General features: G+C 40.2%; 2 long non-coding RNA genes and 1 pseudogene across 6 annotated transcripts, besides 3 other annotated features; all 3 read left to right on the forward strand.

The window, feature by feature from the left end:
* Window positions 20,652–21,163: an enhancer, noted in NCBI's record as "H3K4me1 hESC enhancer chr2:105274560-105275071 (GRCh37/hg19 assembly coordinates)". NCBI's record gives its function as "activates a minimal SCP1, AML or CMV promoter by ChIP-STARR-seq in primed H9 embryonic stem cells {active_cell/tissue: H9 hESC(primed)}" and the evidence as "EXISTENCE:reporter gene assay evidence [ECO:0000049][PMID:30033119]".
* On the forward strand, window positions 21,887–47,432 carry LOC105373526 (uncharacterized). 5 transcript variants are annotated; one of them, NR_188088.1, is made up of 9 exons: window positions 21,887–22,070; window positions 24,052–24,202; window positions 25,295–25,446; window positions 28,280–28,478; window positions 29,222–29,546; window positions 37,628–37,674; window positions 42,921–43,030; window positions 45,579–45,609; window positions 47,270–47,432. It is a non-coding gene; the product is annotated as an uncharacterized LOC105373526 (long non-coding RNA). The 5 variants fall into 5 exon arrangements; NR_188089.1 differs by lacking the exon at window positions 45,579–45,609 and having other exon boundaries at window positions 21,887–21,996; window positions 28,280–28,372; NR_188087.1 differs by lacking the exons at window positions 42,921–43,030; window positions 45,579–45,609 and having other exon boundaries at window positions 28,280–28,543.
* RPL23AP27 (ribosomal protein L23a pseudogene 27) lies at window positions 40,754–41,270 on the forward strand (annotated as a pseudogene).
* Window positions 46,436–47,749: an enhancer, noted in NCBI's record as "VISTA enhancer hs1177". NCBI's record gives its function as "enhancer in: heart[3/10]" and the evidence as "EXISTENCE:transgenic organism evidence [ECO:0001131][PMID:17130149]".
* Window positions 63,672–65,948: an enhancer, noted in NCBI's record as "VISTA enhancer hs969". NCBI's record gives its function as "enhancer in: forebrain[9/9]" and the evidence as "EXISTENCE:transgenic organism evidence [ECO:0001131][PMID:17130149]".
* LOC101927383 (uncharacterized) lies at window positions 66,094–68,360 on the forward strand. The gene is made up of 2 exons (NR_188512.1): window positions 66,094–66,357; window positions 67,401–68,360. It is a non-coding gene; the product is annotated as an uncharacterized LOC101927383 (long non-coding RNA).
* Window positions 68,361–72,089: the final 3,729 nt, after the last annotated feature.

Raw genomic sequence — 72,089 nt, forward strand, 5'->3', positions numbered from 1 at the left:
GTCCTGGCTGCAGGGCAGTCTCCACACACCTGTGCTGAGAAAGGGGAAGACCTGCTCCACAACTGTTGTTGTTCATCTTCCTTTTAGTCAGGGACTCATTGTGACCTCAAGTCCCCACCACCAAAGTCTCTCTCAAGAAGCATTTCCTAAAATGTCATTGCTGAGCATCTGGTCCAGCAGAGGAAACCAACTCGAGACTCCAGAGAGATTTCAAGAGACCTTGAGTCTCTTTCCTTACCAAATGCAGGCTGTAGTGGAAAAGGAGTATTTACCCTATTTGCTCCATCACATGTTAAATATTGAAGAAAAAAACTTGTAAAACATAATACAGTCACACATGTAGAACAATCAAGGTGCCCATTCCCTCTAAAACAACCAAGGTGTCCATTCCCTCTACTGCCTAAAATTTACAAGATTTAAAAAAAAACAAATCTCTTTTGAAGAGTTAAAAACAGCACATAATCTGCCTGCAGACATAAAATATTTTTCTATAAACTTATTAGCTCTTCTAGAGACAGGCTGGCCTTCATGATGAATAAAGAAAACTAGTTATCAAAATAGTTTCAGCATGTTTCAAAAGAGGAAAAAGACAGACGACACTTCAAAATCTGTTTGAGAAAACAAAAGTTGTATGGCATCCAACAACTCCAGGGCTGATGCGATGAGCTCCAAGCTTCTCACCAAACATGTGGGCCCCTGCAGAAATATGCCAAAACAACACAGTTTGGGCTCATTGTATCCTAATTAATACTATAATGAGTTTCCTTAGATAGCCAAATTCTTAATCAGTCCTATCAAAACTATGTCTGCCCAGAAAAAGATTCATGTTAATTCTGCTTAATGCCTAACAGTGGTTAAGCACCATTAATACTCCATAATTTCATTGTATGTTATTGTAATCATATCAGCGTATATCTCAGTGGCTACGCAAAGCTCAATAGGCTGCCTTGAATTATCAGTCACGTGACTCTGCTTCACTAAGAGACTATCTTCCATCACAGCCAGACCTCCTTTGCCCTCCCCGCAGTCAGTAGCCTAAGCAGGTATTAATAAAGGTCTCCTTTTTTAAATTGCACAGCTCTAAATGGTCTTTAAGGGACCCAGCAGTAATCTCAAGATCCCTATATTTTAGCAGGAAGGCAGGACAGAGGAATTAATAAGAGCCCTTTCTGTGTAAACTGCTCCCTGCTCTAAGGCTATACCGTGATGTCAGGGCGCTAAGAGAATTTTAAATGCACAGGATGGATTGTTTGTGTTGCAAAAGCGAAACAGGGGGCAAAGGCTAAGAGACTTGAGAAAATTGAAAGACTGCCAGGATGCTGGGATGCAAATAGCAACAAAACAGGGATAAATGCTCCTGCTCACATATGCAGGAGTCCTGCAGAAGGGGAAAAAAAAAGGTTATTAATTTTCACCAGGCTGTATCTTACAGCTGGTGGCTCAGCATCAGTTTTTGGTGTAATGAAAATGGTCTGAGCAGAAGATAAATGGTTCATAAAGTGGACCATTTAGATGCAATCGAGGCTCAATCTGCCCAGTGACTAATCACGTCCCCCCAGTAAAGCTGAATTCCACTAACAGACTTTTTTTTTTTTTCCGGCTGTACCAGTGAATTGTAGCCGGGTCTAAGTTCAAGGCAGGCAGAGAATTATCTTGATTTATTAGTGCACTCCCTAGCTGTGCCACTCGCTCGGCTGTGCCTTTGTGGGCTTCTGCCCTGTTGCTGTCGGAGTGTAATTTTTACTGTTCCCCCGTGACTAGTACACAGCATCATTTTCAGCTGCTAGAAAAATGGGCTGCTTTTCCACCTGTAATTTTTCTTCTTTTGCTGCTGAAGGTATATAATATATCTCTAAAGTGCGTAATAAGTTTCTGAAAAACGTGTTTTTAAAAGAAATTGATTCCAGTAGTTTGTAAGCCTGAGCAAGGCCACATAAGGAAATGCACCAGATTGCAAAGGTATGCATGCTTGGCGAGGCAGCCATTTTTTCCCTTCCATTTAGTGAATTCCGACTTCTAGTCCAGAGTGTAATTTCAGACATTTTTCTATACAGTAGTGCTTCTCATAATGAACTCTGATCAAATAAAAATGTTGTTTATATTGAGACTTTACAAGTCCTGATTATGTATAAAATAGAGTAGAATCCCTCATAATGACATTTAATTGTGAGAAAGAAAAGATTCCAATAGAAGAGCATTCAGCTGCATTTGTTCCATGTTCCTTTGCATAATGCCGTTTATAGATCGTTCAATTATGACATTATTATGAGCTGCATAAGAGTAACTCACTGGTTCCCCATATTTTTAGACCTATGGAAAATAAACTTGGGTGCGATTTTCGCTATTTTGACTGCGACTTAGTCACAAAAGGCCCTTCATTTTTAGAAGAACTGACTGCACCCATTTGGCTAACGAACTCTGATGCTTCACCTTTGATCTTGCAAGCATCTTCAGAGAAGAACTCACACTGTTGAGGACACTCGGAAAAGTCAAGTCTCCTCCTCTTTGATACTCCAAAGATTCTAACTAAACATTATTAATAACCCAACCAATGGCAGGGGGAGGGTTCTGAGCGGGCTTATTCTGAGACTTCCAAGGTTATTTTTCTGTTTTCTGAAGGACCTGACAGATACGATAGGTAAATTATCAGGCAATAAGCAGGGGGGAATGCTGCCTAAAACCTCAGTGATCATACATCTTCAATAAAAGGAGCCCAAGTTCTCAGATACTGCCTCTGTGGTTTCATTCTTTCAATAACATCAGTTTTCTGAAGGTGGCAGAAAGTGTAATTCATTACTTTCCAAGCAGCCTCTCAGAACTGCAGGTCTATTTAGCAGTCTAGGCGCTCACCTGCCTTCTTCCCTTTTCCATGGAGCTTTGACCAGTTCAGCCAGGAACTGGCTTTTGCAGCACAACAAATGGGCTTAGATGATGCTGACCACACCCACAGCTCTGGCAGCAAAAAAACGTAGCGAAGCATTACAGTCCTCATTTGCAGCCACATGTATTAACAGGACACGTTTTGTAACAACACAAGCAGAACAACCAATGATTTCTGTCATTCATGTAACAAACACCCATTGCATGCTTAGTATATGTCAAATACTATGATGGGTTTGCAGAACACACAGATGAATGAGGCAAAGCTCCTTCCCTTAAGAACTTGCAATCCTGAATGGCTAATGACTAAATGAATGAATGGATGCATGCCTCTGGCCTGCACAATGCTCAATGTATTAGAAAAATACAGTGAAAGGTCAAGAAGCCTCTGTTTCTAGTCAGAATCACCTAGGATGGGTGTGGCTTTGGGGAAGTCACTTAATTTCTCTATACCTTGCTCCCATAACTCTAAAATGAGGATAAGGATCTTTGCTCCATTCATCACTCAAGATTGCTCCGGGAACTAATGACATGGCATTTGTGCAATTGCTTTGATGCACCATGGGAAGATAGGGAATTATTATTATTGCCTGGAAGGTAAGAGGTTGTCATAGAGTTGTGGACATGCCCTGTCCAAGGACACCTGAAATACAGCCCACTCTGGGCTCATCAAACCCTGTGATTGGGCATGGGCCTGGGACGTCACTGGAGAAAGGAGCATGTTTTCCTAATTTGCGCAAAGGCACCAAATGGGCTAGTAACAGTGTGTGCAAATGTGCAAAGTATGTCAAAGCAATTCTTGGAGCCATTCCATCACTGAGCATTTCCGTAAGCTGTAAGTGCTCGGGCCTCCACTTGCTCCTATTACTATCTACACTGGGCTCTGACATCAAGCTATAATATCTTGGAAAACTACACCTTGGGTAAACGACATGATTCTTTTTTATTTAGCCCATGCAAATGTAGCCTGAATTTTTAATTCACAAGAATATAAATGTCCTTGGAATGAGAAGGTTTTCGTAAGTGCAAGCATGGTTTGTACAGTGGGTGGATAAAATTTCTTAGAAATATTCCTTGATTGAATCACACTGCTGAGAGTTAAATCAGTTTGTTGTGCCCTCAACACAGGATGCAATAAACTTGGAGCCAGAATGATCTTTGCTGCTTCTAAGCCTCCCCCAGCAATCCAAACTCACAACCCTGCCGCATCATTAACTCTGCCCCAGGCCGCCTCATAGTTGTTATAGTGCGGATAAATGCTGAAATTACATATTTTGTTTTGTTTACATTTTTGTTTTTTCTTTTCCCATTTAGGGAAATCCAGCAAATCTTGAACCTGCTGCCTCACCTGTCAAATAAAGATACTGAGACCCAGCAGGACCACCAGAAGATGGGAAAGGTAAAGAATCAGATACAGGCTAAGATGAGCACTTGACAGTACCAGGCAAAGGGCCCCAAGAACGCCTGAATCCTGCCCAAAACATAGGAAGTCTTACACACAGATCCCTGTGGGGCAGATAAACCTCAATGACAATGGCAAATAAAATGAAAGTAACTGCCCCCACCATGAGTCTGGAACAGTGGCAAGGCCCCAAAACCATCTGTTGGTTTAGACTTCCTCCAAGTAAAGCAGTGGATAAAAGAGATAAGAGTGTCTGGGCACAACCAAGAGAAGAGAAGGCAGAGTTTCCTGCTTGACATCACACCAGCCACAAGAGATGGAGACAGGGCCAGGGGTTGCGTGTGATGGAGTGGCTATGGGGCTGTTGGAGGGAGAGGTAGACCAGCAGTCTGATTACCCCTTCTGCAGCCAGCAGGAAAGGATGAATAGAGTACCAGAGGGAAGCAAACCTAGGAGCCTAATTTGAACTTACAGTAGCTTTACCCATTCGAAAAATAGCATTCTGCAGTAAAACCAACAAATAACAACTCCTCAGAGGTGGTAAGTTGGGGGCTGGGAGACTAGATGCAGAAGTGGGTCTGGAGCACCTGACACCTACTAGGTACTCAGGATCCAACAGTGACTATGACCGTAATGATCTTTGTGTGTGTGTGTGTGTGTGTGTGTGTGTGTGTGTCTGTGTGTGTGTGTTTCTTTTTTAAGACTAAGTATTGCTCTGTCACCCAGGCTGGAGTGCAGTGGCACAATCTCAGCTCACTCCAACCTCTGCCCCCCAGGTTCAAGCGATTCTCCCACCTCAGCCTCCCAAGTAGCTGGGACTACAGGCGCGCACCACCACGCCTGGCTAATTTTTTGTATTTTTAGTAGAGATGGGGTTTCACCATGTTAGCCAGGCTGATCTTGAACTCCTAACCTCAAGTGATCCACCTGCCTCAGCCTCCCAAAGTGCTGGGATTACAGGCGTGAGCCACCACACCCAGCCCACGATGATCTTATAATAGAAGGTTTTCCAAAGAAAATGGGCTACAAAGAATTCATCCCTTCTGAGTGACTAAATGAGGGTGACCCTCAGGACTGCAACACAGGGATATGTAGGTGGTGGTCCTCGGTGAAGCTGCCCCACCTCACTCCACGGTTGTCTCACATTGGGGAGTTTTTGATTTTTTGAATAAATTTTGTATGCCCTGAAAGGATTGGCAATAATGAAAGATAGAGTTACATGACCTCATAACTTCTATTATTTTTTAAAGTATGTGCAAAACAGAGAGTGGCCCAGGGGCTCTTGGCTGCCATTTGTGTTGAAAGACAAGTCCTTATTGTTTCCACCATCTAAGTCTTAGGATGCTGAATGGCTTACTAGTTCTATGTTTGCAAGTAAAATTAACACTTCTCTCTAGAAGTTATTGGCTTGTCTCTAATAACACGTGGATTAATGTAGTATCTATTTGTCTCTATGCTAAGATAATCATGACAACCAGGTAAAATATTTATCAATAGAAACTTGAATCCAAATACACTAAAAAATTCACTGAGTAAATTTTACAAGCCAGTCGAAACTAGGTGTAAGACCTCCGCCAATGGTGACAGCATCCTACATGATAAATATTGGAGACTAGGTTGCTACGTTGGATCTGAAGACAAAAATAGAGAGAAAGAATTCACATGGACAGAGACAGCACTGCCAGGGCCCGACACATTCATAGGTTCTGTACGTTTCTGTGAACCTCTTTATATATACTGATGTGACAATATATTTGTCCTGTCAGTAGGGGTGTGTGTGTGCGAGAGGGACAGAGAGAGAAGGAAGAGAAGAGTATGTGTTATTCATGCAAAGACACGAGTATGCTAATTGGCTAATTATTTATTGATTAGACAACGAAAGATGATGTTTAAAGCGCAATTGGCCACATATTATTGACTTTTTTCCTCTACTTAGGAAAACTGTTCTCTAAGTGGAAAATTACATTAACAGTAATAATAAAAATAATAAGCATCATTCCAAAAGCTGACATCTTAATTTTATCTTTACATAATGTCATGTTCTATTACAGTCAAATTTCTTAAAAATGGGTCCATACATAGTTTCAAATTTTTATCCAGCTTGGCAAATGGTACAGTTTAGCCAAAGCCTAAAGGGCTCCATTCTCTCCTTACCCAGAATCAAGATGGACCATAAGAACTGATGGATTGACCAGGCAGGAACTTACAACACCCTCTAGTTTTCACGTTCTGTTTTCCTTTGTGCTTTCTACCAGAGCCTGGCTGAGACTTCTAAAGGTGAAGGGCAGCATATGGAAGCTCCAGGGGATTTAAATCAGAGGTGCTGCCTTAGCAGTTGACAATATTCAAAACTACTTCTCAGACTATGCTTTACCCCAGGACAAAGTTGGTGGGCAAGGGAAGAGCCTGGGCAGAATCCTACTTGCCAGCCACACTTAAACTTTCTTCTGCCTTTTCGAATCACGTGCTTGGCAAGAGGGTCCTTTGGTTAGGTTCAGAAACCAAGGTGGGTGCTCAGTCCCCATTTGTCCTTGTTCGGAATGTAGCTTTTCCTGCTAGGCAGCAAAAGAAGGCAGGCATTGATCCGACACCTCACCTTTCTACTGAGATTTCCAAAGCACTGGCATGACCCATACCCTGCATGTGATTGTCAACCACAGATATAAGAGCAGCTGAGGATGGAAAAAAATCATTATATCCATGATCTGTGTTTACATCTCCAAAATCAAACACCCGCATAGTGCAGCCATTGAAAACAGCCTGGAAAAAGAAAGGACATGGGGTCACATGATATTTTAACAGCATCAAGATCCAGGCCTTGGGTATAGCTTCTGAGGGTGAGAGGGTGCATTCTTTACTCACTAAGTACCCAGCTAGGGACCTAAAGTCTACAGGCTTCGGCAGGAATTTCAGTCTAGCCAAGCCATTCAAATGATGTGTAGAAAGAGCATCAGTGAAAGAAGTAAACATTCTGGCATCTCTGAGTTTTAGTCAATATTTTTATGGACCTGATTGCTATAACCTCATAATGAAGTGTCACCATGGGGCTCAAGATACCTAAGCAGCTGCAAATACCAATTCCTAAAAAGTTTACAACCACAAAGAAAAGAAGCCTTCCTTGTGTTAGCACTTGATTCTTCACAGGGAGAATTTATCAAACATTGACCTGATGTTTGAGCAACCGATGGTACCTGCTGCTCTCAAAAGAATATTTTAATACTTAAGTGTTAGACCTGAAACCATAAAAACCCTAGAAGAAAACCTAGGCAATAACATTCAGGACATAGGCATGGGCAAGGACTTCATGTCTAAAACACCAAAAGCAATGGCAACAAAAGCCAAAATTGACAAATGGGATCTAATTAAACTAAAGAGCTTCTGCACAGCAAAAGAAAAAATCATCAGAGTGAACAGGCAACCTACAGAATGGGAGCAAATTTTTTCAGTCTACTCATCTGACAAAGGGCTAATATCCAGAATCTACAATGAACTCAAATAAATTTACAAGAAAAAATCAAACAACTTCATCAAAAAGTGGGCAAAGGATATGAACAGACACTTCTCAAAAGAAGACATTTATGCAGCCAAAAGGCACATGAAAAAATGCTCATCATCACTGGCCATCAGAGAAATGCAAATCAAAACCACAATGAGATACCATCTCACACCAGTTAGAATGGTGATCATTAAAAAGTCAGGAAACAACAGGTGCTGGAGAGGATGTGGAGAAGTAGGAACACTTTTACACTGTTGGTGGGACTGTAAACTAGTTCAACCATTGTGGAAGTCAGTGTGGCGATTCCTCAGGGATCTAGAACTAGAAATACCATTTGACCCAGCCATCCCATTACTGGGTATATACCCAAAGGATTATAAAACATGCTGCTATAAAGACACATGCACAAGTATGTTTATTGAGGCACTATTCACAATAACAAAGACTTGGAACCAACCCAAATGTCCATCAATGATAGACTGGATTAAGAAAATGTGGCACATATACACCATGGAATACTATGCAGCCACAAAAAATGATGAGTTCATGTCCTTTGTAGGGACATGGATGAAGCTGGAAGCCATCATTCTCAGCAAACTGTCTCAAGGACAAAAAACCAAACACCACATGTTCTCAGTCATAGGTGAGAATTGAACAATGAGAACACATGGACACAGGAAGGGGAACATCACACACTGTGGCCTGTTGTGGGGTTGGGGGATGGGGGAAGGATAGCATTAGGAGATATACCTAAGGTTAAATGATGAGTTAATGGGTGCAGCACACCAACATGGCACATGTATACGTATGTAACAAACCTGCACGTTGTGCACATGAACCCTAAAGCTTAAAGTATAATAAAAAATTTTAAAAAAAAGAATATTTTACATAAGCAGGGTCAAAGAGTCAAAATAGGATCTGCCTATGTAGCCTCAAGTTTCTTTTTATGGACAAGGAGTAAAGGCTCAACTGCTTTAAAGTATTGAAGCAGAAGTCTTCAATTTCCAGCTCAGTGATGGTTGCTTGGGAAAAGCAATGCACGTTTTAGGTTTAAAATCACTGTTCAAACAACTGATCCTTCCCTTCAGCCCACAGATCTTTGTTGAGCATATACCATGTGCCTGCTACTGTTCTGGGTGCTAAAGATAATGTCAGTAAACAAAACAGACAAAAATCTCTGCCTTCATGGAGCAAAAAATGTCTGTGTATTGATTTGATAAAAACATCCCCACCCTCAAATATCCCCACAAAGAGTGTTACCAAGACAACCGAATTTTGTTTTTGCGGAGTATTAATTTCTAAGCTTCACTTACAATCAAAGACACTTTAATACATACACTTTGATGAGGCAATAAAAATGGGAGCAGTGGCATAGAACACTAAAGTCAACTGTTTCTGCAGGGTTGAAATTGTTGATGCAGTGAACTAGTAAAAATCCCAGTGTTATGTTTGTAGTTGTATTCAGCCAATCCTACCCTGGACCAATTCTAGGAATGAAGTGTACAGGTCAGAGTTCAAAACCCTTCAGTCAGTCCTCACATGGGTCACAGTCCTGAAGGAGAAGTCTGTCCCCTTGGGAATTCGACCTGAGCCCACCAACTCACCCCACAGTCCACACCCATGCAAGGGTGAAAAGTGTCTCTTGGGGGCTTTGCAGGTTCTGGTTGGATGTCAGCCAGTCATTCAGAGTAAAAGTTGTCCAGCTCTGACAACCCACAGCCATCCAACTCCCTGCAAGGTAAATGGCTTGCCTGTGCTTGCCCCGTTCCTTTCTTCCTCCTTCATTTTTCATTTGTCTTTATCAGCGGACGTCTGGAAAACCTAATTGCTGTTATTTCCATCTTGAACAGGCTAATAGGTATCAGAGAGTCAGAGAAGGAAAGGCTTTTTTTTCTTCTGAATTTATAATAATAATAATAATAATAACAACAACAATACGATAAAAGCCCATATTGGTAAGGGAAATATAACTCAGTCTTTCACCTTAACAAAATTTGCTTTCATTTAAACAGAATATGCAGCCCAGCTCCTTGACTACTTTGGTGCATTGCATTCACCAGCGCACCAGCGTAAATAAACCTACCGCGTTAGAGCTGGGAAGGCTGCTATTTTAAAGATGAAAAAATTTCAGCTTCTGGATGGCTGCTTTCATTTAACACAGCTTCAAATGAATTTATGAACTGTTCTATAATGTTTTCTGCATACACCAAATGGCAGACTTTAGGCAGAAACCCAATATATGTTTAGTTAGTATATAATAAACATAATATTTACATGGGCTATGCACTGTGTGAAGAATCAAGAGCAGTTGCTCTATAAACTGTTATTGAATTCTCTAACATACAGCCCTCAACCAAGGGGTCCATCAAGATTCTAGAAGAATTCTTGAGAAGAGGCCCTGACCTCCTCCCAGTGCACACACGCACATGTGTGTTTGTTGGCACATATACGTGGGTGTACAAACCTATGCCTCTTTCATTTAAAAATATCTCTTTAATCAAAATCTTGACAACAATCTCATTTTCCTCAGCCGCTAGGATGACAATGTAGTTTTAGATATTGTTTTTAACTTTAAAGGTGTCTCGGTGGTTTTGAAAAATGTTCCAGGAGCTAAAAAAAATTGTTTTAAAAAAATTAAATCCCAGTAGATAGAGAAGCCAGTTCATTTCTTAGGCAATAAACAGAAAGCCGGGGTGGGGGGTGCTGAACAAGCATGCTCATACGGAATTTTTCTCTTGAAAAGCCCACTAGTTAGGCATTATAACAGTTCAGTTGATATTTCTACAGTGCAAACACGATAGTGGAAATTAAGTTGCCCCAGAAAATTCAGTTTAGTGGAAATTTGTTATGAATAAAATGCTGCTATTGGCCCTAGAACATTGAATTTATCCACCAAATAATATCTCAGAAATACCACTTCAGAAGAAATCAGCTCTAAATAATTGATAAATTTGGTTTGTTTGGAAACCTTTTGACCTCTGTAATAGAAAGTAAAAACACATTTCAGTTATTAAAGTCACATATATTCCCTCTGGTGGGGGAGCTTTTAATTTTAAGCTGGACTCTGTAGGGGCCATTTGATAAAGCTTAGAGAAATTTTTCAACTGCTGCTGCTGGATTTGGGTCAGCCTCCTTTGGGAAAATGGCAAAAGATAAATCTGTAGTTTTTCATAACGTACTGGAAAACTTCAGAGGTTTTAAACATTAAGACCTATTGGAAGCAAAAGGATTTTTTTGGTAGCCCCTTTTCTTGACTACCTTCCCCCATCCAAAGTCTCTCTCTCTCTTTCTTCATTTTGTTTTGAAAGAAGTTTAAATGTTCACGCTGTTAAAATAAAGGAACAGTGAATCAGCATATCCTATTAATGTAAGACATTTCATTTTAGATAAGAGCTGTGTCTTTTATCTGCTGTATTTAGTGCAATTCTTCTGAAGTTTCATAGAGAAAAGAGCAAGATACTATTTAAAGTGTTTGCTTTTTTGAATTTGTTTTCAAATACACTTATTAAATAATTTTATTGGCCAAATCTATTTTATAATAAAAGCATTGCATAGTGAATGTTCCCCAGCACGCCTTTCTAAGTTAAAAAAAATGTACAAGCAATACAAAGGATTTACATTTTGTAACATTATTATCAAAATCATTAAGACATACTTAAAAACACAGCTCTCTACGATATTTTTATGATGAAACTCTGGGAAAAATTCATCTCTATTGTTATATTTACCTAAGATAATGTGTTCAAATAATATAGCTCAGGTAAGAGGATTTTTATGAGCACGTTATAAATACTGTGTCTTAAGAGCATACATTGAAATGATGTCTCTACTATCCGTGTGTGTGTGTGTGTGTGTGTGTGTGTGTGTGTGTATCTAGCATAGCCTCACTTGCATTTGGGCATTACTTTATTGCACTGTAGGCTTGTGAAGGTAAAGGGTTATATATGATCTTTATCGTGTTTCCTAGGAAGCCAATTCACCCTTTGTGCCCAATAGATGATTAAAAGTATTCATTGTTAGAAAACGTTACCCTGACTCAAACATCAGACATGACTAGTGATGCTTATAAAGCCCCTCCCAAGTAAACCATTTCCTAATTATGGGAAAGTAAATTTCCCATAATTCTTGATCCTACTTTTCAACGTTCTCCTACTAGGAACCCCACACTCCAGATTTCTTTGTTTCCATGAGTTCCACCCCCATGACACCCCATCCACTCCCTCTGCCTCCTCTCAGTCACATCACAGGCCTGTGTGCTCCCTTCTGAGTAGCCTTCTTTCCTTCCACATGTACTGGGCACTATGGCCAATCACAGGGGCTGGATTCTCAGGGCTTTTGGATAAAGACATAGATGTGGAGTTCCCAAAAGATGGGGAAAGAGTTCTTATCTTGAAGTGGTGAAACACAAGTGGCAGTTGATAATGACCTAGCCCTTCAGCTTGATTTGGAAGCCACCTGACTCAAGAGTATTGGGAGGTTGGTATAGAATTGATGCAAAAAAAAAGTATGTATAAAATATCATGTGTATAAATAAGAGAAGTAACTTCTCTGTTTCTCAACTGAGTGTGAAAGTGGAGGGTTTGAGAGGGAGGAAGAGAAATCGCTGAAAAAAAAAAAAGTGAGTGCATATCTCAGTGTCTGAAGAAAGGAGAGTTCACCAAGCACCAGGTAATGCAATTGTCCTTAATAATAAATATCCTCATTTCCCTAGATTTCAAAAAGCTGCTCAGAGAAGCTCTGAAATGAAACAAGACCATGCTAATCTAGTGTGTTAGTAACTTCAAGGCAATGGAAAGTCCTGCCTATGGGCTCTTTTCTCCATGCACGGGCACATATGACATCATGCTTGCATGACTACATCTTACTCTCTTGCAAAAGGAAAGAATCAGGGCTAGTCTTCACCATTTGGGATTTGTGCTTCCTCAACATTTATTTAGATTTTTATCTTTAGGAAGCAATTGGTTGAAAACAAATGATGTGTTCCCTGATTCACACAGAAAAGAGGATTCTGAAGGACTAGGACCTATACAGATGAGGATGGCTGTTACTTAAAAAAAAAAAAAAGAAAGAAAGAAAGGAAAAAAGGAAATAAGGAAGAGAAGGGAAGGGGAGGGGAAGGAAGAGGAGGGACAGGAGGGGAGGCGAGGGAAGGGCAGGGGAGGAGGGAATGAGGATAGAGGGGGAGAGAGACAGAGAGAGACAGAGAGAGAGAGAAATAAGAAAGAAAGAGAGAAGGAAGGAAGGAAGGAAAGAAAGAGAAAGAAGGAAAGAAAGAGAAAGAAGAAAGAGAGAAAGAAAGAAAGAAAAAAGAAAGAGAATGAAGGAAAGAAAGAGAAAGAAGAAAGAGAGAGAAAGAGAAAGAAAGAGAAAGAAGGAAAGAAAGAGAAAGAAGGAAAGAAAGAGAAAGAAGGAAAGAAAGAGAAGAAAGAGAGAGAAAGAAAGAGAAAGAAGGAAAGAAAGAGAAGAAAGAGAGGGAAAGAAAGAGAAAGAAGAAAGAAAGAGAGAGAGAAAGAGAAAGAAAGAAAGAAAAAGAAAGAAAGATGTGAGACTGTAGAAAAATCAGAACCCTTTTCATTGCTGATGTGAATGTAAAATGGTACAGCTAATGTGGAAAACAGTATGGCAGCCTCAAAAAATTCACCATAGAACTACCATATGATCCAACCATCCCACTTCTGGTACATACTCCAGAAATTGAAAGCAGGACCTCAAAAAGATATTTACACACCCATGTTCATAGCAACATTATTTGCAATAACCAAAAGGTGGAAGCAACCCACATGTCGACAGCTGAATGGATAAACAAAACGTGGGCTATACATACAATCAAATGTTATCCGTAAAAAGGAAGATTCTGACACAGGCTACAACATGGATAAATCTTTGAGACATTATTCTAAGTGAAATAAGACAGTCACAAAAAGAGAAATACCATATGATTCCACTTATATGAAGTTCCTAGAGTAGTCAGATTCGTAGAGACAGAAAATAGAACAGGGGTTGCGAAGGGAGGGAGGGAAGGAGGAAGGAATGGGGAGTTAGTATTTAACAGGTAGAGTTTGGTTTGGAAAGATGAAATAGTTCTAGAGATAGATGATGGCGATGGTTGCCCAACAATTTGAATGTACAATGTGAATGCCACTGAACTGTGAACTTAAAAATAGCTAAAAATATAAATTTTGTGTTATGTGTACATAACCACAATTTTAAAAATAAGGACCAGTACCACTACTCACTGGAATCTCCTGATAAAAAATCCATAAATCCAATATGAGCAGATCTTTCCATTCATGTCAATAAAAGTGCACCCAAAATGATAAGCCTTATTTAATACTATTGCTGCCTTATCTTCTGTTTTATATTCTCTTTTCTGTTATGTTCATCCTATTGCTTTGCCTAGACCTAGCAGTGAGAGAGGGCTTCTAGTCTTGTTCTTGACTCTGAAACGGATGTGTCTAGAAGTTCACAGGGACCGGTTTCTAATAAGCTCCCCCTTATGTCTGGGACATTTTCTTCTATTCTTAATTTCCTATGAATTCTTATTAAGCATGAATAGTTTCTTCTATTACATTCATGGATCAAATTTGTTTGTTTTTCTTTGAGGATATCAGTATTCTTTGGCTTCATATAACTTTGTTTTTCGATTACAAAGATTTTTAGGATATTCGTATGATCTCACACTTAAAATAAGCTCGAGGTTTAATAATTTGAAAGTGTTTTCAATTAATCTCAGCAGGTGGGATGTCCTCATTTACTGTGTCGTAGAATTTTAAATGAGCCATGAGCATTTTGTCACAAATATATTTTTCTTTCCTTTTTATTTTGTTCTTGTGTCTCTTTCTGGTAGGTCCCGCCTATTATAACTTTAGTTTTCCTATCATTAATTCACAAATAATTTAGAGTTCTTTCACCCAAGATCAGATCAGGCCTTCTGGAAAGGAGAGAACTGTCACTTATGACTCTATGCATTTGCTTTTAAAAGAGTTTCAAGGTGTTATTATTATAACTAGTTTGTTGCTATTTTTCAGTTTTACTCAATATCAATTATTTCAATATTAAGTGGTGTCGGTTCAAATGAAAATTAAAATATTCTTTATATGAAATACTCTTCACAATTGAGCTGGTGATGCTGTCAATAGTTAAATTTTCATTGTCATTAGAATGTTTGTCACATAAATAACTTCTTTTTTTTTTCTCCATTTCCTACTGTTAATTTTGGCAAAGACTGAAGTAAAGGTACTGTTTGAAACAACATAGCTCTCCTAAGCAAGCCAGGCTTTGAGAAGCACCATGGTGCCTAGTTACATGCCTGAAATTTGTTGCCTGGTCATTTGACCCTGAGTCCTGCTTTTATTACATCAATCACTCACTCAACTCCTTTTTTCCTCAAAAGATTTTTTTCAGTGTTCATAAACTCCTAGTTGTGAAACACGAGTGAGGGTGGAGAACTTTCATTATAGGGCATTTTGTTTAGCAGGATGAGACGTTGCATTTTTCACATTTCTCTGTCCACACATCTTTATGGTTTATTTTAAAAATGCTAAAATGGGATGAGTCTTTTACTCCCAAAAATATAATAATAGAACCTACTTCAGTCTAAAAAGATTTCATTTTGCTTATTTTAGATTACATACATTATATTTGTATGCTATTTCTATGCTACTTTAATCTGCATATACTACTTTCATAATTAAAAATAAAAAGTTATGTGACTAAATATAGCCTGTTCCTCTTCAAACCCAGATTAAATGCATGTAGATACAGGCTACATGCATGGTTTACAGGATTTACTGATTAATATAAGATCTTCTATTTTTTTTTTTTTCTTTTGAGACAGAGTTTCACTCTTGTTGCCCAGGCTGGAGTGCAATGTCGTGATCTCAGCTCACTGCAACCTCTGCCTCCCAGGTTCAAGTGACTCTCCTGCCTCAGCCTCCCAAGTAGCTGGGATTACAGGCATGTGCGACCATGCCCAGCTAATTTGGTATTTTTAGTAGAGGCGGGGTTTCTCCATGTTGGTCAGGTTGGTTTTGAACTCCCAGTCTCAGGTGATCCACCCGCCTTGGCCTCCCAAAGTGCTGGGATTACAGGCTTGAGCCACCATGCCCAGCCAACATAAGATCTTCATGACTTCACACAGTTATCTCCAGTTCTACTCTTTTAACCAAAATCTAGTCAATGTCTAACTTTCTATCGGATGTTTTACTTGAAATGTTTACAATTTCTTCCTCATACTTGCCCCAAATTGTGTACTTCTTCCCCAAACAAATCAGAAAATCCCTCCCTGCCAGTGGCACAACCATGATGCTAGTCTCCCCATCTGGGGCCATCTCATCTCCAGTACTCACGTTAGTCTATGATTAACCTTGTTTTGACTGCCCACTGAGAGTCAGGCTCTTTTTGTCTCTGAAATTTCTGAAACATTCCTTTTTCTCATTTCTGCTGTTATTCTATTTCAGGTTCTCATTATCTGTCACCTGATAACTGCAACCATTGACTTTTTTGCACTCTCCTGCCCCTGCTCCTTCTGGCCACATATATACACCCCAATAGACAGCAAGCCCACAGCTGTCTAAGCAGTATCTTGAAAAGGTCTCCTTTATTAAACCATGCTGCTGCCCAGAAATACTCGTTGGTTTACATTCTACTGCCTCAAATCTCAGCTCGTTTACTTAATCACTAGACATTTATTAAACATCTGATATACCCATTAAGAGTCTTCACAAGCTGGCTGCCTATTCTTCCACCCTGTTCCCATCACTACACAGTGCATAATATGGGTCCATCCCATGACCATGGCAGAATCATTCCTTCATTCACACCATCTCCTATGCTCTTTCTTCATCTCTAATCCTCTCCATTCTGATTTCCTTCAGACAAAATTATTTCTATCTTCGACATCAACAACTCTCCTGAAAAACATATAGTCAGTTCATCCAATTTCATATTTACTCTTTACTCTTGAGCACAATTTCTTGCCTACCAATTTATGAGCTCTTTCCAGTGAAAGTCCATATCTTCCATTCTTCTGTTACCCCTTTGGGGGTGATTAGAGTGCTTTACATGCTGAAGAAACATGTTGGTTGATTAATTACATAGCTCCCTTCCATCTGCCTACTGTATGCACTATGAAACAACCTAGAGGGCTTTATTCATAACTATATGTACTTTAGCTACTTCAAGAAAAGGGGAGACAAACAAATAAGGTTAATGGTTATTGTATAGGGACCGACTGTCTTAAGGAGAGAGAATGCAGCCAGCTAGCTCCCACGGAAAGTCATTTGGCCATATTTCTAGGAAGTTTGGCACCCTCCCAAAATAAGGTGCACTCTGGTAGACTATCATCCAGTGTGAAAACACATTTTTGAAGCTTGGAAGTAGGGTACTTCTGATTATTTGCGAATTCAAGATCAGAAGTATCTATAAATGTTTGCATTGATAGGGTGGGTGGGATTGTTGGAAATGTTCCTGTAATTAGGATCTTGGCCTCGCATCCCTTGATGATTTGCATGCGCAGACCCTGTCAATATGTTTCCAGAGAGTATAGTAAAAAAAAAAAAAAAAAAAATCTAAAAAAATACAGGAATAAAAATCAGAATTGCATTTCCTGCCTGGATTAAATGAGGAGAAACTTGAAGGGTGGGAGTTGCCCTCGCCTTTGGCCATGAGACAATTGTATCAGAGTGTTCTGTTTTGTTCTGGCTGGATAGTGTCTACTTATCAAAAGCAGGAAATTGCATTTTAACTTGGATCTGTAGGATGCTGGGGAGGGGCTGATCTGGTTAGGAGGGTGGAGCTGGGAGGAGGACAGGGGCAGAGAACAGTCAGTACTAGACCATCACAGGGCCCGCGGCCATAAGGAGATTGGCCAGAATGGAAACTGCATTTAGGGGGAAAAAAGACACGAGTTGAAGATAAGAGCAAGTTTGTCTTTTCCAGATGTGAAAAAAATTGAGGAGTTATTTCTCTGATCTGGTGGGAACATTGCTCCCACTATAGAGTTGTAGCATCCTTCCCAGCTACATAATATAAGTGCTGATTCAGTTAAAGCCCTGAAGAGGAAATAAGCGCAAAGTTTTCTGATGCCAGATTACAGGCATCATTGATATTGAGATAGGAATATCTACATGCCATGAAAGAGCCTGGGTAGGAGGAAAATGAAAGGAAAGCATATTTTGTGAGCAGTCTTTTGTTTGTGTTCAGTTTATAATGAATGTGGTGAGAGATTTGAGGACTAATTTTAGCTAATGAAAAGACAATGAGAGCTATTAGGTAATTTTAATATACAGAAATATGAAAGCAAAATCACATTTATTCACTCTTCTGTAAACAAAAGCAAATAAATACTAATTGGACATTTAGTAATTAAAATTCGATCTAACAGCATGCATAAAACTAGTTGATTCTTACCTTTTAAGTAGGTGTTCAGAAAGCACGGGATTCATCCATTTTCCAAGTAAAAGATGTGTGTGTTTTTGTGTAAGTGTGTGTGTTTCCCAAGGAAATGAAAATGGCAACAACAGGGTTTAAATATAAAAGGCTTGGCGTGTGTGCACACACACACACATGCACACGCACACACACAGAAATGTGGAATCTGTTAGAAAGACAACCAACATGAAAAAATGTGACTAAAATTATAACTGAAAGTCTACACTGGAAGTTTTTCTTCTTAGACTTTTTATTCTTTTATATTCTTGTAACTCAGGCCACATTATAATTATCATTCTGACATTATATGTTAGTGTAAATAATAAATTAAATATGCAAAAACACTACGATATTTTTCTAAATCTTGGTTGCTTTATTTCTGCTTGTTATTATAAGCCTTTCAATAAGAAAACCACCAGAGTTTTTTTTAATGTTACTGTAAATGATATTCCATCTTCTATAATAACATTAAAGAATCAAATCAGAAAATAAACCAATTCAACTAAAGGTTTATCTTCATTTGAAAAGTTTTATATTTGAGAATGGTGTACACAGACTTGGAACCAGATATTTACTAGATAGACTTTGCAGCGAATATTTAATATAAAAAATACAGACAGAGGACATTTTGAAGGCAGAATCAAAAAAGAAAGGGCAGAGAGAGAGAGAGAGAGAGAGGCCTTCCTAGGATTTAAAGTAGCTTTAGTGTCATTTTAAAAATGTTAATATTTGTAAATTTACTTAATTACAATGTTAAAGATACAGGAATCCATTTTGTATTGTAATACATATAGCAAGTAAAACCAATATTAACTTTGTGGTTATTTTAAGTGTTTTTCGTTGGAAATGCCTAGGCTTGCTTTATTTTTTTAATCTACTTAGATCCCAAACTGCTCTGGTTAAAACATAGTTAATGTACCAACTGCAATTAGCCAACTGTCATAAGGCTCAACTCCCAACCGTCGACAAGCTTCATTTAACTAATTTGAGAAGTAGAAGTTTGAATTTTTTTTTCCAGGAAGGTAGCTTGTTTCCTTATTTCCTGTCAAGAGAGCCAAGTCCTGTGACCTATGGTTAAAAGGGCTCTTTGTAATTAAGACAGGGAGTCTCCAAGTGAACAGTTCTCACAGTAGGAGGGAAAAATTAAAAAAAAAAAAGAAAAGAAAAGAAAAAGAAAAAAAAGAAGAAGAAGCATGACACTGCTTAACGAAGTAATCGGAGCGCAGCCAATGCCGGTGGGCGCCCGCCGGGCCATCTCCGCCGTCACTGGCTCGGTGTCCACTTTATGGAGCGCGGAGTCTATTAAGACCTTGGCGAGTGGTGGTGGTGCTCCCTCCGCAGTGCCTGCGCACAGACAACCAGAAACCGATCAACCGTGTTATATCAATAACATTCTCACACCAGGTTGTGTAAATTGATCTTTTACAATTTCTCTCGGTGACAGTCTCTGTAACCAACAAGATAAATCATTCCTCCTGTGTCTTTTTTATTGATTGCTGAGACCTGTATAAAAATTACACTGTTCAAGCTGTGAAGTGAACATCCTCATAAAAGAAGACTTTTTATTTACAATCAAAATATGTCTGGGCCCAGATCAAGTGCAGATAGCTCAGAACTACGTGAACAGTGAAATTTAAAGAGTCAGAGAAAACTAAAAGTTACAAAGAAACACTCCCCACCACCATAAACCAGCCATCACAAACTGTAAGACTACACACAATGTACCTCAAATTAAGATTACTATTTTCTTTTAAATAAAAAGCTTTACACATTTGATTTTAAGGTTAACAGTCAATAGAAAGCCATCTGCTAAAAACAAGAAAGGAAAACTGCCACAACCAAAATCACCTTTGCAATGGATTTTACAAACGAATACAAACTGTATCCTAGTTCTTGTTAAAATATTAAACACAAGAACCTAAAGTCCTTTTTAGCCTATCAAGAAAGCTTTGGACAAAATAATAGGACAACATGCACCCCAAAGATGAGACTTGGTCTTTTTTTTAAGAAGCTTAATTCACATTATTTTTCCATCATGAAAATATCTTTAGTTCTGTTTTAAGAATAATTTAAAATTCTGGAGTACTTAGAATTTTTCAAATGTAGTTTAAATATAGACAATTGATATCTTTCAACATATTTTATACAAATCATATATTGGAATGTAAACTTTCTTTTCAATTCTAGCTTTATATTCTATTAAAGGATTAAACACATTTTCAATTCAAAAACACTGTTTTGAGAAGAGTTTTCAAGTTAAAAGTCTGTGTATAGTATCCCTGAAACTTCTTGAAGTTTCCCTTTGGGTGCGCAATTTTGAATCACCTGCTAATAAATGTGGTCGCTTACGGCCTTAGCCCCAGAATTCACTTTTTTGAGAAAGTGCAAAGAAACGTTGAATCTTTTTGCATCATCTCATAAGAGGAGTTAATGATGTTTATAAAATAGAGAGAATTACCCTAAGTTATTGCCGCCTAAAATCACTTTCTATGCATGCCCTGTAGGCGGGTATTGTGTTTCAACTCAAATAGCATTTCACAGACCTAAGAATCTGAGCGTAGCTTTTTGTATACATCTAAGCGTCAGGACAGAGATAGTCCTTTTTGTGCCTTCCCCTTGAGCCTTTGCCCGGTTTCTCTGAAGCTGTGCTCTTTATTTGCAGTTTTAGAGAAGGCCCTTTCAACGCAACAGGCCGGTGGAGGAGGGGGAGAGAGGACTGTCTGGGCAGTGTCCTCACTTTGTTGGCCAGGAGGAAAAGTGAGAGCGTGGAAGTGTGGTGTTGAGGCTGCCTCACCTCTCTGGGAGGCATTTTCACTGGGAAAGAACAGCAGCAACAGGCACAGTGGGGCAAAGAACACGAAAGGGAAAAAGATCAGCTGGCTCCTTCTAGGAGCCAGGCTGGAGAAGAGATTGCTACACTGCGGATGGCTCCTGCTTATGAAGGCAGCCTGTGCCAGGGCTGATCGCCCTAGGCCTGCTTGACAGCCCCGCCCGCTTCCTTCCTGCCTTCTCCACGTGGCCGCAGCCCTGGCTCCTGGGAGTGCACAGTTCAGCCCCGCTTGCATCAGGGCGCTTCTTGCCCCTATGCACAGAGCGCTCCTGTGCCCAAGTTCGCCGGCTGTCTGGCTCTTTGTAACTCTTGATTTAGGAGTGTGTGTGTGTGTTTGTGTGTGTGTGTGTGTGTGTGTGTGTGTTGGTTTGTTTTGTTTTTTGTTGTTGTTGTTTTGAGACAGGGTCTCACTCTGGGGCCCAGGCCTGGGTGCAGTGGCTCGATCACAGCTCACTGGAGCCTTGAACTCCTGGGCTCAAGCGTTGTTTTAGTTCTTTGCAAGGCGCTGTGGAGTCTTCCCCCAGCGTATTTCCTATGGGTCTTGACAGCCGCCACCAAAACCCCAGAAGAAACTACCCCAGGCGGTGCAGGGTCTGGAGTTTGGGTTTGGCTGTTTGAGTGGTGGCTTTCTCCCACTTCCTCGCGTGGGAATGCGATGTCCCTTGCGCCCCACTCGGTGGCACATCCTCTCCATTTCTCCTCGCCTGCGACTGTGACAAGCCTGCGGCCGCACATTGTCAGCGATTGTGGGAAAGGGCCGCGAGCCTTTCCGCCGCTCCCGGCCGCCCTAATGAGGGAACAATCGGGCTACGCGGCGCTGGCGGCGGGGTCAGGCGCGGCGTCCCGCACAATGGGCGCGGCGCCCGAGCCCCTGACAGCGCCATAAATTGGCCGTGCAAAGCCGAGCGCTAGGTGGTCCCCCCTGGAGAAAAGAGCCGCCGCCGAGGGCGCGAAAAGGCGAGTCCGGAAGCCCGCCAGGGAGCCAGTGGCGCGTTTTCCAGATCACCCTGTTGGAACTTAGCGTAGCAGAGGTCAGACGACAGGGACAATAGCAGGGTCCCTGGGTGAATTCCAGGAGGGAAGCTGAGCCCGGCTCCCAGGTCGAGCTGAATGAATGGGGTGGGAGCTGAAGTCGGGGAACCCAGGGGCGCCCCAGAGTCAGAAGGTCGCGGGGTCTCAGAGCTGGAGCCCCAGGAAGCCCAGGTCGAGGCCTCCACCCCTGCCCCGGAGAGAAAGGAAAGGCCCCCGGCCTGAGGGAGAGATTTCTGCTGCTCCCAGTCAGCTTTTCCCCCACTTTGTTTCTTTCTTCTTTATCTTTTTTTTTCTTTTTTAATATATTTTAGTACAGATCTTGTCAGACGGGGACAAGATGAGAAAATCACTAGATGTGGGTGTTGTTTCTCATGGAAGACATACATATAATGCAAAGTACCTTTTGAAGTGTTTTTATTTTAAACCAGAACAGTTTTCTAAGAGGAAAAATGATTTTTTTTTCAATTTCAGAGAAATAAATGACATAAGGTTGCTCTTTCTGGTTTTTATTTAGCGTCAATATGCTCTTTTTTTTTTTTAATTTCTCCAGGGAACAGACAGAGAAATAGAGGGAGAGGGAGGGCTGGAGAGAGAGGGATTCTTATATGAGGATTTCAGTGAGCTTTTAACTGGAAAAAATGTATGTTAAAAAGAGTTAGACAAAATAATATTGATAAACGTAGCCAGATATCTGGTTTTCATAGGGTGATTCAGGAGTTTCTGTTTATTGCAGGCTTGGAGCTGCCAAACTCCTTAGCCAGTCATGTTCTCCCCAAACTCATGAATTTCAATCAAATGAGCCCAAAGAGTTGATTGCTAGACATGGTAACTATTTACCTCTGAAATTGTGTTTGCACATGCTGAGGTTGAAGGAAGTTCTCTTTTTCTTAATTATTTTGGAAGTCAGAATATGACCATGTAGAGGACAAAGAGTTGAACACAGGACAGGTGATGAGAGTGTGGGTGATTTACTACTACCCTAAGCAAGAACACATTCTGCTGGGTGCTGAGCCTTTGAGGGCACCCCAAGCCCCATATCCTCTTTAAGATTTCCAAATCACATCACACAGGGACTCGCACAAGGCCCAAGCTATGCTATTAAAAGTGAGAAGAGCCGGGCGCGGTGGCTCACGCCTGTAATCCCGGCACTTTGGGAGGCCGAGGCGGGTGCAACATGAGGTCAGGAGTTCGAGACCATCCTGGTCAGCATGGTGAAACCCTGTCTCTACTAAAAATACAAAAATTAGCCAGGCATGGTGGCGCACGCCTATAGTACCAGCTACTCAGGAGGCTGAGGCAGGAGAATCACTTGAACCGAGGAGGCAGAGGTTGCAGTGAGCCGAGATTGCGCCACTGCACTCTAGCCTAGGCGATAGACGGAGACTCCATCTCAAAAAAAAAAAAAAAAAAAGAGAGAGAGAGAGAGAGAGAGAGAAGAAAGACAGTGTTTATAAAGCCTGCCTTCCTGGTCTACCCCACTGGGGCTGGATAGTTCGATTTCCACAGCTCCAAGGTACAAGGTGCAAGAGTTAAGGTGGTTGATTGGTCCCCAGCCTCAGCGACAAGAAGTGAGCAGAGGGGATGCTCTGTGATGTTGCTTGTTCAACCTGATTCCCTCCACCCTCCCAGAGGCAGGGGAACCCCCGTCCCCCGCCAACCCACAGTGATAACATCTCTCAGGCTTCCTCCTTTGTTGGGTACAGAGGAGGTAGCCACACACAAAAAAAGGGGTGGTGGGTAGGTAGGGAAGGGGGAACTATAAATAATCCAAAGAGGTGGCTAGAAAGGCAGAGAGGACATGATGCGAGAGAGAAAGTTTATGCTTTCATATAAAAGGCATGAGCCACTTGACTTAGGGTAATCTGAAGGATCTTTCGTTTGTTTGATTGATTTTCCTTTTTGATTATTCTCTGAAATCTGAAGTCTAGGGTTGCCTAAAAGATGGTGAGTTCTTCTTATCTCCAATTTTTCCTGAGGTAGGAAGAACACCATGGAATAAGGAGAAAGGAGATACAAGTAGCCTCTCCAGGAAGAATGTGACTGAATACTTTTTATACAAAACCACAAAATTAGATAAATATGTATTTAAGTGTTATTCCTGAAAGCTGGAGAAAGAAATCTTACTTCTAAGGTAAGTCGGATTAAGTTTCTCTGTTAATCTGATTATGTTTGAATACATGTGACTTGCTTCCTGAGGGTGGGTAAGAATTGATAACTTCTTGGAGCAGAGGGTTACTAAAAAACCATTCGGAGGCAAAAAGAACATGGTGTATGTTCTAAATTAGGGTCCTAAATTAAGTTGAACAACAATTCTGTTCATATCCTTCATGTTCTTTCCAAAGATCCCTATTAAAATTACATTTTTAAATAATTTACATAAAAGAGAAGCTAAAACTATATCTTTTAAAATGTAGGGAAACTATCCACAAACAGTATTCTAAATAGGACAAACACAAAATTTCTTTAAAATGGAAAATGGGGGCATGAGAGAAGGAGGAGATAGGAATTTCTAAGTTATAGCATGTTATTCTTTCTGAATACAGTATTGATTTTGACATCCACAAAATCAATATGGAAACATACACACATGCAAAGTTCCCAAACTCCCCCCAAAATCTTATCTTGAAAACAATACTAGTCTACACTTTAAGAAAACGTTGCAAAGGATAATTCATTCTGTTCTTTGATTACTTAAAGCTGGAAAATCCTTTTCCACTAATAACCTGTTATTTCAACAGTTGAATTAGTATAGTGCTATACTATTTAACAGTTTTGTAGTACCTGGGGTTGTTAAAAAAATTGTAGTGCCAAAATAAATTTGAAGGATCACCTGGAATTAATATCCCTACAGACTTTGCACTGTATACTGTTTAGTCACTCTCAACAATTACAAAGACTTTGAAATCACAGCACTTATTTGTGATACTACTACTATTTCTTCTTCACCTCTTATTATGTAAATATAAGTGAGTGTACAGAAGTACATAGTTTTCCTTTTCACTTGAGTGCATTTCCCATCCCTTAAGGGAAAAGACAAGATACACTTTTGGATTCTTCAATTGCCATTCAATTGTTTTCCATGTAAAAAGCTTGAGTGATTTCTCTGTTTCCCGGCTATTTCCAAGTTGTTGGAATAATACATTTAAGTAAGAGAAGGAAAAAATAGAAGAAAAGATATTATTATTCTAACCTTGTATTATAAGCATGTCACATGTTCTTAAAGAATTGTTTAGCGAAGGAATAAGAAAATGTGATGCTTGGAAGAAAAAACACACTGCCGAGAGGCCTTGCGCTGAGTGTGCTGAACAATAGACAACCTCTAAGGATGCTCGCCTGCAATTCCGGCTCTGCCATCAATTCACTGTATGCCTTTGGGTAAGTCACTTAACCTTTCTGAGTCTCAGTTTCCCCATGGGCAAAATGGTGGTTATTATAATAACCCTCTTACCTGTATTTTGCAAAGAACAATGATTACAAATGAATGCAAATCATCTTGTGTGTGTTAAGAATGACATACAAGTGCTAAGAAATAGCATAAGCTTGTAGTTCACAATACACTTTTCAAGAAACAACAGGCAGATGTTGCAAGCATAGAATGATAACAAGAATTAGGGACCACCAAGCCAATTACAACCAAGGGAATCCTTTAGAAAAAATTCTTGAGTCACTGGACCAAAATGGCCAAGTGGGAAGGGAGAATTAACTCTCATTTTTTAATTTAAATTATTATCAGAAATAATGTTGGGGTAACAAACCATAACATATACTTAGTTTGAGTTAGTCTAAAATTCTTCTAGAAATATTGATTGAGCGTTACATGTTTTCTATGTGGAAAGCAAATACACAACTAAGAGAAGGTATTTCATGTAAAAAAAAAAAACAGGATGTCTTGTTTAGGATTTATAATGCGTATCTTGTTCTGTAATGCAGGAAGATTTCACAGGTAGCTTTTTAAAAGAATGAAAGAACATGTAATGATTAACTAAAAGTATTCAGTAATGCTTTACTTTAGTTTGGACCTAAGTGGAACATTCTTTATTTGTACTGTATTTTTTAATAAAATTGAATACTTGACATGCAATAACCTATGCTTTTGCATCCACATTTACTTCTGAAGAATCAAAATTTTCAGGTTTAAAAACAAGTTATATCTAAAAGCACACTTAAAGTCGTATACAGTCATATATTCTCTTTAATTGAATCTCAAAGATGAAAAAATGACAAATGAAGAGCATATAATATGACAGCAAAAGTTTAATAACCTACACACAGACAGAATTATTACAAATCAATAAGACAAACAAGTCAGTAGGAAAAGACAGTTGGAATGAACAAGCAATTAGAAAAAATAATAAATACAATGTCTAACTCACATGAAAAAGTATTTAATCTAAATAATAAACTAACATAAATACTCTGTGCTATACATCAGGTAGTAGATGAATGAATACATTGATACTTTCTGAAGAAACAACCAGAAGTAACTATCATACACTATAAAAAGTGCTGTGCCTTTATCTCAACCACTTCATTTCTTGGAATTTGTGGTTAAAAAAAAATCATCATTATTATTATTATTGTACCCTAAGATTTAACTATGGGGATAAATATTACAGCATCATTAAATTGAGTAAATGGGAACAATTCTAAGTGTGCGACACTGGAGCAGTTGGTTAAATACACTATGATATGTGTATACCATGCAATATTATAAAGCTGATAGAAAAGACGCTGTGATGGAGAGGAATGAAATGTCAGGCAGGATAGGGTAGAGTATGCTGTAACATAACAAAAACACAAAAATGTTAGAGGCTTATAACAACCAAGGTTTAGTGCTCATCATATTCCAGGTCCCTCTTGGCAGCAGGGAGCTCTGCTCCGCATCCCCTCACTGTGTGACCCAAGAATACAACAGCCACCATCTCAAACAAGGCTGCACTGCAGCAGAGTCAAAGAGCGCTCCAAGCTGGCCTCCCCAACCAAGTAGCCACTTGGCGCATGTTGCTATTGAGTACTTGGAATGGGGCTTGGGTGAATTGAGATTGCTGTAAGTGCTAAATACATATCTCATTGCCAAGACTTTGTCCAAATAACAATAGTAATTATAAAAGGATATAAAATAACCTCAATAATTTTATATTGATTTCATGTTGAAATTGTATTTTAAATATCTTATGTTAAAGAAGATACATTGTTAAAATTAATTTCACCTGTTTCTTTTACATTTTTAATGTGTTACTAGAAACTTGAAAATTACACATCTGACTTAAGTCTGTGGGAGCCACAGTGCTCTAGAGGGTCTTGCACTGGCAATTGAATGCTGCACCTCATTGGCTAGAATCAGTCACATGACCACACCCAATCTCAGGAAGGCCAGAAAATGCAATCCCACAATGCAGCTGGAAGACAGCTAACTGGAAATCAATGCTGAGAAGTCCTAAGAAATGCCACAGGAAGAGAAAGAGGCAGGGGGCCGGCAGAGGCCAGAACAAATTTTGGAAAGTATATTTAAGATCATCTGGGTTAAATACGTGTTACCCGACATCCAAAAATTACTTGGAAAGCCCTTGAGAATACCTCCAGGATCTAAGCAGTCAACCTCTAAAGCAACCATTAATAAAATGGAGTCATGAGACTGCCCTATAACAGCTTGTGGAGAAAGAAATGTCTCGCATATCACAATAGTGTGGACAAAGAAGATCAGCAACAATTTGGGCAAAATACATACACACACGCACATACACACACACACACACACACAAAGACAGACATTCGCTAACTTTGGTTTGCTATTGAGCTGCTTCTTATCTGGGCAATTCTACATAGTACACTCTAGGATACCAAGCAACTATTTGGGCAAAATACACACATACACATACAAATACACACATACACATACAAACACACACACACACATACACAGGCAGACATTCGCACACTTTGATTTGCTATTGAGCTGCTTCTTATCTGGGCTACTCTGTGTAGTACACTCCGTGGTGAGAAGCAACAGGGATTTATTGATTGATCAGTCAATGAGTATTGTTCTCCTGAGAAAAGCTGAGAGGTCGGCAAGTGCACGCAAATGTGCAGGTATGTCCGTAAGTATTGAAAACCCTGAAATACACACTCCAAAAACTACACCATCATTGTCACTGGATACCGGAATCCCATGTGATTTTAAATTCTTTTTCCTTATCTTTATTTTCAGATCATCTACAAGACATGAATGATGTTCAGAATTACTTGTCATGCCCTTTGCTTGGGGCTGAAAACAAGATGCAGTCACACAGATTTCAATGGAGTGTGTACTCTAGAGGCAGACTGCCTGGGATCAAAATGCTTGCAGTATAACCATTGACAGCTTCCATAACTTATCTCTTCCCAGGTTAATCAACCTGTAAAATGGGGTAATATCTGCTCCTCCCTCATAGGGTTGTGCATAAAAATCTCATGAGATTATAGGTGTAGAGAGGTGAGAACCCACAGAAACCTTTCCATAAATGCTACCTATTATTATTAAATTCTAGCTTTCTTTCAGTTTTCAAATTTAAAGTAAAGACTAAAATCAGCTGAGATATACTGCAATCTCCAGCTAATGTTTGGAGAAGCATTAGTAGTATTCCCTTCATCTTTCCTCATCCCCTCCTTTTAAAGAACTCTAACTGGGAACATGCATTTATTTCCCTCATATCTGTACAAGCCATTGATTTGCCAGGAGAGAAATACAAAGACTTTCACATTTTTGCTGCTCTCTCTCCTGAATTAATACTCCACTTCTGAATTTAAGGCAGCAAAACTCCATTCAGTGTTTTAAGAGTGGGTAAAATATATAGAAATGAGAATAGCTTTGACAAGTTAACATCCATGTGAATGAGACTAGAGAAATAACATTCTGTATATGAGTGCTTTTCTTCTAAATCATCTTACCAACTTTCAAGTGATTAGACAATTTTGTTTCATTCCCTTCAAACTTACAAATTAATATTTTTAAGAGATGGAGTTAATAACCAGTTAAAAACTATAAAGGCTTCCTCAATTGAAGGTCGGAGCTTTGCTATCTAAAACTGACTTAGAGTTACAATAAAAATAGCAATATCATGAAATGCTATATTTGTATTTCTCAGTTCAATTGCTTTTTATTTTCAAACAGTATGCAACTAAGACATGCCTGAGTGAAGTTTCCTAGGAGCCAGATAATTAATCCAACATTTATCTGAAATGCTGAACTAACTTGCATAATTCTTCAAATGAATATCACACCTTCGATGGGGACATACAAATTGTTTCAACCTGAGGCTTGAAAATATGTGTCATAAAGCATTCTGATTTATCAAGAACACGTTGTAATTTGTTGCATTTGGAATGTAGCTACCTAACTTCCTGAATATTTTAATAAAATACCTGTAAAATTACACAATCAAAACTATACCTCCACCAAGCAAAGTGACAGAGATGGTACTAACATCAACAAAAAGGTAAGAGAATGGTAAATTTCAAAAGGTTCTAGCTGTTTCCGTACTCTCTGTACTCTTACCGTGAAATCAAGCGCTGAAAAAGATTCTAGGCTTAAAATTCAATTAAAGCAAACACTTTTGACAATTATTTTACTATTTGATGTAAAAAAATAGATTTTTTTGTCTAGTGCTTTAGTTCTTTGCCTCTTTTTAATTTTTTCTTATGTATGGTTTTATTTTAAAGTTCCACTGAGGCAATATACATATGCCAGGCAGAAAATGCAGATATTAAGGGATTTTATTCATAACAGGCTAAATTTGTCTCTTGTGAAAGATAAAAACACTTTAAAGTTGATGAGTCTATGATTTTAAGTAAAATCCTCATTCAAATGTGATTGCTTTATAGGTTTAACTCTGGTCAGAGCAATTTGTGTTCTTTCTATATATTACTCCAACTATAATAAAGCTGTTTATGCAAATGTGAAATTGTTGCTATTGCAGAATCTTTCCAACCATGTAAGGTTGTAATGTTAAATTCCCATTCACGATCAAAATTCCACATATTTACAACCTGCAAACATCCCAAATTCACACTTCAACATCTGTGTGGCTGCCAACTTCTACTGAAATCTGTAGCATGCTTTTTTAGAAGTGGAGGAAAAAAGAATAAAAAACCTGAGGTAAGTGCAAATCAATAATGATGCTAAATATTTACCAAATGTTTGTTATGAAATATATTTTATTAATTGATAACACTTAGAAACTGATTAGGGATGCAAAAGCCTTAAAAAGTTTGCAGAATTTTTATAGCAGACTGTGGTTCATGAATTTAAAGCATGCCAAAAACACACGACATGCACAATTCTTGAACACAAGCCTTAAAAGTTTTTTCATTTACAATATTCAATTTCTCCAAATTCCTTTTATTATACAAACTTTGAAATTGTTCTGATAATGAGTATTGCTGCACTCTTAATAAAACCTTTGTCTTCTCATATTCTGTCTCATTGAAAAAGTCAAAAGTTCTGTCATATCTAGTATGCTAAATACCTTCAAAGTAAATAACTTAAAATAATGTATAATATTTTCCCAGATCTTTTAAAAATAGTTTAAGTAATGTTTCATGTTTCTGCACATGTTAACTGGATTATGAATTAGTATTTTAATGGGATTATGAATTATTAAAACTCAGACCATAGTATCCATAGACAACTCAATTTCTTTTCAGACTGTTTGTTTATCACATCTGTTATTCCTTCAACTGTATTCTGGTCCCTCTGAATTTGGAGGTATTTGAGGAAGTCGATAGGTTTTGCAGGGAAAGTGAGTAAAATGGTAGGCTGCTCCAACACAAGAGCCAGTTGCTGCCTTTTGGAGGAAAAGGAATTACAAGTTACACACAAAAAATGACTGTGTGCTACTCTGCTGCACATCTGGTCACTCTGGAGGGTCTTACTCTGCTTCGATGCTTGCACCATGATGTCCTCAAGTGACTATGGCTCTCTACCCTGGAATCTTTCTATTCTCTAGTCCGTTCCCTACAAGACTCAGTTAGAGATACCTCCTCCATCGGGGCTGCCTTGTCTATTATCCCATACTTAACCACTGTATTTCAAGGACAGCTATCATTTCCCCTGAATAACATGTTGTAGTCTTATTTCTGCCAGTAAATCTGTGTTGCCCTTCATCATGTGGTCTTTCTGAGCCTCAGTTTGCTCATTTGTAAAACATGAATACCTTATAATAATAAGTAACATCTTCCTTGTTATTTGGCCATTATTACTTTTGTAAATTCCACTGCACCTCCTTCACTCACGAGTAATTTTTGCATAAATGACTAAATGCACATGGAATATTCAGACAAGGAAGCTATATCACTGCATTCTGCTGATGCACAGTTTTGTTATGTTTTGTTTTGATTTTTTTTTGGTTGTATCTTACAACCAAGTAAAAATAAACACTACTGGGATGTTGAGGCCCAAATGCAGTAGAAATAAATAGGAGGCGATGCATTTTAGTTTGAAAATCAGTTCCAGAGTACAGTATTTATACATCTGAGAGGCATTTGTATTAAGCACCCACAAGGTCCAGGCTGGGCTCTGATGACACAAAGATTTTTTTTAAAAGTCCCAATACCTAATAAGCTCACAGGCTTACAGTATTGGCAAGAGGGAAGTGAGAGATGATGGACGTTTAAAAAATACAGTACACATTTCAATCAATACTGTGAGAGACTTGAGTACGTATTCTATGAGAGCACAAGAAATGGAGAAACTAATTTTACCCCTGGGAGGGTGGGTGCAAGTTGGGGAAGCCTGAGAGGATTCTGAAAGCGGAAAAAGCGGTCAGGCATTTGACTAGTAGTGGCTGCTAGCCTTGATTCACCCAGCTTCTTGCTAAGATAATTATGAAGACGGGGAAGATAAGAATTTATACTATCACCAGCTAATAAGTAACAGATAGTAAGTTGCAGAGCCCATCAAGCCAGGATCATCCTACGTTTTTTTGGTGGGGGAAGGGGGGAACGGAGTCTCGCTCTGTCGCCCAGGCTGGAGTGCAGTGGTGCGATCTCGGCTTACTGCAAGCTCCGCTTTCCGGGTTCACGCCATTCTCCTGCCTCAGCCTCCTGAGTAGCTGGGACTACAGGCGCCCGCCACCACGTCTGGCTAATTTTTTTGTATTTTTAGTAGAGAATAGGTTTCACCGAGTTAGCCAGGATGGTCTCGATCTCCTGACCTCATGATCCGCCCGCCTCGGCCTCCCAAAGTGCTGGGATTACAGGCATGAGCCACCGCGCCCAGCCGGGGCATCCTACTTTTAACCAGGAAACTAAGCTGCTTCAGTCTAATAAATGACAGCATCCTGTTCCAGCTAAGCTTATTACACAATTGAGACACTAAGAGAACTATTAAATTAAAAAAGCATTTTTTCTTCCAAGAAGTATGTAAATAAAATAATATGATATTTTTGGCATTATGGCATTTTTATTGCCAAAAACGTGGCTAATGTTTTACTGCATCTTTAGAGGAATGATCTAAACCATTTAGGATTGTTTTCTTTTAATCAATAAAGACTACTAAGGCACCCAGCAGCAGCTGTTATCTACTGCTAAACTCCCCCTTTACATGCTCTTCCATGTAGAAGCTGTGACTATTCTTGTACCAGGTATTCCCAAAAATCATGCCGAAAGTATGCCCTTTAGATGAGCTTGGAAAAAAATGTCCTAAGGAAGTACATTGAAATGTAGGGTGAAGCTCTAGGAAATGTTTTCCTTTGGACCTTTCTATATATTTTAAATATTCTACCAAGAAAGTACTTTTAAAATCAATCAAAGAAATATCATGTGCAGTTGGGGATTTTTAAAAATTCTGTAGGATTATGGCCGGGTGTGGTGGCTCACGCCTGTAATCCCACCACTTTGGGAGGCCAAGGCAGGTGGATCACGGGGTGAGGAGTTCAAGATCAGCCTGGCCAAGATGGTGAAACCCCATCGCTACTAAAAATGCAAAAAAATTAGCTGGGCATGGTGGCACATGCCTGTAATCCCAGCTACTCAGGAGGCTGAGGCAGAGAATTATTTGAACTCAGGAGGTGGAGATTGCAGTGAGCCGAGATCGCACCACTGCACTCCAGCCTGGGCGACAGAGCAAGAGTCCATCTAACAAAAAAAAAAAAAAAAAAAACTATAGGATTACAATTTTGCTTTTTAAAAACCTGGGTGGGGGGAGGGAAAGTAGCCTAAGATACATTGGGAACTATAGTGATTTCTGCTTTATTGCATGATTTGTTTTCTCGTATTTTCTTTCCTTTCTTTTTTTTTTTTTTTTTTTTTTTTTTTGAGATGGAGTCTCACTCTGTGTCCCAGGCTGGGGTACAGTAGTACAGTGGCACCATCTCAGTTCACTGCAACCTCTGCCTCCCTGAATCAAGAGATTCTCTTGCCTCAGCTGGGATTACAGGCACGCGCCACCACGCCCGGCTAATGTTTTGTATTTTTAGTAGAGACGGGGTCTCACCATGTTGGCCAGGCTGGTCTCCTGACTTCAGGTGATCCTCCCACCTCGGCCTCCCAAAGAGCTGGGATTACAGGCATAAGCCACCGTGCCGGGCCTATTTTCTTGTATTTTCTAAAAGGAGCTTTTACCACTCCTAAAATTGACTATATGTACATTAACATATTAACAGCAAATGTCAATGAATGACAATAGACACACAAAAGAAGAGGGAAGCCCCAGCAGAGCTGTCCAGGCAGAGGATGGAGGCTGGAGCAGCCTTGGCACAGCACAGGGTACAGCCTGCCCAGAGAATGGCTCAGTCCCAGCGTCACAAGGGATGGAAAGATCCATCACCTTTGAGGGCTGGAAGAGGATGGGATTGAGAGCCTAGCTGAAGGTATCTCTCCGATAAAGGAATAGTGATGGCCTTCCCAGAGAGAGAGAGGACAGATGAGTGAAGATGCTCTGGCTAGAGGTGCAGAGTGGGGAAGCTGAATAAATATGCACCTGAGCCAGGAGACAGAGAAGGGCAGAGTGGAAACTTGAGTGGTGCCACAGTTATAAATGAAAAATTGAACCAGGAGAGAGCATGAGTTTAATATTCGGGGCCAGGATGTAACGTGATGGAGCTGGTTGTGCCTTGGGCCAGCATGGTTGGCGAATGGATGCAGAATTGGAAAGCAGCATCCGGATTCTAGTCCTAACAGGCCATTCACCAACTGTGCAAATGTGATCAAGACAGTCCTCCCTGCCTACAGCCTCTTCAGAGCCACAGCCAGTAGCTCTCTAATAAATGAGAGAGGCTGCCTTGTTCTCACTCACTTTTTACTCACTTCTTGCCCTTGTTCAAATTTGTCCGGTCATCCCTTGAACAATTGTAATTGAATGAATCAGGATCCCCCCTCACTGTCCTAGAGGTGCTCACATAACAGCTGACTCTTGAAAGCAGTATGGATGGAATAAGAGATGTTGCATTCCAGAATTCCACGAATGAGTGACAATCCACGTGTGTCGTTGAACTCTGTCCAACTCAGAGTTGACATACCCAGTGTCTCCTCCAGAAGATGGACAGAATCTTACCATTCTGTGTCATTCTCACAGGACATTCATCCTCTCCCTTTTCAGGAAGATGGTTTCATATTTTCATCTGCAAATGTATTTATTTATTGAATCAAAGAAACAGCTCACTTCATTTTTTTTTTAGGTAAACTGCTTATTCTTAATTTACCTGAATTTTCAAAAGTCTGTAACTGAAAACCGCACTGTAGCCTGGTAGGAAGGGGACTTCCTGAGCATTTTGCCAGGAGCACTTGGCCTCCGATGGACCAGGAATTCTATAGTGCCCTTCATTACTAGGTTTCAGTATTTCCATTTCAAGCCCTGGTAAATACAGGGCTATAAGGGGAAAAAAAATTAATGGGAATATTTTCAAACCTTTGGAAAACTTAGGATTCGGTATTTGGCAGGAGGGCTAAGAGGGCGGTTAAAGAAAAAAAGTGCAAATGCTCAAAACGTTCTTTAAGGTTGCGTTTGAGTCCAATTTATGCTGTTCTTTTTTCACACTGGAGCTAGCAAGGTTGCATTTTTTTTCCCTCACTAACAACTCTTTCCTTATTCTATGGAATGTTTAATTTGCCCTTTGAAAGAAAGTATGATTTGTTCCATTTTTCCATGTGTAATTTCTATGCTATTTACAGACTAAGATAAGAATCAAGAAGGATTCATGTGCCAAAAGCACACATTCAAGCCTGGGAGAGGAAATCAGAGTCCTAAGCCCCAACTTGGAATGACTTACTAGATGATTGTAGTGACAGAGCCATCTCCACACCGGGCTCTCATCTGAGTCAGTGATATACTCTGTGCTAACAGAGACGATTATCCCAAGCAGCCAGTGAATCAAAGCACAGTCTAAACCAAAATCAAAGACTGTGTCTGGCAAAGCATCACAACTTCCAGAGGATTTGCTGAACAAAGCTACCAAAAACTTTAAAAACTGCAGTCTTAATCTAGTCACCCCTTACACCTAAATGATGACAGTGTGATATGAAAACACCAGTTATTATGCTTTACAAGTCAGCATGCTCATCAGCAAAGGATCTAAGTTAAAATTAATCCCTGTCGATATAGAAGACAATATCAAACTGGAGCCTTTTTTTAAGAAAAAAAAAAAGAAATATGTAGACTGAACAAACTCAAACTTCTAACCAAAAACAAAGTGATAAACCAGTTAATCAAGCTATGAGGAGAACCAGTTAAATCTGATATGAAACCACCATTTTACTAGAGCAAACTGTTACTAAGCTCTGTTTACATCAGCTCTGCCTTTTTCTCTTTCTCGGTAGTTCAGCTATGGATTGTCTTGTGGACTCTCACCATCCGGAATGATTTGCTTTCTATTCCAGTCTATTCTCAGCTGTCTGGCCCTGCACAAGTGCTCGCAGAACTCACTAATACCGACCACCTCCCTACCCCCCTCACCCCATCTGCTTTTTACTCTGAGCATGCAGGGCTCTAATCAGTTCTCCATAGCGCAGAGACTACTTCTTGTTTTTACAGACAAACATGTTAATTGCCATCACACTCACAGGCAGAATGAAGGACTGTCTTTTTACCCTCCTCAGTCCACCCGCCTGGATGCAACACAAACTACAATCTCCATCTCACCCAAGGACAAGCCCCCTCTTCTCTAAACAGCACACATTCTTTCAAACAAAAAATCCCCACAGCTTAAACATGCACATACACAATTAACATACATACATAGGAAGCGCATCATTGCAATGATGGATATAACTTATTACATTGACCTTACTAGCTAAAGAGTAAGTGGTAAAAGGGATTCAAAAATATGAGTTAGAGCATCAGGGTAAGTCCAGCACTTCAGATGGGGGTCAGCATTCCTGAACTCTGTTTTCTCATCTGATCCTATAACCAACCTTTTTCTCTGCCACTGACTGTTGGGAAGCAGTGCATTTTAAACAAAAAAGGCCTCCCTTTGATACCTCTTTAAATGTCAAGAGTAAGCCCTTATAAGAACCCAGTAGTCGGTACCCAGAGTTGGTGCCCAAACATGAAAGAGATTAGAAGAAGGTCTTGGTGTGGAAAAAGCCGTGGACCCCTTTCACTTCCAGGTGACACACTGTCATCACCCACATTACAGGAAAGGTGAGGCTGCTAAACGATTACTGGGTGGCGGAGGACTCCAGATTAGCTTAAATAAATGGCATTATTTTTATAAATATTTTCAAGGAAGTATAATATTTGTCTATAAAAAGATGGTTGAGAGCTGCATTTCACCTTTCATGTTTGTATCTTGAAGTTTCAAGTTCATTTCCGTACTCTGGGGTAGCTGCCCAAGGGAAATCTGCTCTTCAGGTTTACTCTCCTAACATCGCCCACAAATCACTCATGCAACCAAAACCTGCCAATGAAAAGCGCGTAAGGTCTCCTTCATCTAAGAAACCAGCAGTTTCCAAAACAAGCTCTTGTACATTATCCACCAGTGGCCAAGGTCTGGTGAAACACAAACTCTCTCCCATATTGAAGCAGAGAATATAAATGAGGGCAAACTTTCTGGAGAGCAGATTGACCACATAGATCAAGATTCTTACAAATGTTCTTATCCTTTGACCTAATAATTACAGTTCTTGGAATTTATCCCAAGGAAATTATCAGAGAAGCAAACAAAGAATTATGTACAAGGATGTTCATTGCAATGCTATTTATAATAGCAAAAAATTGCCACTGCCTAATTAAGCAACAATAGGAATTTAGTTAAGTAAATTATAGTAAATCCATAGAACAGAATGCTATTCAGGCATTAAAAACCATGTGTTCAAAGAATGCAAAATGGCTCAGGGAAATGCTGACAAGATAATGTTAAGTTAAAAAAGTAGGCTACAGTATGTTAAATGCAACGTGACCCCAGTTTTATAAATATTACATATGCATATGACATGTAATATGTGTATATAAAATTTGGAAGAAAGAAAAACTACATTGAAGTTTACTAAGTGCCAAGGAATGCAATAAAACCTTTACATAATTATTTTATTCACTCATCAAAATAATTCACAGAATGAACTATTTTGATCTCTATTTTGACAGTGAGAAAACGAGAGCAAAGAGAGATTAAGTTGTCAAAGATCACTCAGGTAATACATTGGGTAGCTAGTGTTTGATCCTAGATGATCTATGTCCTACATAACACTATCCATTGTGTTGTTCTATGGGTTATTTTCTCCCTTGCGTTATTTGTGTATTTTTCCAATTTTTTTCAATAAACATATTACTTTTATAACCAGTTTTTAAAAGGTTCTTAATAGTGTGCAAAGTGAGAGTGATTAGCATAAGTACTGAAATTAAATTCATATTCTTACTGAAATGAACAGGGTATTTTTGATTTGTTAAAAGCAGAATACAGTTTTGTTTTTTTTTAACTCTATTCATTAATTATTTAGATTCTGAAAATGTACCACTTGCTTTGCCTTTTATAAGTTTTGGCACTTTTATGCTTAATATGGCATTTTGTGAAGCAGAAGGGGAGAACTGAAGTGGGGATTTCTTAAAAGATAAGTAAAAATACAGACAGGGATTTTCTAGGTGTCTTCAATCTTCCTAATAGAAGGTAAGGTAAACTTCTAGGAGTGAGTCGAGCAGGGGTGGAAATTAAAATTACGGAGAGTAAAAGATCTGAAATAACTGCCATGATGTGAACAATAAGAAGTAAATAAAGAATGGAATATTATGGTTTTTAATAATGATGACAAAGGACACATGAACAGGGAGAAGCCTCCAGGTTTGCGAGCACTTGCATGGTGGGTGGAAGTTGGGATGTCTGGCTGAAGATGGATAAGTTTCTTCATAGAGCATCACCTGGGCAGCAGCGTGGTTTTGGCCATGAAGCCTGTGATGGGCAGAGGAGCAGCGCCCATCCAGGAAGGGCCCGTGCCAAAGGCCTCCAAAGGCAGATGGAGGGCAGAGATGATGGTGGGCGAGGAGAACATGGTACCTGAGACCCCACAGACACAGTTAGATCTGTTAAGTCGACTGGCAGTGTAGCAGAAGTGAAAGGAGACATCTAGGAGTGGACACTGGAAATGCAGGAGCAGGGGAAGGAGCGCCCATAGGTGGATCTGACACACTGGAGGAAGCTGGCTGTGGTCCAAGAGGGATCGGGGGCCCTGCTGCCATGAGTTTTCATCAGATGGCATGGATTTCCAGTAAGGAAAAGGAGTAAATTGGGGTATAATTGTGATGTATTATGAAAACAAGTGTTAGGCAATGCATAATACAATCCCTTTTAAAAGTTTAATGCTGAATGGCAATACTACATCAACAGGCCACCCTAAAACAGGGGAAAATATATGTGAATTCTGGGGTATTATAGAGCCATTAAAATTATGCTGATTAAATTGTAAGAACATACTCAAGGAAATTTATACAAAGCTATACATATGCAAATTTGTATATAAATTTATAACATACAAATTTATAATAAAGAAAATATTCAGAACATGTATATAATATCTTATTAGTTTTTCTTAAATTCATAAAGCAGAAATTAGCAGGAAACACCTCTGAAGATCGGTGGCAATTTCTATCAAGGTCGAAGGGTGTCTTAGTCTGGGCTGCTTTAACACAGCATCATAGACCAGGTGGCTTATAAACAACAGAAATTTGTTGGCCGGGTGCAGTGGCTCACACCTGTAATCCCAGCACTTTGGGAGGCCGAGGCGGGCAGATCACCTGAGGTCAGGAGTTCGAGACCAGCCTGGCCAACATGGTGAAACCCCATCTCTACTAAAAATACAAAAAATAGCTGGGCATGGTGGTGCACACTTGTAATCCTGGCTACTTGGAAGGCTGAGGCAGGAGAATTGCTTGAACATGGGAGATGGAGGTTGCAGTGAGCAGATATCATGCCACTGTACCCCAAACAGAGTGAGACTCCATCTCAAAAAAAAAAAAAAAAAAGAGAAAGAAAATAAATTTGTGTCTTACTATTCTGGAGGCTGGGAAGGGAAGTCTAAGACCAAGCCACCAGCAAATCTACTGTCTGGTGAGGGCCTCCTTACTGGTTCATAAATGGTGCCTTCTCATTGTGTCCTCACAGCGTAGAAGGGGCTCATTTAATAGCACTAATCCTATTCATCAGGGCTCCACCCTCAGGACCTAATCACCTTCCAAAGGCCCCACCTCCAAATACCATCACCTTGAGGGTTAAGATCTCAACATATGAATTGGGGGCAGGTGCGGGAAAACAAGCATTCAGAACACAGAGGAAGGTTACAAGGGATATTTTTCTTCTCAATGCCTCTAAGTTGTTTCTGAATTTTCTCAGAAAATAAAATATTTGGAAAATCCTTTGACGGCTCTGATTGAAATCATAACCACCATCTTGGTCCACCACAATGAACTGCCACGACACCCATCACCTCTCTCACAGCCCTTCTTCTCTCCCCGCTGGTACACACACCCCCTCTCACATATGCATGTATGCACACACGTAGTCAGTGCCTGGGTCACCACTCCATGCTTAGCATTTATCATCCTACCTGTTTCTGATTCCTGGTCTTTATGGCCTTAGTGATCTTCCCCTGACACCCAAACTCTGATCTCTAATAACTGAATCCCAACCACATTTCGAGGCCCATCAGAAGTGCTACCACCCCCCTGAAGTTTTCCTCCATCCTTTCATGGAGAATAATTTAGCTGCCTATTCTGTAGCTCTGCAGCACTTCAAATCTCTTTTCTATTACCACATTGTATCCTATACAGTGATTTGTGTGCATATAGCTTTCCTCCATCCAAGCCTAGCCTTCTCCATGGCTGGAACTCTCATCTTTGTATATCCACATCTACTTCCTTCCATCAGTCTCTAGCATCTAGTATCTGCAATATAGTAAGCATGCAACAAGTATTTACTGAATTGATTTGAAAATCTCCCCCCAAAGAACAATGAGAGGTGTGATTTCCTTCTTTCAGTTTGACCACTGGAGCTCTTGAATGTGGAAGCTGTAACCTCCCTAGGAAAATGAACAGAAACTAAAGTATCTTTGGAGAAAGACAAAGGCCAGTCCTGTTAAGAATTTAAAAGAAGAGATGAAAAATGTGTTTCTGATCTCTAGGCTCTGCCCGCCGCGAGGCAGCGAGATTCTGGAAGACAGATCAGAGTCTGGGGAAGGGGATGACAGCAGGAATACAACTTCACCTGCGGACAGCAGGGCTTAAGAGACGTGCATTTAACAAAGTGGTGCTGAAGGCCAAGAAGGAAGCTCCTTCCTCCCCTCGAGATGAAGCCAAAGCAGAAGCTCTGAAGGCCAAGAAGGCACTGCTGAAAGGCATCCACAGCCACACACGCACACACACACACAAAACATCCACATGTCACTCACCTTCCAGCAGCCCAAGATACCAAAACTCCGAAGGCAGCCCCAGGAGGAAGTAGCTTAACCATGCTTCCATCAAGTTCCCCCAGCCACTGAGTCTGCCATGAGGAAGCTAGATGAAAGAAAACACTTGTGCTCATTGGGGATGTTAAAGCCAACAAGCACCAAATCAAACAGGTTGTGAAGAAGCTCTCTGACATTGATGTGGCCAAGTCCACATCCTGATCAGCCCTGATGGAGAGAAGAAGGCATATGTTCCACTGGCTCCTGATTAAGATGCTTCGGATGTTGCCAACAAAATCGAGATCATCTAAACCAAGTCCAGCTGGCTAATTCTAAATATGTATCTTTACACCATAAAAAAAATGAAACGTGCACTCAAGGCTTCTTCTCCACCACGGGATGACGTGCTAAGTGGAATGAAAATGAATGAGAGAAGAGGAGAGGCACCTGTAGTGTTTTAGGAGATAATTAAGTCACTGAGAAGAAGGAGAAGGAATCACTGTGCGTACTGGGTCCTGCATCAACACACGCAGGTAACCACAGTCCGCTAAGCGGACCCCAGGAAATAGAATGGAATGTATCCTTGGATCCAGAAGCTTCCTCTCCTAACCAATATAATTTTAATCTGAATTTTTGGCAAATTATTTAAATCCAAATACTTAGTTTTATTTTCCTACAATCATTTCCTAATCTGGTTCTTCATAATCATATCTTAAGCAACCTGTAGTCAATGCATTCACTAAAATTCTAAGCAGGAAAATGATATCCAGCTTTTTTGTTTACCTATTTAAGATATACAGGGACTAAATGCTAACAATAGTATTGTCTGTTGTCCTGCAGCTGGTACTAGAGAGTCTATTTAACCACACTAACATCTTCCTAGGAAGCTACAGTTTTAATATGGAATAATTCAACATATTCATTATCACCTATTTACACTCATGTAAACCAATGCTCCCTGAGTAACCAAACTTTAAAATGTTAATATAAACATTATGCCTCTTTTAATTGCAATAGACACATTCCTAAGTAACTTGATTCCAACAAGACCCTTTACCAATAAACAAAAAACACATTTTGGGCAGCTTTCCTGTACAGTACATAGTAAGGAAGAAAGTGAACGATTTCCACAGCAAGGACCAGCAAGACGACTTGCACTCTCTAAGTTCTGAGGCCAACGTTGTAGATTCAAACTCTCCCCAATCACCAGTTTGGTTCTCAGAACGTCTAGAACGTAAGGGGAGGTTTGAACTTGGCTGGAACTTATGGGTCAGATCTGGAAAGTTATAAAAAGGTGCAAACCATCAGGGTTTATCTAAATGTTGGCCTTTCCAGAAATTATTTCCATCATGTTGGAGAAGGAAGGGCCCAGGCCATTTTCATGAAAGCCAGTTACTGAACTGACCAGCTCGGCTGGGACCACACAGCCTGGCCCAGTCATCCCTGGGAGTCACCAAGCACAGGTTGAGGTGACTGGCGTTTATTTGGATCACTGAAATAATAAGCAATTCCAGAGGAATTTGTTTTTACTAACTACTTGGATAATATGATGTGACAGGATTGCATTCCCACATGAAAAACTGAGAAGAATTCTTGGTGTCAACTGAAGAGACTGCTTGACTTCTTATTACAATGGATTTTCTTTCTCCGAAGCCCAAAGTCTTTTAAGTGTATGTGTGTGTGTTCCAATTTAGGCTTTAGTTCACTAATTAGCCGACAGTTACCATAAAATTGCTTTCTTCCTTTCCAACCTTGATGAAGTTTTTACTAAGTCCATCATTACTCAAACCCCATTAAAACTGCTGAGTTTACAGAGGAAAGAGATCTCGAAAAAGATAAGACTTTGTTAATATTTTAATCAGCATTTCTGGTACAGTATTTATTCCCGAACACCAGCATTTATTCTCACAATACCAGTGTAGTTTAAGTGTTTGGTTTTGAAGGTTTTTGCTTTGGGCATGAAAGCTACCACCATACTTGCTTTTGCTTTTGTTTTTGTTTTTCAGAAAGTGTGTATGAAAAATACTAGACAGGTCTTTCACTTGGAGACTTGTGTACTACAGCACACATTTGATTTACTTGGGCAGAACCACTTAATCACTGGGTATTGGCTTTGGTAAGTTTGTGTGGCCCAGCTGTCTTTTTAAATTTATCTTGGGAATAGTTTCCTCTTCCCCTGCAATGGAAAGAAATTGAATCCTTGTCAATATGACATTCATGTCATTGCATTGAGGAACACAAAATAGATGAGGGTTGATCATGTTTCTTTAAACTTTGGAGAAAAAAAAACAGTAAGAACTGTAAACATTGACTCTACAGGTACTTTGGTGTTCTCCTAAGTGGTCTTCAATTAACACTCTGACAGTTGGTGAAGTCTGTTCAAACATAATTTTTAAGATTGTGTTAACTACATAAGTGGAAATTTTAAATATTTATAAAGTGGCTTATATATAGACTGTAAACATTGTTAGGCTAAAAATCCTATTATTTATGGAATTAATGAAATAAAGAACAAAGTAGCATTTATTCTCTTACCAAGGTACTAACCTTATAAAGGCAAATAGAGACATAGTTAATGTTAGGGCTGGGATTTAACTAAGAAGTTCTAGGGGGGCAAACAAGGCTTCATTTTGAATTTGTGACAGTACATCATCCTTACGATTCCTTCATTTTTCTGTGGTTGCCATAAGGTATGTGGTGTTTGCCAGTAAGTAATTTTATGACAAGGCCAAAACTAAAAATCCAAGCCCCAAGTGACTCTTAGTCCAAAGGCTGTGGAAGTTAATGTGGAACAGTGTCAAAAACCTCCAAATTGGAATTCAGAGAACTCAGATCAGGTGCCTATTTAGTCCCAGTTTTTCACATGGCTAATTTGATATGGATTTAGTAGTTACTAATTCATGCTTAGTCATAGATAGTAATCGTGAGGAAGCCAGATCCTCTCTGGGTCTGTTTCCTTAGCAGAGCACCCAAAGCTCCACGGCCCCTGAGTTCCTTTCAACAATGACATCTTTGCAGCAGTCCCGATCTACAAGCAGAGTGTGGTCCAAATGCTGCGTGTATCTTTAGAAGGTTTTTAAGACAAAGGGAATGGCCCTAAAGGAACTGAAAAGCATGAGGAGACCACTCTAGACCTCAAAGGAGATGCAAGGTTGATGGAAGATTAAAGCTGCTGAAAACAAAGAGAAAGGATTCTTTCAAGGTACAGAACCTCAGAATGTCATGAAGTAACCACATGAATGAGAAAAATAACCAACAAGATAGACAGAACCATTGCCTTCCATCTGCTGTTGTCTGCTGAATGTCTGTATTTAACGATCATTTGCCATTGATAATGATTAATTCATGTCACATTATTTTCTCCATAGGCAAATGCCCTCCTATATTCAAGAAAAACTGTCCTTGTGAAATTGAATTGGACTACATTCATTAAGATTTAAATGTATCTCTATCTTTTGATATAACTATAAGCCTTTACTGAGCACTCACTGTGTCCCAAGAATTGCTTTAAATGTTTTCACTGCACTAATCTTCACAACAGTTCTATGAGTGAGCTTCATTATCGACCACATCCTGCAGAAGCACAGAGAGGGTCAGTAAGTCACCAAGCGCTGCCCAGCTGGTGAATGATGGAGCCAGAATGCAAACACAGGCAGCTGGACTCTCCAGCTTGAACTTTTTCACAGCTACATGTTTATCACACGTATCTGCTCATATTTTATTTCTAACTGAAGTCTGGGAGTATGGGACATTTGGGCATAATGCAGTTACTTTTCAAGAACACAAGAATTAAAAATATAAAATGTCACCTGTGAATCAATGAAGAAAAATAATTGAGGAAGTGATGTTATTTTTTTAATGTGCTATCTGCTAAATTTGAAAATCAAAGACAAAATTTTCAAGAATCTTTGCCTTGCCACGGATGAAACCATAGAGTGTTGTTAAGCTAGCAAGATTAGTTACTTCTATATTTGAAGTAGGTCGATTCTGTACCTCTGGACTTGATTCAGTAATAAATGGACTGTATGTCTGGATAGCAAATTGTGTGCTATTGTTAGGTATAAGGAACAGAGACTAAGAGGCTGAGCTGTCGCCTTTCACCCATGGCAGTGGCTCAGTGCCTTCATTCACACGCTCCGGGAACTTTCCCTTCCAGACAATGTCCTATAAAAAACCTACTAGTGCTCTCCAGAGAATCATTTCTACAAGTCCAGTGTTTAATGTTTTTAAATGACAATAGGTGAATGTCAGTAGCAAGCCAAATACCATTTCCTGGAATGGTGTGGCAAAGTATTACACTTGGATACATTTTTTTTTGTTACATACCACATAGTAGGCTCTCTATAAATACTGGATAAATTAAATAGATTTGATAAGCAAAAACAAAGAAGCATTTTCTATAGGAATCATCCTCAGACTTCAAGACACATTTTTTGAATATCTTTCTAATAGTTTAATTGATTTTCTTTCATTTTCCAAAATTGATATCTATTATTGCTCACCTATTGGTATAGATCTATAGATAGATCAAATTATTGCGATTTGGAGAGGAGCATTGACAATACAAGCCCAGATTTTTATCCTGTGAGAAAACATCCAATAAGTAATGATGTATTTTTTAAAAGGCCAATTTAATAACAAATCAAAATTCTGTTTTGTTTCAGAAAGAAGAGGCAGAATGATAATTCTCTTAAGGTACATAAGAATTTTACTAATGAAAAGATTCATTCATAGTATCTGGATAAAAGAAGAAAGGGAAGGAGAGAAGGGAGGTAAAATGAAAATGAAAACAAAAAGGAGAGGGGCAAACAGAAATTTTCTTCCCAAGCAGCAACTGTGGAGGAAGGCCAGTGTTCTGAGAATGTCGATTGTGTGGATGTGTGCTAAACTTTATTTTTATTTTTCACTTGTCTTGTTCAACATAATGGAAAATCTATGGCAAAACTTTAACCAGTGTTAATTCACGTCCACCAAAAGAATTGCACACCTCTATATCCATGTAAGATGGACCACATAATACTAAAATGCTCAATCATACCTCATTAAAATGCTTTGGGTTTTTTTCTTTCTTTTTTTGAGACAGAGTCTCACTCTGTCACCCCAGCTGGAGTGCAGTGGCACGTTCTTGGCTCACTGCAACCTCCAACTCCTGGCCTCAAGCAATCCTCCCATCTCAGCATCCTGAGTAGCTGGGACTACAGGCGCACACCACCACGCCCGGCTAATTTTTGTATTTCTTTGTAGAGATGGAGTCTCACCATGTTTCCCAGGCTGGTCTTGAACTCCTGGACTGAAGTGATCTGCCCACCCTGGCCTCCCAAAGTGCTGGGATTACAGGTGTGAGCCTCTGCTCACAAAAAAACACATAAAAATTTTTTTGTTTGTTTTATTTCATTTTTTTTTTAAGAAAAGAAGAGCTACCATTAGCTGTAGAGTAGTATTTTCGTTAAAGAATGTGCAAGAAAAAATTAAAATAAGACCCAAGGTAAGCCTGAAAAAGTCACATTCAAGGCTAGGGACTAGCAGAGAGAAAGCACATCAGGACCCCAATAGAAACCTCTGAACTAAAGAAGCAGCACACTACATTGTTTCCATTGATGGATTTCTGACAAACTATTTTTCCTAACTCATCTTTGTGTTCTAATAAAATTTGTACCTTGACGTACCTAATACCCCAGGTTTGGGCCAGGCCTGTTATGTCGCCCTCTCACCCAGTTCTACAGGTTTCTTATCACCTTCCCCATCTTCAAGCTCACAAAAATCCTGTAAAGAGGACCGACCAAGGAAATAGGCCTATTAAATAGGTGACTTTTTAAAATGGGAGAATTTGGTACCGATTCAGAAAAAGACTTGATGACAATGTTACTTGTTGAACAAAGGTTATCCCAAACTAAGCAGATCAAACTGGAATGCAGAAAGGAGCAGGCTCCCCCTCTAGGAATTTCTGTTGGTTAGAATGTTCCTGAGCTTAGCATCTCTATGTATGGTCTCCAGAGTTAATGTACCATATTTTCCATGGTTTGATGAAGACTCCAGAGCCCTTAAGATATGAATTGCTATAATTCCTAAATCAAACAGCATTCAATTCAGTTCCAGACCATTTCAGGGTAATAAGACCGGTATTTCTTATTTTAATTAGTCATTTTATACTTCTAACAACTTCTTTGACAATCTTGGATTACTTGTTTGTTTATATGTGATAAAAGCCATGTTTCGCTAAAAATACGAATGCTACATTTGAATGTCCATTTACATTTTAGTAGTTATGGAAATAAACTATCGAGGCCTTTAGATTATGGCTTTTTATAGACACTGAATACAATCACCTAATCTATTTTAATATTATCCCTTTCAGCTGTCTCGTGAGCATCCCCTAACACAGCAGAGATATCAAGTTGATAATATAAATTCAAGACAAAATGTCTGAACACTCATCAGAAACTGTCTTTTAGTTTGCAGAGAAATTTGTGCCTGACATTTGAAATTTTCAAGATAAATAAAAAAATCGTGGCCACATAGAAGTATTATGTTCTATTTCTAGATTTTAAATTCCTTCAGTGTGAAGACTGTTTCTTATCCTTGTCTCCTGAATACAGTCTCTTTATACATGATGCTTACCCAAGAAAATTTTTATTGCATTAATAAATGTGAAAATGAGTGGTGTTCATATCATGATTAAAAACTATTTTTTCTCCAAGTCTATATGCTAGTTAGTGAAAGCATCCCCTAAGCACAAAAAAAACTAAAATAATATGAAAAAGTATATAAACATATATATGTGTGTATAGATATATAGATACAATGATATATATTCATCCTTTGATCACAGACAGTTATATATTTCCTATTGATTATATATCTACTATGTTTAATGTTCCGCATCACATATTTTTTAATAAATTAATTCCAGCTGGGCACGGTGGCTCATGGCTGTAATCCAGGCACTTTGGGAAGTCATAGCAGAGGATTGTTTGTGCCCAGGAGTTCGGGACCAGCTTGGGAAACATGGTGAGACCCAATCTCTACAAAAAGTTGGGAAAAAAAAATTAACCTGGCATGGTGGTGTTTCTGTAATCCTAGCTGCTAGGGAAGTTGAGGCGGGAGAATTGCTTGAGCCTGGGAGGTTGAGGCTGCAGTGAACTGTGACGGCACCACGGCACTGCAGCCTGGGTGACAGAGTGAGCCCCTGTCTCAAAAATTTTATTTTTATATAAAATAAAAATACATTAATTCTTAGCATAGGCATACAAAGGGAATTACATTCTCCATGTCACAAAGAAGTGAAATAATGCTTCTTTGTGCATTATTTTGCATAGCTGAAATGCACCAGAGTCACGATTCAGTCTAAACTGTACCTGCCTATCTTCAGGTAGCACAGTCACTCATTTCACCCCTTGCTCCCACGGCTGGCAGAATTCTGGAATGACTCATCCTGAGTGCAAATTGAGCAGCCCCAGATGCCATGCCCGTGAAAGAGAGCTGAGACACTGATCCAGTCTCTCCAAGTCTTTCGGTGTTTGCTCAAAGGTTATTACCAAACTTTAAAACCAAAACAGCTCTAAATATACATGTTCCTCAAAATTAGATATGCTGACAAGAGAAATGGAGACCAAGTTTTTAAAGCTCAAAATGAATTTCAGCGTTACAGAGTTCTTTATACATAGGGACCATTTGGAAGCCCCAAGGAAGCGACCTGCGATGGGAAACAAAGCTCTTGTCCCCACTCCTCCAGCGCCCGGTGTGTAACTTTAACAAGTCACTTATGTGCCTTAGAATGCAGTGTCCTTCCTTCTAATGAAATTGTATATAAAATTAAAACGTTGAGAACAAATACAAGAGGAACTGCTGGCTGCCACCCAGGCAGCCTCCCTCCTGATGCCTTGGTAACAGCTTCTGGGCCTCTCAGTGAAACTCTGGGATCCTGAGTACTCAGGTACCTATTAATCTAAGCCATATGATCATGACACTCCTAACTATAGCCTCAACTAATATAATTTTTTAGAATTCCTATGGGAACCAGTTTACAAAAAGAGAACCCGTGAGTCATGATCATGATCATATGGGTAACCAAGAAACATAACTTCCAGAATTTATTCTTGGTTTCTGTAACTGCAAGTTGCAAATGCCCTGAAAAGGTCTGATTTTGTTCCTGATACAAAGAATGGATGTCACTGTTTTACAAGCTTGAGAACCACAGATGCAAGCCCAACCTTGCTAGAATCGGCTAATGAAATGCTGGATGTGGAGGCGACCCCACAAGACATTGCAGGCCCAGAGAGGTGAATGTGGGGGCCATGGTCATGAAATGGTGTCAGTCCCATAAGCTGAAGGATCGTCTAGGGAGTGCAGGCCAGTGAGAAGAGAGGAGCCCAGGATAGACCCCAGGGACCCCAGGGAGCCCCCTGCTCATTCAGGAGCAGCCAGCCTGAGTGAGGCCAGCAGGAGAGGGTGCTGTGTCCAAGGCCAGGAGTTTCAGAAGGAGGGAGCTTCCCGAGCTTCCAGAGTTGCTGAACGTGCTGAATGAAGGCTAAGTAAGGGGCGACAAAGCAGCCCAACCTGTGGCAGCCTTGACAAGAACACAGGGAGTGCAGCGAGGGGCAGAAGCCTGGCCCCCCTGGGCCCAGGAGGAGCCCGCATGGAAAAAACGGGTCCAGTATGGTCAGTGCCACCCGCAGGGCTGCCTGCTCTGATACCCTGTGCTAGGAAGTCAGTGCCCCATGCCAGCCTGGACATTCTTAAGACTTTTGTCTTTCAGTTTGTTTTGTAAGTGAAGTCTGATGGGACAATGGGCAGAAAAGCATGCACTGGGGCCCTGGGTCCTCATGTCTGCATAGTTCCACCTCCTCCTTCGGCCTCCAGGGGTTGGGGTCTCCCCACTGCCACCACTGCCACCCTCCACCACATGTTGACTGAGAGAGACCACCGTTCTGCCCCCTGATCCCCAGTGGGGACCTGGGCCAGGATGTGTGAAGGTCGGGCTTTGCCGTGGGCCTCGTGACATCTCGGGCAGGGGCCCATGGCCATCTCCATCCCTCAGTGCATTTGGGGGCAGGTCTGTGGTGTCTTCCTGCCTACCCATGATCCAGGTCCAGAGCGCATCTGGTGCAGAGGCTGCAATCCCTGGAGGAGTGTCTTCCACCGGCGTTGCACAGCCACCTGGGAAGGGAACATTAACTTCCTACCTGAGTGGGCCCTACATTATCGTTTTGCATGGGGCCCAGCAAATTATGTAGCTAGTGAAGGTGGTAACTTCATGAGGTTCAACTTTGAAAAGGAGCAGAGAGGTGGCACAGAACCTGGCAGGAGATGTAAGATCAAACAAAATTTCTCATTTTTTAGGGTGGGCAGTGCTGTGTATGTCTATGGTTTTGGGGATAAACGCATAGGAGGGAAAGACTGAGGCAGCAAGAGAGGGATGGGAGGAGAGCTACAGGTGGGAAGTCCTTTCAAAGCAACAAGAGCTAGCGGTGAGCCAGATGGCCTTCGCCTAGCAACGCAGGAAGGAAAAAGGCAGAGGTTTGGTGATGGCAGGATGAGGAAGGGCGAGGCTGCCCCCTTCCATTTAGTGCATCATATCTAAGCAATTGCCCTGGCTGAGTGTGAAGGTGGAGGAGGCATGTGGAAGTCAGTGGAGAGATGCCAGTCCCGGCAAGGGGAGAGCAGGAGAACCAGAGGGTCTAGTGGGATGGACGGCTTCCTCTGCGCCACTTTTTGCAATGTTTAGTTGTTTTGTCTATTTATCTGTGTTATTTGCATTTTGTCTCTCTCCCTGATGAGAATGTGAACTCTGTGAGAAGCCCTACCCCCAGGCCCAGGGCCTGGCTCATGGTGGAACTCAGCAAAGTTGTTAGTAGAAAAAAGGGACCAAGGATGGCAGGTAAGGAGGAGATGTCAGGTCTCGTAGCCTAATGTAATCATTATTCAGGTTTAGCCTATGTCTCCTAGAAAAAGGTGTGAATTTGACATAATTAACACCTCAGGGGCCAAATAATCTGGAAATGATTTGCAGCTTGTGAATTGATGGGACCGTGCTGTGGCCTCATAACTGGATGTGCTGAATGAGGACTCTATCCCCGGCACACCCTACCTGCCTCCATACTCAGTACTCAGTACACTTGTTTTCTCACCCTTTGGGAATATGGGTAGTATCCCCTTGGCCTGTTACCCCTTCGGTGTGCAGTGCTGACTTCACTGAAGGTGGAGATGGTTGTGAAGCCATTCGTCTTCTCCTGGGGTAGCTGAGCCCTCACAAACAGCAGGTACCTTTCCTTCTGGGTTATTCTGCAGCACGTCAAAGGCTGGCCCAGAAGAGAACGTAATTACTGTGACTAAGTTCAGGCTCTTCCCCAAATCGTACCTGACTGGCGAGTGAGGGAGGGAGTATTTAATGAGGAAGGGCTCATGGGGTAAAGGCTAATGGGCAGGGCTTTGGCAGGGTGGAAGCGGAGATACACCAGAATAGTGGCAACAGAGGTCAGCTGCTGCTGAGATGCCTTTGTGTCTCTGCTGCGGGGAGTGTCAAATCTGCTTCTGATGGGCTAAATGCAAGCATTCAGCTATTGAGTAGGTCTTTCAGATCCAACATACAACATTTCTGGGGAGACCCGACTAGAGTCCACGTTCTGTATCATGATATGGGAGTCCTGTGGTCTGCACGGCCACACTGAATGTCTGCAGTGAGCTTTCTCTCTCCAGCCAGTCCTAGCCATGTGAAGCTCCTCTGAGGTGAACTGCAGGCCAGCATCATTTTCTCCCCATTTTACTGTAAAGAAACTGAGGCATAGTATGTGAAATAGATAACAGATTTATTTATTTATTGAGACGGAGTTTTGCTCTTGTCGCCCAGGCTGGAGTGCAATGGCAAGATCTTGGCTCACTGCAACCTCCGTCTCCTGGGTTCAAGCAATTCTTCTGCCTCAGCCTCCCAGGTACCTGGGACTATGGGCATGTGCCACTATGCCAGGCTATTTTTTTTTTTTTTTAGTAGAAATGGGGTTTCACCATTTTGGCCAGGCTGGTCTCGAACTCCTGACCTCAGGTGATCTGCCCGCCTTGGCCTCCCAAAGTGCTGGGATTACAGGCGTGAGCCACTGTGCCCTGCTCAGATCTTTACATTGTAGAAAACTTTCCAAATGTACAAAATACATTCACATGTATTATTTTATTTGGCTTCCATAACAACTACAGCAGGTGACCTAGACAGGTATGACTATTCCCATTTCGTAGAAGTCAGAGGGACTAACGTTGCACGGTTGATACGTGGTAGATTTAGAACCCAGGTCATTGGGTTTCTAGTTTCGTGCACTTTTGACCTCACTGCCCTCCTTTATAACCAGATACTGGCCAGAGATAGTCACGGTTCTGCAGTCAGCTGCTCCAGACCCCTGAGGGAATTAACTGGGGTTAATTCCCAGTTCCCTGGGGACTAAGGATCTCTTACTCTTCTCTCCAGAACTGGGAGCTGCTTCCTTCAACTCTAGCCTAAAATGCTGGCTGGAAAGTAGGATACTAGCCTCAAAAGGGGAGGAAACTCAAATAAGCTCATGATAACTGAGTATCAAAGGGAAATGGCCACAATCCAAATCCTTCTTGCTCCATGTACATCTCCTAGATGGAATCAGTGAATTCGAAGAGATATATGGCCGAGGGAGATTGCCCAATTCCCCAGGGCTGCTTCCAAGACCCAGATGTCAGTAGCGGTGCTGGAGAGGGACGACTTATAACCATATGCCAATAACTTCAAACAGAACTTCAGATGGCTTTCATGGACCCCAGACACTTTTGCCTGCATAAGTCCCTTCCTCCATAAAAATAAGATTAAAAATAATATTTTCCAACTGTGTTGGTATAAAACAAATATATTAATATTTTATATTAAATTTTTTTCTAACCTTAAACTTTATTTTTTTTTCTGAATTTATAAGAAATGAAAACATTTTTGTGCTCTACTAAAAGTATTGCCGACCTTAGGCACTGCGCCCCTAGGCCTAATATGTAGGCCAGAGGTGGCTTAAAAATTCCAGGCCCTCCCTGAGCCACATGCTCTGCCTTCTCTCCCTATTGTTTTTTGCTGTTGTGTTTTAGTTTTCAAAAATGATGACTAATCCCAACCATGTCATAATAGAAGAGCAAAGAAGGAAAACTTTTATTTCTTCTCTATGATGTCAGAGAATTCTCAAATCTCTGGCTACGGTTTTAATCCTCTGCTTTTGTTAAACTTCCAAGTGTTGCATTGTCACCAAATACATTAGTGCTACAAAATATCATTAAGTCAGCTGAGCTCACCCTTCCAGCTGTTACAATAAATGGGCAAAATAAAGGAAAACCAAAACCCCAAGCGGTTTTAACAACGTGATGATTGATGATTGAGTTCTATTTCTCTTTCCTCCTCCCCTGTATTTGGCTGCAAACTACTTAAGCCACCTCCCCAGCGTTTTTGGCCCTTGAGTAGGAGTGTGCCCTTGCCAATGCAGAGAAATCGAGCTAGGCTTTCAGGCTTGGAATCCACTATGTACTCAACTCCCAAGCCTTTTGAGCTTCAGCCATAATTAGTTGTAATGTGTTTATGGGGCCAAGAGAATTTAAAACATGCAAGACATGAGTCAGGACAGGATGATATCAAAATCCTTATTTATTCTGGGTTTTAGTCTAATCTCATTGGGTTCCACACGCATCGTTGTTTTTCTTGAATATTAGCAAGGTAGGGAAAGATGGGAAATCCCTGCAGGATTTAGACATTCAGGCCCGTACCCAACCAATCCTTGTGGAAGGGTTTATGTTTCTTAAACTCATATCCTACACAATGGGCTCGGCCCTGGAAGGTCATGTTTTGTTTTCCTTTCATTTGGCTAATAACCCAGTAAATATTTGCTCTCATGACCAAAAATCATCCTGAAATACATGCAAGCATATTGAATGTCAAGAAAAACATGGGCATATGGCGAAAAGCCGTGGAAGAGGAAGAGAGTATGACATTGCAAAGCTGCCTTCACTTTCTGCAGCCACCGAGCAGTTCTAAAGGAACTCCTAATACAGTGATGCAAAATCTATGCAGTTTCAAGGACTCCTTGTAAATTCTTTCCATTTCCACGGCCCGTGCCTTCTATAAACATTGTTTTCTGAAGACATAGCCTGGACTGGCTTCTGAGAGCAGCCAAGTAGGCAACAAATTCCACAGTACTACTTGAAAACCTTTAAGAAAGTACACTTCCCCCAGAGAGATCCCAACCTACACCCATCTCCAGCCCCACTCCTCAGACCTACCATCGTGCTGAGTCCACCATTCTGAATATTACTCAGTCTTCAAAAAGAATGAAATTCTTACACACGTTATAGTGTGGATGAACCTTGAAGACATTATACTAAGTGAAATAAGCCAGATGCAAAAGCCTATGTATTGCACGATTTCACTTAGATGTTGTGGACTGAATGTCTGTGTCTCCCCAGAATTCAAATGTTGAAATCCAAACATCCAATGTGAAGCTATTAGGAGGTGGGGGCTTTGAGAGGTGATTAGGTCCTGACAGTGGAGTCCTCATGATGGGATTAGTGCCAGTATAAGAAGAGACACAGGAACTTGCTTCCTCTGCCATATGAGGACACAGCAAGAAGACAGCCATTTGCAAACCGGGAAGAAAACCATCATCAGAGCCTAGTGCATGGTATTTTTGTTACAGTAGCCAGAAATGACTAACACATATGAGATACCTAGAATAATCAAACTCATAGAGACAGAAAGGTAGTTGCCAGGAGCTGGAGGGGAGAGGAGAATGAGGAGTCAATGTTAATGGATTTTCGGTTTGAGAAGAGGAATGAATTAAACACATTCATGTTGTTGTGCGACCATCACCACTATTCATCTCCATTTCTGGAGATGTATATTTTACTATAATTTTTTTTTAAAAAAAGATTTCACCATTCATGTCATTTCCTTGTGTAATGGCCTCTCTCCAACAAGCCTCCATTATAGTGCAATTACCCCAAGGCAGCCCCTACCTTCATCAACAGTCACTAATGTGGGAAGAGCAAGGTAGGAACCTAATCTGGGGTCCATGGGTTCTGGCTCCCGCTGGGGAGTGGGGGATCTATAAGAGGATGTGAAATGGTTGTGGAGGGCAGGAATGAGAGACACAGAAAATGAGACAGAGAACCAGAGAGAGAGAGAGAGAGAGAGAGAGAGAGAGAGAGAGAGAGAGAGAGAGAGACAGACAGCAAGCACCAAAATTGTTTCTAGGACAGGGGTCATGGTTTTCATTAGATTCTCTAGTGAATCTGAGCCCTCTTCCAGACCCGCTGTCCCCAAAAAAGCCCCAACCTTACAAGGCATTAGTTGATGGGGTTAATCCTTGTCTTTGGGGTGGAAGGAAAGTGACAGTAAGGAACATCCTGAGGCTACTAGCTGTCCTTTATGGAACGCTGGTTATGTGCAAGGCACTCCTCTGCACATCTCTACAGGGTTACTTCAAATGATTCATCTAGCATCTACACAGGAGCTACTAGATACTTTTCCAGCTTTAATTCTTTTTTAATGGGGGTAAAATATACTTAACATAAAATTTACCATTTTAACTATTTTAATGCAGTTCAGTGGAATTAAGTACATTCACATTGCTGTGCAACCCATCTCTAGAAATTTTTTATCTTGCAAAACTGAAACTCTGTACCTGTTAAACTCCTCATTCTCTCCTCCCTCCAGCCATTGGCAACCACCCTTCTACTTTCTATCTGTATGTATTTGACTACTCTAGGCACCTCATGTAAGTGGAATCATGTACTTTTATGTCGGGTTTATTCCACTTAGCATTATGTTCTTAAGGTTCATTCGTGTTGCAGCATGTGTCAGAATTTCCTTCCTTTTTCAGCTAAGCAATATTTCATCGTGTGGATAGACCACCTGTTATTTACCCATTCATTCATAAATGGACTCTTGTGTTATTCCCGCCTTTTGGCTATTGTGAATAATGCTGCCATGAACATGGTGTACAAATAGGAGCTGTTAGTATTATCTTCATCTTGTAAAGGAGGACATGGATACAGAGAAGGAAGTCACTGTTAAAAGTCACACAACTGATGATAGTGGAGCCAGGATTTGAACCCGGAGCAGTGGACCCCAAAGCCCATACCAAGGACATTTGTGTCTTGATCCATTTATTAAAAGCAAGCAGAGTAAGAGGGTCAAGAACTATCATATTTACGTTAAATTTCCTTCTTCATAGCCCATCGATGCCCAAAAAGTACTTCCAACTTACTAAAATAATTAAATAGATAACACATAACATTGAAAACCATTACAACAAGAATGAGCCAGAAGCAAGTAATAGGAGAATGTTGGGGGACGGATATAAGAATCCCTGGCTGCTTAGCTTAATGTAAGTGGTGGCAGGTCTTTCTGGAACATCAGTTTTACTCCAATATTTGGGGGAAGACACTAGTTTGTTTCATTGGTAATGTAAAGTCATACTTTTATATTAGAAGAGGTATTGACATGACTTAAAAAAAGAAGTTTACATAAATTTTCATATTTTGTAATTTTTTTTGAGACAATGTCTTGCTTTGTTGCCCAGGCTGAAGGGCAGTGGCATGGTTATGTCTCATTGCAGCCTCAAACTCCTGGGCTCGAGTGATCCTCCCACCTCAGCCTCCCGAGTAGCTGGGACGGCAGTCACACACCACCACCCACCACTCCTGGCCAATTTTTTTGTAATTTTTGTAGTGATGGGGTTTCACCATGTTGCCCAAGCTGGTTTCAAACTCCTGGGCTCAAGCTACCTCTGCCTCCCACCTCTGCCTCCCAAAGTGTCGCGGGATTATAGGCGTGAGGCACCAGGCCTGGACAGTACATTTTTATTTTGCAAATTTTATGATAAAAACTTTCAACTATAAGCAAAAGTATAGAAATTTTAATATAGTGAGTCCCTGTATTGCCTCTCTAAACTTAACTGTTAGTGAGATTTTTTGTATCATTTATTCATATTTCTCTTTCTGCCTTCCTTCTCCCTTTCTTCTTTTCTTTTTAATTGGTAAAGAAATTTAAAATAAATTCCAACCTTCATGTCATTTCACACCTATGTACTTAGCATATGTATCTTTTAAAAAAAGACAGATATTTTGTTACATAACTAACATGCCATTATCACATCTTAAAAATTAAAAACTAATTTCTTGGTGAAATGTTACCCTCCTTCCATATTCAAACTTCCCTGAGTGTATCAGTTTGTCTATTGCCATTTGGCCTGTCTGAATCAGGATCCCAACAAGATTCATATATTTTGTGGCTGATAGCCTCTTAAGACTCTTTTAATCCACAGCTGGTTCCACCCTGTTTTTGTGTCACTGGTTCTTGGAAGGTCAGCCAGGTCAGTTGTCCCATAGAAGTCTCTCTCCCTGGGTGCTTCTGCTCGCTTCTTCTCGATGTCATTTAACTGATATTTCTCTCTCTGTATTTTCTGTAAATTGAAGGTTAGCACTACAGAATCCGTTAAATTGTTCCAATTCAACTCTAAATCTTTTGTGTTTTGCTTTTTCTACAAGAATATTTCTTTTTTTTTTTTTTTTTTTTGAGATGGAGTTGTGCTTGTCACCCAGGCTGGAATGCAATGGTGCGATCTTGGCTCACTGCAACATCTGCCTCCTGGGTTCAAGCGATTCTCCTGCCTCAGCCTCCTGAGTAGCTGGGATTACAAGCGTGCACTACCACGTCCAGCTAATTTTTGTATTTTTTGAAGAGACAGGATTTTACCACGTTGGCCAGCCTAGTCTCGAACTCCTGACCTCAGGTGACCCACCCACCTTGGCCTCCCAAAGCGCTACAAGAATATTTCATAAGTGAAGCTGGGCACTCCTTATTACATCCTATCAAAAGACCCCTACTGTCAGGCTGTCCCTGTCTTGGTAAGGTTCAGATGGTGACAGCCACTTTTTCCAATATTAAAATCGCCACCAAACTTGCATTTACTGGTTTCCTTGTTGATCATTTGTGCCCCCCTGAATCAGATACTACTTGATTGTTCCAAAACAGTGACTTTTAAATTATGCAGTAGCTCTGCATAACAAACTATCCCAAAACTTGATGGCCTAAAACAATTATTTGTGCACAATTCCATAGGTCACAATTTGGGTATAGCTTTGCTGAGCAGTTTTTTCTGATCGAGCCATGTGGCATTAGCTGAATTCTTTCATTCTCCTGCACCCAGCTGGTGGCTGGGCTGGCAAGTCCAACAAGGTCTTGCTCATGGGCCTGGCTCCTCAGTGGTCATCCTCTCTTTCCAAATGGCTAGCTTGGGCTTCCTTATAGCTTGATGGTCTCTGGGTTGCTTTTGTGACTGGCTTTGAAGAGGGTGTTCTAGTGATAAAGGCAGAAGCTATGGGTCTCTTAAGGCCCAGCCTTGAGAGTTACAGAGCATCACATCCATCTCATTCTATTGGCCAGAGCAAGTCATGGGACCATTGTAGATCGAAAGGATTTGAAATAGACTCTACCTCTTGCTGGGGAGTCACAAGGTCACAGTGCAAAAGAGGATGGGAAGTACCATTGTGGCCATCTTTGGGAGCACAGTCGTAATCATGTGAGGGCAGGTGACGTGGTGACAGCCTAATCCCTCCACCATAAAGTTCCCATCACACTTTCATCTCACAGTGTCCTCCACTGGTGTACTTTGCAGAGTCAGATCATCCATTACATGTCATAAAGGGTGAGCTTCTAATTTGGTTTATTTTTCCACCTTTTTTGTAAATAATTTTCTTTCATCAGCTAAGGCTATCACACTAGTCCTCAAAAGGCATGATAAATGCTTTGTTCCTTTCCTTCCATTGCCAACATTCAAAGGATTTGAAGTCCTAATTACCTACAATGGTCACCAGTGAATTGTTTTGTTTTGTGTGTGCACTTTGTTTTGTTTTGTTGTTGTTTCTAAACTCCCCCTCTCAGTATCACGGAGAGTTCATGTTTTTACACATTTAGTGTATTTCAATAATTAATCATCATTTTTTGATGCTCAACTTGCTCTGTCTTTGGCCAGTGGTCCCCTTGCATATTGTCTAGTGTGTCATTTTGACATGCGCCCACTAGTCCTCGATAGCTTCCGTTTTTTTCTGACATACCAAAATGTCCAGCTTCATTTACGTATTTTCTGTCCGAAAACTGATTTCTTTCATTGGGAAATAGTATTTACAGACCACCCTTCAGGCACTAGGAGTAGTTAGTGCTGCAATGTTGCCTTTGCTTTTAGGTGGGGCTACTAAAAAAACATAATAAACAAATCATGAGTTAATCTTGCTATTTTCAATTATATTGCAGGAATTTTTCTTATCGTTTGGCTTTACACTTGTACTTTTTTTCTCTTATGTTAAAAATATTGGCTTCAAATTATTTGCTGTATCATACAAACTATGTAGAATTATCACAAAGTATGATTACTAACATTACTACTAAAAGTAAGATTGCAGAATGGAGTTGAACACTGTGTGGCAGCATTATTTGTTCCTATAAAATATTTCATCGTGGATGCACAGGTTAAATAACATCTTCTAAAGTCACTTGAAATCATTATTTCTTCTGTGTGATTATGTCACCAAATTGATGTAGAGTTGGCTCATTCAACTCTACATCAATTTCAGTATATTTTGAAATTTAAACTGTATGTTTCTTGAATCTACAAAACATAGACATGATTCAGAGGCATCTCCTTTCGTTCTGTCCCCTGTGCCTTCTTCTACAGATAATGATTTATATTTATTTTTCATTTATGTCTTCAGGGTTGCTTTTTGAAAATATAAGCAAATCAGTAAATATATTTATATCGCCTCTCTTTCTTACACAAAAGGTTTGTGTTCCACATTTCTCACTTTTTTTTTTTTGTATAGACTTTCTTTGTGTGGATCCTCTATTGTTTATTCCCACAGTCCCCTATTAATGGAGACACCTGGGTTGATTCCAGTCCTCTGCTAATACAAATATGCTGCAATTAATAGTTTTGTGCATATGCCTTATAGTATTTTTGGCAGTGTGTCTACAGGATAGATTCCTAGAAGTGAGAGCTCTGTTTCAAAGGGTCAAATCCTATGTAAGTTTTCTGGATGTTGCCTAATTTCCCTCCATAAGGGGTCGTACCCTTTTACACCTTTCCTAGCAATATAGAATAGGGCCTATTACCTCACAGGCTCACCCACCAATGATGCTGACATACATGAGTTTTTGCCAATCTGGTGTCTAAACGTACTCTTAATTTGCATTTCTTTCACTCTAGCATCTTTTCCTGTATTTGAGGGCCTTTTCTTTTCTCCTGGGAACTGCCTGCTGATGTCCTTTACACATTTTTCCATCAGATTCTTCATCTTTTCTTCATAAATTTTAGGAGCTCTTTAAGACGAACGGCATTAGCCTTTATCATACAAGTCTGCCAAGGTTTGCCTTTGGAATCTCTTTATGGTGTTTTTTGCCCACACAGGTTTTGAGACAACACCTGACATCTTGAAGCACACCAAGGTTCTGTGGAAACATCTGAGAAGTTGCTTCTCCGACTCAGTTAAGCTACTGCAATTTGTAATCAGACTCAACTCTAAGCCTCCTGGATCCCACTTCACAAGCCAATCTGATCGGAAGTATCTTAACACAAAGGAAGGCTGAGGTTTGTCCCTTTGCTTAGAAGCAATGGAAATGTCAGGGCACCCGTAGAGAGGGCAGCTGCTTCAGAGACCTTCAGGAGGTGCCCTCACTCCTGGAGCTACTCAGCTTAGATGGGAGCAGTGGTTGTGGTTTTCGAGCATTGTCCCTGCCTGAGTCTGAGGTGAGAATCATGTCCTTCTGACACAATGCTCAACTGGAGTGCATTATATTTATGCTATGAGGACTCAGAGAAATGGTTCGTGGGAACGTCACCATTTTATATGTCCAGGCATCCCATCAATTCAGTATGACACCTTCTCAGTGACCGACTCACTCTTGGGTTCCATGACTAGAGAAAGCAGGGACCCACAACAAGGGATAGAATACAGTGGTGGTTTTAGTGACAGAGAAGAACAAGATGGTCTATTCGTGTGACCTGATGCCCAATGAGGCTGAGAGGAGTATCAAGTCACTTCACTCTAAGTCAAGAGAAAGAAAAGTGAAGCCAACATTGGATTGATGATGTCATGATCTTGTCTGTTCCCGATCCTAATCATGACCCAACAATTTAAAAGTAATAATGAAATAATGATATCCCAACGCGTGATTTTACATCATGCTTCAGAATTTACAAAACACTTTTGCATTTTATGCTTACAAGAGCCATACCAGTGTGTGGTAAAGTGTGCTTGAAAGCCACAGAAAACCCAAGCTACATGAGGTTAAGTTGCTAGGATCACACAGCTAAGAAAGGGGGAGCCTCAGCTGGACTCCAAACCAAGGCTGGCTGTGGGCGTGTGTTGTGCCTCCAGTCACACAGGACCCTGTGCCCAGGAGGGCCCATGCTTGGTTTAATGCTCTGCTGAGATTCACTTTTACCACTTTTGTACATGGGGAATACATTTTGTATTTTCATTTTGCACAGAGCTCCTCAAATTGGGTAGCCAGTCCTGCCCAGACTGCATGTGATTTTTCTCCTAAGAATTAAAGTAGCAAATCTAAACTTTTTGAAATACAATTTCTTGAATATCCTCTGTTTCAAACGGAATTGATACTTAGGTTTTGTGTAAAGACAAGGACCACGTTATTGAAAACCTTATCACCCACCAGATGAAGCTCTGGGGGCTTCACGTGTTAGCCCCTAGCCTAGGGCCACAAGACCACTTCAGATAACATTTTTTGGTGCCTAAGACATATAGGAAATAGCTGCTTTATTATTCAAATCAGGCCAAATTCCCCTGCAAAACAAATAAATGGAGTAGAAGGATTTGTTTTAAAAAAGAGAGAGAGAAGAGAAATGTTTATTTTACTGGAATTTTATTATACCAAATATTGTTCCAATATGTAGGCCGTGATGTGGCACTCTAAAATCTAGTTCTTGTAAAGAGATATATAAGAAAGCCATGTTTGTGTTGGTAAGATTTAATAATCAATCCCCTAGTGAGCTGGGAGAATTCTTGCCACTTTCAAAGACACCTGCCTTAACCGTAAGACCTATGGAAATCTCATTTGTGGTGTCATTCTGGGATCACAAAAGGATTCCATTTAAAATGCATCGTTAATTTTTCTACAGAAATGGATATAGATTGCTATCTAACATTTGGAAATTCATAGATTAATTAATTTAAAAGAAGTTCAATGAAAGGAAAGAAGAGAAAATGAGCAGTGATAGCTAAAGATAAAGAAAGCCTGATCAATGTATATTTGCTTTTTCAAAAAGCATTTAATAGGAAACCCCTCATACTCTGGGCCCCTTACTGACCACTGCAGTTCTGGGAGAAATGATGTAAACATAAAACATTTTAGTAAATATAATTATAATGAGTTCTAATCACTTAAGAGTATATATTTTTTCTTTGCACCATGGGTCATATGTGAAATTGTTTTATTAATTTTAAAAGAGAGAGAAATGCTTCCTAACACACATTAGTTGGAATAGCGTAATGGCCAGTATAACCAGTTTCTTAAACAAGTCAATTAGAGGAGACGATCTTTCAGGTATCCCATTTGATTTATTATTCACTTGGGAATTAACAGAGAATGGATCATGATATAAATTCCTCTGTAGGTTTTATTATATTGGCATTTTGGTGGATAGATAATATATAGAACCCCTGGGCCTATCACTATCAAGGATGCTATTGATTGTATCAGCAGCATTATCCTGCAATTTTCCCTCATAACTATTTATGCATCTCTCTGTGATTTGTAATTCAGCAGTAATCATTTTCTGTGGCTGCTGCAATTTTCTTTCCATGTGGTACCTAGGCTATGTACTGAAACAAGGCTTGATTTTAAGCCCAAAGATTTGGGGTTTCGTTTTAGAATAATAGAGAGGAGATCAAAGAAGTTTTAGAATTAGAATTAATTGTTAAGGATGAGGAGGAAACATTAGTCCTTTATTTTATTAGTTCCATGGGTGGATGAGAGATAAGCAGTGGCAAAGTGGGAGAACACAGATAAAATCAGAGGTGATTTCATCAGGGTAGCAGGAGAGGAAATTAGCAGGAACTTGATGCTTGGACAAAGTTGAGTCTACTTTTCCCTGCTGGCTCCTTTGGGGGCTGCTTCTGAGCACTTCGTGGGCTTGGAAAGGGAGTAGAATCTTTTTAAAGCCCTGCTTATCCCCTCAGGGAGAAAAAAAAATCTCTGAGGGCCCTGGACTTGGACTGAAACAGAGTTTCAACAGGGTTGAAACCTTGCTCTGGGAACAGAGGCACCAAGCAAGTTTGGGGAGGAAGGGCTAGCTTTTACTTGCCTAACTGAAGAGTGGCAACATGAAGGTGATGCACAAAACACACTTGTTTACTTTTCTCCATCCATAGTGAGGAAGAAACACACAGAAGAGAACGGTTGTAGCACCCAGGTTGCAGGTGCATCAGAAATAGAGAAATGTATTCACACCTTGAAGTTGATGCCGAGGGCTTCTTAAGGAAACTCTAGAGGATGGGAAAGGAGTACTTCGATTAGGTCTCCGTGACTCAGGATAGCTAACATCCCAGAACTTTCACTCGTAATTTTGCTCAGACTTCGTCTCCAAGATCACATGTTCTCAGTCACAGAACCATGAGTCGTTATATTTCATCCAAAGATGACCTGCAATCCTGCCATGTTTTGCAGCTGCCACACCCACAGCAGTGCACCTGATTTTCTGTTGATTAAAATGGTCCAACAGCGGGCGCCCCTCCCCACTACCTCGGAAGAGCAACTATTTATCCTTTAGAATCTACCTTGTCCAGGGCTTTTATATGCCTGGCCTTTGAATCGGTCATCTCCTGTTTGTATCGTGACTAAGGGAGAGGCTTTCTGGCAAAATCTTGTCAGTGATGGTGATTTCTCCTCCACATTGCTGCTGAAACTGGGATGCAGACTTCCTTCACATTGGCTTTCTTCTTCAGGAAATGCACAGGAGCCTCTTGCCTTGTAATACACAGTCTGTCTCATTCATAAAGTCTTGTCCTGGAAAATGCCTCATTCATCCCTGCAGAAGACCCGCCGTTGGGAGGGCAGGGGCGTTCGAAACCTTGGGAGACAGAAGACAATAGTGGAGTGCTTGGCAGCAGTGCCTGGGCTGCTTTAGCAACATGCACCCACGCCAGGGAGAGGATAAAACGCTGCAGTTGTTTACTTGCCTCTCTGGAGCAAAAGAGTCTCTTCGCCTACAATATAGATGCCAAATCCTCAGGTCCTGAGTGAGGAAATGATGAGCTTCGCCGGGGATTGGCATGAAGTCCTGTGCTCCAAGATAGCACGGCATTTTACTTGAAAGCATTCGTTGTTTAAAGAGAAAACGAGAATTGTGGGATTTTTTGTCAATCGAGAGTCAGCCAACTTCCTCTCCCACTGGCCGCTCACACAGAATGCCCACCGTGCCCTGCGGTGCCCTGCCACGGAGCCAGGCTGGCCTGCTCTCTGGCCACCGAAGGCACTTGCTTCTCTTTCGGAATCTGATCACAGGCAACTTAAATTTGCCAACGTTACCCATATTAGTAATTGCAAAATAATAAACATGGCAAATTTCCTATTAATAAGGCATCCAGTGTAACTCCTTTTGCAGAAAGAGCTCTCTGGAATCCTAAGCCTAATAGGTCTGTGTTTATTTCTCCACCAGCAGCATAATGTGACTGATTTACAAGAGTTTAACTCAAGTGTTAATCTGACAGTGACGAAGAGCTCCTCACTGGTGCAGTCACTTACACTATCATATTAGTTGCCTCCTCTATTAAAGCAGTGTGGTCGATAATTGGAATGCTTTTATGTCTAGTGGTTCTGACAAGCCTCTTCTTCAGGTCACATATGGGCGGTCTAGCTCTCCGCTCAGCCCAACAGTGGCAAATAATTTAAACTGAGAAAGTATTGTTCTCCTCGTATTGTGGAGCAAGGGCAGTTCAAGGGAAGTGAGACTGTGCACTGGCTACCTGCTGCTGTGCAGTAAAATAAGGTGGACATGATACAGGGTTGGGAGTACAATTAAATCTATTTTGCACCAATGTGTTGCTGGACAGATGAGTTTCCACATGGCAGAGCTTTATGATCTTTAAGGTAGACTGAACTAATAGATTGGTGTGGAGCGCACTGAAGTTACCAAGGATGAGAAAGCAGGCAGTAGTACATTTGAACTACAGGTTTCTCATATGCTCCACGTCATGCTGAGTTTTTATAGCTCCTGGCTTTCAAAAAGCCTGTTTCAAAGAGGTTTGCGCTAGACTGGGCATGCAGTTTTGCTCTGCAGATATTGTCGCTACCGATTTAGTGGAATGCAATTAGGAAGCCTAAATTAAGTGGTAATGGAGAACCAGCTCTTGAAACTGGGGTTTCCACGGCAACCACTGCTTACAATACAGCCTTCAGTTAGTTTTCCCACTTTATCTGCAAAATGCACAATTGAGCTTTAAAACAGCTCGGTGCTGAAAAACGCACTGTAAACAACTGTTTGCAATGAGAGTTTTACACTGTCTTTAAATACAACAAACTATCACATAAAATTTACTTGCCCTCCCTAATAAAGCAAAATCTGGGTTGGCAATCAGTTAGCGATTTTAAAATTTATTATTCCTTTCCCCTGTTTGGATTTATTTTTAAGGGAAGATGCCACGAGTCATTAGGTCTCTTAACTTTGGTCATTCTTGCTGCATTTTCAGCTCCCCTGACAATCTGCCTATCCCACCAGTCCCTTGCTAAAATGTGTTTCATCTTAGCAAATAATTGTTTCAAATAAACATACAATGTGCTCCTTTTCTAGGTTCTTTTCGTATTTTGGTAACATTTTACAGATTCTGCTCGTGTTTTCCCTTTGTAACATGTCATAGATTTGCAAGACTTTCCTATTTACTAATTTGTTATTAATCTTCTTTCCAGCTTACTACTCTTTTAAAAGTCCACGTTTCATTTCTCTGTACATTCGGCAATTAACCATCGAGGCTGTCTTTTGCCAGCCTAACTAGCAAGAGGAGACAGTTAAAAGATAATATCAAAGCAGGTGTATTGCTAAACACAGTTGTTTAAAACAGCTATGAAGAACTTGTACTTTTGTAAAACTCATTTTCTTTCATGGTAGGAATTCCTATTGTTTTATTGTAGAGTTGTCATTTTTGCTTAGGTGCATCAGAAATGCTTACACTCATGCACACGTACACAGCTACACTTACGCATGCATTTTTTTAGTGGGGAAAAAAATCAAATTGGGTTCTGCAAAGAGGAGAGGAGGATGGAATCAAATTTGGGGTCTCCTAGCTGTAATACTCTGTTTAATTGCCAGTCTTAACAGGATGAGCACTGGAACATGTCCGGACAGATCCAGGCAGCTGGTGAAAACTCATGAATTCTCTGCAGCACAGAAGGTAATGTTTCCCAGCAGTTTGTGCTCTCTCAAGGTTGTCGTATTATACGTGTGTTATTTTCACTGCGAGAACATGCAGAGAGGGAGGCAGAGAGCATGTGTGTGTGTGTGTCATTACAGTCCCTCCCATTTATGTGGCATTCAGTGAGAAAACTCGATTCTGGTGTCAGCGGTCATGTCTGAGTCTCTGTCTGATAGGTTCTCTGTAGACGTGGAATATGTCAGGTGGGGAGTGTGCCCTTCACAGTAAGCGTGTACCTTCAGCAGTGCGGCCTGGCTGTTTGAATTCTGATTTGTTTCAGAGTCGTCGGTTTTGACCTAAAGCTGATTTAGGTGGTACCAAAGCTTTATGGAAAACCCCGTTTTTCTTACTACTCAGTCATACTCTCGAGTGGTTCCTACAGTTTTCACATTTTGAGAATATAAATGTTGAAGAAAACCAAAGAGCCACATTAAAAAAAATTGGTTGCTGTTTTAATTTTCGGCTCATGGTGTTTTTAAAAGTGTCTTTATTACATATCTGGACATTGTTTTAAACACCACGTATGCTTTATTGTAGATCTTTGCTATAAAAATATGTCTGTCATCTTAAATCTTTAAGAATTTAATCTTGGAGAAGTTATATACATCTTTTTGTTTAGTAATTGATAAACTTGAGAGATATTCTCCAATCCCATTTCAACTATTGATAAGGCACATTTCATATCTTTCCCATGCCTTAAAATAAAATGTGAATTCAGGGAGTTCTAAATTTAAATCTTCTATGGGAAGAAACCTGGAGTAGTAATGTGCTCACAACTTTTGTAAGGCATCTTGTTTCAACATGGCTGGCATTTTCTGCAAAATACACAAGGACACACTGAAATGATCCTAGTCTGGCAACAATGTGCAGATTGATGTGTGTGCATTCAATTCCATTTGACAAATCTTTGGGGCAAAGAGAAGGTTCCACTGTAAGGAAATATCTTAGCACATTCCAAAAGTGCATTTTTTGCAAGCTATATTTTTAGACTAAACATATGTTCAATGATTTGCCCTCTCCAGGGAGCAGGTTTGCATTCAGGCCACTGAGACGACGGAGGCTGCATCACAGAAGAGGCCGTGGGAGGTCACAGGTACGGCCTCTCCTTCTGACTGTACAATGAACTCTGCAAGCTGTGTGGTCAGAGTGCCAGGGACAGCCAGGAACTGCTGTCATCGTTCCAGGTGGAGCTGACAGACTGTCTCCGAAGCGCCCACCTGCGCGTGCGCCCCCTCTTCCCGGCACAGGCTAGAGATGCGCAGAATCCTAACTACGGCCACCGTTTCCTGCCTCAACGAGCCATGCCCTAAAAGAAACAAATGCATCGCCCCAGAATTCTTAGAAAGTTACAATCATCTGCTTAACTCTTTTAATTTCCTTTTCCTTCAACTTAAACTTTAATTTCAGGTATCTTCTATACAACACAGAAGTCACGCTCTGGATAGAATTAAAAGGAAATTAACTTGGGGTTTAGGGTGGACGTTTTTTGCCTTATTTTGCTTCTTAGTAAATGAAAGTGAAGCCTGAATAATGAGAATATTATTAATCCATCTCCATTTTTCTACTTTAAAGGCACAGCATAGATTTTGGTTCCAGTTGTTACTACTTTAATGAGAGTAATGAATATTCCATGTGAGGGCAGTGTGCATGAAAGTGTGCTGGGAAAGTTCTATGGATCTTTGTGTTTTGTTTCAGTTTTGAGGATTAAATGCAAGTTTAATCCTTTAATGAATATATAAGTCGGTTGATGCCCTTTCTTGAGAAAGTTATGGTTAAATTGTTGTGTCAAATCATTGTATTTCATTCTGTCTCCAGTGTGGGGGTAGCATAGAGAGGTGGTGGGTAGGGCTGGGGGTGAATATGTGTGTTTTTCTTAAGCGACGCTAGTTTTGGAAAATGTAAGGATTCCAAAGGTTAATGTGGATTAAAATGCTGTCTGCCATGAACTTTAGAAATTGAAATAAATGTGGTTGGTAAAAGAAGAACTGTGTTTTGATTACACGGAAATGCTTTTGTAGGCCTTTTCTTTCAGGTGAAGTAAACATCTTAAAAATAAGCACAATAAATATGTTTCTAAGCACGGTGCATTGTAATTGTAATTAGCTCTTCCTCCTTTATGAGGTTGCATGCATCAGATTACGTCTAATTACTCCCAAGCAGTTTGCTGGTTTCCTATTTTTGTGAAAAGTCTCACAATACATCTTTACAACCACAAAGACACTGATTTGCTTATACTGAGGCCTTGATGGGCAACTCGCTTTCTTTTTATGTGAGGGGAAAAATTAAAGGTGAGCATCATTAGGAATCTCTCTTTAAACCCAGTAATCTATGCACACTGCAAAGAATCAATGCCCAGTAGGCGGGCTGGAGTTCTACAATACATTCTTGCACTTATAGGCTTTTCCTTGACCAGGTAGCTCGTAATGCCATAGAAATTGATTATTTGTGATGTTCTTATCATTGTTTAAAACATCTCATTGCTTTTCCTCCACAGATTTGGATTTAGCTTGCCGGACACAGGGTGACTAATGAAGGAAGTCCCTTAATTAGACAGATGTGTCCCAGAGTGCAAGGTGGTGTTGATAGGAAATCTGACCTGAATTGTGTCAAATTCTATTTCAATAGAATTTAAGGTCTCATTTTAGTAGAAATTAAGATGGAACTGAGTTTTCTCTGACTCAAAAGCTTCTTTTGATTAACTCTTTCAACCCTACAAAAAGTACTCAGAGTTTATAGCTTTACCTAGAACACTTAGACATTTTCAAATCCATTTTCCATAGATATATCTTAGCACTTTTATTTTAGTTAACATATGGAGACATGTGACTTCAAATTCAGTGGATGATCTTAAATGCTAATATACAGGTTAACACAAGTTAAAACTAAATTAAAATAAAAAGCAAAATTTTAGATACAAAGGACGAATTATCCAGAAAAAAAAAAAACATAATCTTAGAGCAATAATCTAATAGCAGCTGTACTTAACCTCATGCATGTTTTTATCTAATTTAATAATTCTGGATATTACTTGGTCTCCTGATGGGAGATATATCAATTCAGAACCAAATATTGTTTCATATCCTTTAATGCCTTTAGACAAGCCTTTTTGTTAGAGCAGCATACAGTTAAAAAAAAAAAAGGCACAGCAATATGCTAAATTGGTGTCCAGATAATAGTTACTTTGAGTTCACCTTGTGATAACACTCTGGCAATTTTGGTTGAGCCAAACAAATTGTGCTTTCTGTCCTAATTGAAAATAGCTCCGTTGATCTCTCAACCTCAGCACACCCTGGGGGAAGACACTTAAGCCCTTGGTGAGCGCAAGTGAAAATTTTGTTCTTGCTGAAAACTACATGGACGAATCCTTAGGTAAGTTTTCCTAAAACATCCTGTCAGGCAAAGCCAGTTTTGTGTTTGTGAAAATGCCAAGTCTGCAAGCATCAATATGTCTCTCCTCGTTGCACTGTTTCCTATGTAGTATGCTGCTTTTTCAGAGCTTGGTTATTTCTGCAACTCCAGTTCCTTTGCACACTGTCTGTCGGCACTTAATAAGTATTTTCTTCATTTAATTGAAAAAAACTAAATTAAAAGAGTTTCATAATAATCACATTGGCATATCTTAGCATCTCATAAAATTATTTGCTAAAGTAACTGTCTCCTGTCCAATTATACTGTAAGCCCTTTGAGAGTAGGGATTCTGTCTTATTTATTTTTATATCACCAATGTCTAACAGAGTGCCTGACATAAAGGTGCTGAGTTAGACTGGGGAATGAATGCATGAGCGCATGAAGAATGTGAGGCCTGGTAGCTAGTTCAGTCCCTACCTGAAGCAGAATAGGAAAGTTTTCATGAGGATAGATGGTTGCATTGAGAATATAAAACTACGATAAATTGAGAATGAATCATTTTCAGAGCCAAATATAATTTTTGGAGCCCATGGGATTGCATGTTATTTGTTAAAGATTTGTTAAAGACATGTATAGGATCTGCAACCAAATAGGGTAAGTTCATGCCCTCTCTCCAGCATATTCCAACTGGGGTTACCCAGTTGGAATACAATTGGAGGAAGTTACCACCTCCTCCAATTCTCTGTTTTCTTCCATTAAGTGAAGAAGATAAAATCCTCCTCAGAATTGAGAGTGAAGATTAAATAAGATTGAATATGGACAACGCATGGATTATAAGCACTATACACATTAGGGTTTTTTTTCCTCTTCTGATTTTCAATGAATTGTAATCCCTGTTTTTTATACTGAGAAATCGGGGACCCTGGACTTCATTAAAATGGTTTATTCGTATTTGTAACAAATTTTAAGTCTTTTATATTTTTCAATTATTTTGCTTAATTATTGCCTGGGCAATCTTCCAGGATTATTTTTTGTCTTATTTTCACAGCCCTCATTTTCTGTGTGTTTATTTCCACAATGGTAGACCCTGAATCTCAGCATCTGATAACGACCTATACATCTGGGTAACATTTATGACACAAAATGCAACATAAAGATTTGGTTTTGTTCATCCCACATCTACATATCATTTGCGAGAAGGGAACTTTGCATCATATCTTGTAAAATACGTTCTCCCCCAGAATTTTTTTTTTTTTTTTTTGAGACGGAGTCTCCCTCTGTTCCCCAGGCTAGAGTGCAGTGGCACGATCTCGCCTCACTGCAACCTCCACCTCCCAGGTTCAAGCAATTCTCCTGCCTTAGCATCCCAAGTAGCTGGGATTACAGACATGCACCACCATGCCCAGCTAATTTTTTAGTATTTTTAGTATTCTAATATTTTTAGTAGAAAGGGGGTTTTGCCATGTTGGCCAGGCTGGTCTTGAACTCCTGACCTCAAGTGATCTGCCCACCTTGGCCTCCCAAAGTGCTGGGATTACAGACATGAGTCACTGCATCCAGCCCCCCCAGAATTTTTTGAGCCCCAATATCTGGCAAATTGTTTATAAAAAAATAAGCTACCAAGTTTTTCTTTAGGTTTTCAGAACTTTTAGGAGGGCAGGAATTTCTGTCTCTCAAGCATCTAGAACAGTGCCTGGCACACAGGAGGCACTCAATAGACACTTGTTGAATGAGAGTTGAAGGAACATATAAAAAAAAATCTAAGATATCTTTTCGATATTCAAATAAAATTAAATGAATAAAAACATATGTTACTTCCTTCCTTATGAAATTTATATTTCAACATTTAAACACTAGCAAAACTTAGACCCTATCATACCGAATTTCACAAAAAGTTAAAAGTAAGGGCCCAGTGTCAGCGCTTCTGAATGTGTAAAAAGTTCTTATGTAATCACAACCCTACACTGGAACAGAGCACAAAATTAATGGTGAGTATGATGCATCATCTATTTATCTCCCCATTACATAATAAGAGTAAAAATAATAATAGAGGTTATATGGGCTCAGTGCTTTACAAATGTTAGTTCATTTCATCCTTGTTACAGCCCGGATTTTACAGTTCCATTGCACCCATAAGAAAACAGACTGAAAGGTTTAGTAATTTGTCCCAGGAAGAGGTGGGGCCAGAATTTGAAACCTGGCAGTAGACTCCACAGCTATGCAATACACCATGGAGTCTCACAGCCAAATGACAATGATAATAATAAAATAATATTAATAAAAACATATGTGCTTATTTCCCTGTCTTCATTGTGAGAGACTACAGATGTGTCAACCCCACTGTGTGTGCTGTGGCGTTATGA

Source organism: Homo sapiens, chromosome 2, assembly GCF_000001405.40.
Source record: "Homo sapiens chromosome 2, GRCh38.p14 Primary Assembly".
Classification (NCBI taxonomy): Eukaryota; Metazoa; Chordata; class Mammalia; order Primates; family Hominidae; genus Homo; species Homo sapiens.